Source organism: Anabrus simplex, chromosome 3 (genome assembly GCF_040414725.1).
Source record: "Anabrus simplex isolate iqAnaSimp1 chromosome 3, ASM4041472v1, whole genome shotgun sequence".
Lineage (NCBI taxonomy): Eukaryota > Metazoa > Arthropoda > Insecta > Orthoptera > Tettigoniidae > Anabrus > Anabrus simplex.
In genome coordinates this window covers 244949703-245021791 of record NC_090267.1, presented here as the reverse complement: position 1 = coordinate 245021791, position 72089 = coordinate 244949703, and the positions used below count along the sequence as shown (strand labels likewise).

The window sequence follows — 72089 nt, the reverse complement described above, 5'->3', positions numbered from 1 at the left end:
GTTTCTGTAATTTTCTCTATTTTACTGTACAGGTCTTTGTTGGACTTTTTATAACGGCTTCCATTCTTGTAATTGAATCCCATGATACTTCCGATAATTTTGCGCTCTTTTTTCTCCAGTTTTTCGAGGAGTCCTTTATTAGAATTTAGGGATAGCGTTTCGGCTGCATACATAACTATTGGCTTCAGAACAGTTTTATAGTGATGTAGTTTAGTATTTTGGGACATACATTTTTCGTTGTAGATTGAGCGCGCCGTTTGATAGGCTATTCAAGTTTGTGTACTCGTTCCTTAAGTGCTTCTTTGTCTAGTCCATTTTATATTATGATCTCGCCCAGACACTTAAATTTTTCTACTCGGTTGATCCTCCCGTATTTTGTCTGGAGTTTTGCTGGGGCATCTTTGATGTTAGTCATTACTTCGGTTTTTCAAAATATATCTGCAAGCCAGTTTGTTCAGCAATTTCTTCTGGAAAGTCGATTTTCATCCTAGCAGTTTCTACATCGTTTGACGGAATGGCGATGTCATCAGCAAACGCTCATGATCCCCTTCACATTCTCAGTGGACTATAATAAGCTTCTAATAATTTTGTTCGCCAAGTCCTAATGATCTTTCGGAGCACGCAGTTGAAAAGCATCGGAGAGAGCCCATCACCTTGACTGATTCCTGTTTTGACATCGAAGGAATCTGATAGGCATCCTATGAACTTTACTTTGGACTTTGTGTAAGTCATGGTGGCTCTAATTAATGCCAGCAGTTTCAGGTCAACCCCGAATTCGTTGAGGATGTTTAGCAGAACCTCGCGGTCTATCGAATCGTAGGCCTTCCTAATATCCACTAACACTGACACGTACTCTTTGGACCTGAGATTACAATCCCTGATGATCGTTTTGAGATTGTGGATCTGTTTAGCAGTTGAACGACCCTTCCTGAAGCCCCCTTGGTATTCGCCTATTTGATGCTCGACTTGGGCTTCTAAACGCTCCAGGATAGCAAGTGAGAGAATTTTGACTCCTCCCAGGTTAATTCCTGGGACCCTATTATTATTATTATTATTATTATTATTATTATTATTATTATTATTATTATTTAGAAAAGTTTCATCTGCTAATTGATGATAAGATTGAAACATAACATTTCTGATCATTTTAAAGAAATAAATCTAGTAGTAGTCGCAACACTGTCGTCACTTTGCTTAAGAACTACTGAGGGCGCTGCTGTTGACAGCACATGTAGAGGGGAGGTGGAGCTACGCAGCTCACCTAGTTGCGCTAGTGCAGGTCCCGCAGACGAACGAATGTGAAGCCATCAATTTGTCATGTCAAACCAGACCGCCCTAAAGTGATGTTTTCGAAGGTGGAAGAACGAGCAAAGATAATGATAGAACTGGCACGTAGAAGGTGTCTGCTTCTTCCTGCACTGGGCAGTAAACGGCCCCATTTAGAAACGCATTCATCAACTGTCCTGTGGGAGAACTGTTGGCGCCGCGGGGTGGGAGATGTTGGAGCATCCGCCCTATTCACCTGACATGAGTCCCTGTATTTTCGATCTGTTCCCCAAACTAAAGGAACCACTCCGTGGGAAGAGTTTCCATACACGGGACGCCATATTTCAAGTGGTTGCGGATATCAACAAAAGCGGCACTGGTTCTGGTATTCTGTGCATTCCACACATCAGACAACGGGTCACGGGTGTGACATGTTACCGAGGATTACATTGAATGTCTTTAGAGGAATGGCGACCCTACAATATATAGTTTCGCGCACACATACAATGTTGCTGCTACCTTTTCCAGCCTTCGTACACAGTAATAGTTAATGAAACGAAAACAAAAGCAATGAGAGGATTAAACATATCTTCTTCTTCTTCTTCTTTCGCTTTTCCCATACTCTGGTTGGGTCGAGAGTGCGAGTTGTGTCACACATGTGGAGTTGCCCTGTTTTACGGCCGGATGCCTATCTTGACGGCAACGGTATGTGGAGGGATGCATTCACTGTTGTGCTGGTTGGTACTGTGGTGTGTTGTGTGAGTATGTGTTGGGACAAACACAATTATACTGACCCCCGATTGAAATCCCTAACTCGGCCGTGAATCGAACCAATACCCTTTGATCCAAAGGCATCAACACTGAACATTCATCCAAGGAGCCGATCTATTTTTCAATACTGATATATTAATCAGGGAAAACAGCAGACTACACTAACTTGCGGTTACATGTTAACCCTTCCTTTTTGTTCCGCTACTGTTTCAACAACTGCTGTGAGATTGTTAGCGCACGTTACACAAACCGAACCATCAAGTTTGTGTTCTTTTGAAAATTGGTTTTACGTCCCAACGACACAGATAGGCCTTATGGTGACGATGGGATAGGAAAGAACTAGGAATAGGAAGGAATCGATCGCGGCCTTAATTAAGATACAGCCCCAGCATTCGCTTGGTGTAAAAATGACAAACCATCTTCTGGGCTGCCAACAGTGCGGCTCGAACCCACTATCTCTCGAATACAAGCTGGCAGCTACGTGACTAAAACCCCACAGCCACTCGCTGGATAAACATGTTGTAAGAGAGATTTGTTCTCAGCGGAGGTTTCGTAAGTTTCATTAGGGAAAAGGACTTTCGCGTATGAGGGATACGACAACAAACAAGCTGCAGAGCGAAGAGGGTGTGAATGAAAGGATTAAGGATTGAAGACATTGAGAAAACTTATTATCAATTTTGCAACAGTTTTTTTTAATGTTCAGTTTTCAATTAGTTTCAAGAGAGCTACGAGCCAGGCGAGTTGTGGAGAAGTGAGCTTCGGGACGGCAGGCATGTCCTCAACACATGCTATTTCAATCTGAGCCAAGTTTTGTGCATCTCTGACGTTCATGAACGGATGTGAACGTTTTATTCCCCTTCACCGGTAATTATTATTGCGATGATAGTTTTCCTCACTAGATTAATCACATGTTTGACTGGCGAGTGACTACAAAACAGACTCCAATATATTTTAATATTAAAACTATTAGTCACTGCCATTGTTCTACGATTCTATACATATATTATTTTCTTGGAGGATTTGATGGATGACGTGTCTGGACACCTTTAAAGTGGAGCAGTTTACCAATCAATATATCCCAAAGGCGTTAATCACACAAACAAAATCAATCCGTCACTCACGCTCTTAGATGATAAATAATGATACGTCTTGCCTTTCCTTTCATTACTGCTATCAGGTGAAAGCAGAATAAGATCAGTCTTCATTCGCGAGTACAGAAAACAGTTTCGTTCATAAACTACTAAATAACTCTGAACAACAAATATAACAGAATAATTTTATGTGGTGAAATCATGAAGATTTGGATGCGACCTGGAAATCTACTCGCAGCAATAGAACCGCTAATATATACATCAAAACTGTTGGGGTTGATACCGTTCGCTTATGAAAGAAATAGTGTCTTCCTATGGCATACAACCTCGTCGTCAAGAAATGTGAAATCTTCAAAGTTGGTAATATCGTATACATTTGTCTGGTTCGTCTCCTTACTGGTATGGTATATATTTTCAGTGTTCTGGGACTTCAAAAATGTATATCCAGCATTCTTATACACTAACATAGTTCCTGAATTGCTTCAGCACAGTTTCATGAGCATCTCAATATTATTATTTCTCGGATTGAATGCCACAGTAAACAAGACAAAAATACTTATCATAATGAAGGAACTCTCTGTCCTTGACGAAATTTTCAGAACTCCGTCAGAGAATTATATCAAGATTCATGCGTTCCTCACCGTTGAGATAATATTTGTTTCAGTGACTTCTTTGGCCATATACTATCTAGACTTCACTGCCCTTCAGAGGGTGTTCCCGGGAGGTGGGCACATGTTTGGATATTACGTCGTTCACTTCATGAACAACGTGGTCAATATTCAATTTGTAAATTGTATGATTCTTCTCAAAGTGTGGTTTAAGAAAATAAACACACATTTACTTGAAATTTTTGGAATCCAAAACGAATCAATACTAATTTGGCGTGAGGAAGATAATGAAAATCGTCCACCGAAATGTGACCAGAAAGGAACATCAGAAGTCAGTGATCAAAGTTATTCCTGGACGAAATCTGAAAATGTATGGCCAGAATATTCTTTGTTGCTATCTTTAAGATCGAATCATCTATTGCTGTATGATTTATCTAGACTTATAGGTTCGTGCTACAGTTTGCGTAATCTCTTTCATGTTGCGTGCATCTTTCTGACTGTCGTATCATACCTCTATCATCTCATGGAGAGCGTTAAGAATGAAGGAGAAATTGATCTTCTGCTAGCGGCTACCGTGGCAAGTGTCATTATCTGGCGAGGTTTCACTCTAGTGTGTTTGGTAGTGTCTTGCCACTATGCTAGTAGAGAAGCTAATTACACGGCTGTTCTGGTTCACAAGCTGCTCCATCTTCAGCCACTTGATGGCGATAACAAACTTCAAGATGAACTCCGGTACTTCACTCAGCAGCTGATGCATACCAAACTACATTTCACGGCCGGTGATTTCTTCAGGCTCGATTTAACTTTACTACACTCTTTGGCTGGAACGATTACCACTTATCTGATAATACTTTTGCAGTTCTTCTTGGCAGAGAATTAGACTAAAGACCCTGCCAAAGATCAAATCTTTCCTCGAAATTTATAGATATGATTTGTCTAGACTTATAGGTTCGTGCTACAGTTTGCGTAATCTCTTTCATGTTGCGTGCATCTTTGTGACTGTCGTATCATACCTCTATCATCTCATGGAGATGTCGACCATGTGTGAGTTTTATTCACAAGATACACTAATACGATCATTTCAAACTTTAAATTACTACTCAAAAGGTAATTTCAGTTGTCGAAGACAAGCTTAATTCTGAAAGCGAAATTGAACAAATATTACATTTTATCAGATGCTATTATTGATAGTGAAATTTTTGTTGAGAATTGATGTCCAGAAAGTACTGTCAGCTGTATTCTACTACAGATACTCTCACATGCACCCAATTCGGCCTGTGTTTAGCTTGAACTCGTGGCATTTCCATTTCTGATCATCTCTCCTCGATTAGCATTCCGAAGACTAGAATGACATCAACAGAGAAGAAACCTAATGTCACTTCGGAATTCAAAGGTAGAACAGGTGGATCATTTAAAGTATTTACGATGTTTTTCTCCCACTATGGTAGCAAGGAGGAAAGTAAAACAAGTACAGCAAGACTAATGTACCGAGTTCACAGTTGCGACGAAGGGTCCTCGTGTGAGAAAGAAGTCAGTCCTCGGATGCAACTATAACATCGATCTGTTTTCAGGGCGACTTTCCGTTCGGGAGTGGAAGCTGGGTGAAGTCATTATAATTTGTTCATAAGTTGAAAGTAAGAGACATAAACGTATGAGAATAATTGCTGGTACAATCAGGTGGGGAGAATGACAGAAAGACACTCGGAATGAGATGAAGCCTATGTAATCAATTAACTCGATGGATGGAGCTGTACGTATAAACAAGCTTCGGTCGTGAGGTCACGTGAGGCGACTGGAGGAGGATAGGCTACCTAGGATAATAATAGACTCGATCATGGAGGGTAATAGAATCAACGGGAGAAAACTACGACGACGGTCAGACACAATATTCAAGGATTTAATGATAAGCGTGGTGATGGTGGTGGTGGTGATGGTGGTGGTGGTGGTGGTGATTATTGTTTTAAGAGGAAGTACAACTAGGCAATCATCCTCTATACAACACTAATCAGAAAGGAAAATGGAAGGGACGCCACACTTCGAAAAATGGAGATGTCGGCCAAAGGAACGTAAGTTCCACGAGGGTCGTGAAAATGAAAGACTCCCTAGGCCTCGAATATGCTAATTCCGTAGGGGTCGGAAAAGAGTTCACCAAGGGAGTTCGGATAGGAGAGATGAAAGTGAGGAGCCTGGCACAAGTAAGTGGAAGCAATGCCAGGACTCAGCTAAGGGCCCCGCGGTCACCAAACTCCGCTCCCAAATTAAGATCCCCTACGGCCCCGTTTAGTCGCCTCTTACGACCGCCCCCACCAACAGGGGGACTAGTTATAAGAGGTGTGGAAATGAAATATATCACAGATCTGGTTGTAAATCGGAGATTGTGGAGCACTTAATTAACTTACAGAGGCTTGCACACTGAACTCCGAAAGGACACTTCCTTTTTTTTTTTTTAAGTTGCTTTACGTTGCACCGACACAGATAGGTCTTATGGCGACGATGGGGCGGGAAAGGGCTAGGAGTTGGAAGGAAGCGGCCGTGGCCTTAATTAAGGTACAGCCCCAGCATTTGCCTGGTGTGAAAATGGGAAACCACGGAAAACCATTTTCAGGGCTGCCGACAGTGGGGTTCGAACCTACTATTTCCCGAATACTGGATACTGGCCGCACTTAAGCGACTGCAGCTATCCAGCTCGGTAGGACACTTCCTACACTAGCCATACTTACAGTACAGAGCTTATTTGTTCAAATCTTTGATAAAATATTGGTATTATGCCAGTTTGACCGAGTGAAATAGCCGAAAACATTCTGTAGAACGCTATGTCCATGCGCAACGTGCTTAAATCGACCAGTCACAAGATTCTCCCTGAACATCTCATGCAGCTCAGAAAATAATAATAATAATAATAATAATAATAATAATAATAATAATAAAATTAATAATAATATTATTTTGCCGCTTTTCCCCACACCCTGGTGAGGTCTTGGTGGAAAGTGTGTCGCACAGTGGACATGGCCTCACCTAACGACCATTTGCCCTTCCTGACACCATCTCAGTGTAGAGGTATATATTCGCTTTTGTATGTTTCTGTGGTGAACAGCAGAGTAATATGATGTGTGTAAATCTGAGGTGCGTATTGAGACAAAGAAAAACACCCAGTCCCCAAGCCAGACGAATTAATCAAATACGGCGAATATCACCAACAGGCCGTGAATCGAACCTGCGTCCATCTGAACCGAAAACCATGAAGGTGACCATTTGATCAACGAACCCGGGAATAATAATAATAATAATAATAATAATAATAATAATAATAATAATAATAATAATAATAATAATAATAATAATAATAATGTATTGTTTTGGGGTGTGATAATCCACACTTACCGCATGTTTGGGAAATCCATATAGTACTGTAAAAAGAAATCCTCCTCTCTCATAGTATTAAAAGGATCCTGGTTGAGTCGGGGGAGGGGGGAGGGGGTGCCAGCAGCAGAATAATTCATCCGTAGTATGCCCTCTCTGTTGTAAAAGGAAACTAAAAGCTGACCCAGAGCTAGGACTATCATAATGAGAGATGGGTTGGCGACCACGGTTCCCTTAGCTGAGTCTGAAATTGCTTCCACTTAAAGTGCTAGACTCCTCACCTTCATTTGTCCTATCCGACCTCCCTAGGTCAAGTCTTGTTCTTTTCCGAACCCGACAGTATGTTTGCGGGGCCTACCGATTCTTTAATTTGCACTCTCTTCGCTTTCTTTTGCTGATATCTTCGTCCTTCGAGGGATCGGATTTATTCCTTTTCCATTTTTTCTTTACAGTTTGCTTTACGTCACACCGACACAGGTAGGTCTCATGGCGACGATGTGATAGAAAACGGCTAGGCGTGGCCATAGCCTTAGTTAGGGTACTGCCCCAGCATTTGCCTGGTGTGAAAATGGGAAACAACGGAAAACTATCTTCAGGGCTGCCGACAAAGGAATTCGAGTCCACTATCTCCAGAATTCAAGCTCACATTTGCACGACCCTAACTGGCTAGGTGCCATTTTTCTTCTGGTTAGTTTTAATAGAGGATGTTTCCTCAGTTTTACTCCCACGTAAAAACCTGAACAGCAAGTACTTTAAAAGCCAATAAAGCTTCGAAGTACATTGTTTCAATGAAATTTAATTGTTAAAAAATAATATTAATGGTACTGTTAGAAGTATTATTCATATTAATTCCGAGAATATGAAGTTAACTTTTGTTGGAAGTATTTCATACATTCATTGAGATGCTGGTAGGTTCCTTGATAATACTTTTACCACGGAAACTGTTGGAACCGCCTCCTGGAAACGAATAAATATGTTGCATTCAACAAGGTTGTTTCCATTAAATTTCATAACTAAGTACAATTTTTACATTTAAATATAGTATCATGATATTATTCGAATGGTATTAAAATGATATACATAAGTTATGACTAAACGAACTATTTAATACCGATGTGAATTTAAAGCACTCGCACTTCCCATTCATAAAAGAAACACCTCATAAATCAACTTGTTACAGAAATTAATATTATGAGACACATATCAACAAATTATTTAATCATTTACAGTTTATCTTTAAGTTCACTGCCCCTGGCCTGTCAGTTGATAAGGAAATGGTGTCACTATGTCCATATGTCTAAAGCGAGTCGTACTCGAGAGAATCCCCGACGAAAGATTATGCGGTATTTAACTAACAGACATAATAGAAAAGAATGGACTTCGTGTATACGATAAGCAGGTAAGACTCCCTTCATATTTCACTGTACTTACTTTAATGTAAGGCATTTTTATAATAATGTTTAGCACCTTAGTTGAATGGTGAGCGTAGCAGCTTTCGATTCAGAGGTCTCTGAGTTTAATTACCGGTGGAGCCAGGGAATTTATTTGTATTTTATTTTATTTTATTTATTTATTACACACTATAGGACTTAGTATCCCAATTACAGTGGCAATTAAGTTATATAAACTACACTTAACATGGCGGTACATAATAAATTCTACAATTTTATCTAACCTAATCTCCTAGAGTAGCCCATTTCAAAAACCAGCAATGGGCATAAAATTACGAAAGTGACATTATGGTATTCTGTGATGCTTTATGATACTGGCTTCTAATTTAGCTATATTTCAGGTTCCTAAACAAGCTACAATAGGTGTACATTTGACATTAAAAAAACGGCAAATGGTTGCAAAACCTGCTACATGCAAGGCATGTACGGGTGCAAAGTCTAATAAATTCACAGGCCAAAGTTTACGTTTACAAAACCTGCTATATATCTATTAGCTAACATGGCCGTGTAGAGTTGCAAAACCTGTTATTTTCCTTTCCATAAGGACAGCATTGAACTAATCTTTGTCAAAGAAAATAATGATAAAACACTCATTTCTGTTGTGATAGTTAACTGTACTACATCGTGTAGAGATTCAGCTGTGAAATTCTGCTTGCAATTATTTCCCACGCTCACCAATTTCTCTGACTTCATTGTTGAGGATGCAGGTGGCATCTCTTTCCTATGGACGTTTATAGCGACATAAAAAAACGGATCTAGATAATATGTCAAGAGAAAATACCGATAGTGGTAGTGACATAGAATTTATTGCAGATACTAAACCACGAAGATCAAAGAAGAGGAAGAGATGTCCTAAGACATGGAAAAGAAGCGTAGCTGAAGTTTCAAGGTATCTAATGACTGTCAAAAGAACCTTGTGTTCAACGCTATGTGTACATTTGTCCGTCAGATGGCAGCACTAATCAGACTGCTAAATCCCCCGTGGAAGGGGAGACTAGGTGACGCGACTCGCCGGGGTCAGTAAGTTTCGAGACTTGAACTACCGTGGGTAGATATGTTGAGTTTGGTGCGCTACATCATGGATCACAGCGTCCTATGTGCATATTTTGTGCAGTGTAATTAGTTTAGTGAATACATTAGGTATGTAATATACAATATGTTGGCCTTCCCTTTGCACTTAATGACAATAATGAAATACATTTCGTGAACTGTGGGAAGAGCTAGGCCTCGTTCGACATGAGTGATCCACTCGAATACGAGACCGAACACCTTGTGTTACCAAATATACCTGACCAGGCTGCGTATCACAACTTTACACTGTGCAAACGTCCCTCCAAATCTTCTTAAAGCGAAGCCAACACCTTTTCTTACATATGGTCTGAAAATGAAATCCAAAAATGCTTTAATGAGAGAGCATCTGCTGTTCACCACCGCTTGGTGAATATGAACCTGAAAACTGCCACCACAGTCAGATTATTCGCTGATGACTGTGGTGGTCTAAATAAGAATAAAACGGTGATAGGGATGTTATTACACGGGATTCTTCTTGAACCACCTCATAATATTGAAAAGTTTGAACTAATGTTCGCTATAGCAGCACATTTATTCATCCCGCCGGATCGGATATCTGGACACTCTCGAAGTGTCATTGCAAACAGAAAGAAGAGTATTTGAATTTTATCAAGAGGTACGGAATCGTAACACGTCTAGGAGAAGATGTTCCTGTTAAGGATTGGAAAGCATATTCAGATGACATTCACAAAAACCATGGACAATGGCATTTCCAATTTCAGAAATCAAAGAGATTAATAGTCACAAGGAGTTAAAGCAGTAAATCTCTCATAGTTTGAAAGAACCCTTCTACAATTCTGACATTGGGACATGGGGATAAAGAAAAAACCAAGGAAAATAGAGCATTGGAACAGAGCTTGCAGCAAGAAGAATTTTTTTTTCTCCCGATTAATGGACCATATACATATTATGTAGACCTGGAGAAAGAATAAAGATACATACATACAATTCTGACATTGGTGAAGCAGAAAGTTTGTGCAGGAAAAGGAAGAATTTTATGATTGCTCACATCCCTGATATCCCAAAGGGCTTTGTTGTGAAATCGGCTAAGATTAAGGATGTTAAAATACTTATTTCCCCTCACTTTGGGGAGGCATGAGGCAGTAATCCATATTGGTAATTCTATGTCATTGTCCTTGCGAAATAGGACCCTGATGTTTAAAGTCTGAATGAAGATGCAGGTGATGATCATGGTGATCTAATTTTGGACTTTAAACTAATGGAAGCTGATGAAACAGACACCACCTAAACCCCTTATTTGGTTGTACTTTGATATTATATTAACATACATACACACACACACACACACACACACACACACAGAGAGAGAGAGAACTATTCTAAATTGTGTATGTCTCTTACGTTGTAATATACTCCACTCTACACAATCTGTTCTTCCATTTTTTTTTTGCTAGGGGCTTTACGTCGCACCGACACAGATAGGTCTTATGGCGACGACGGGATAGGAAAGGCCTAGGAGTTGGAAGGAAGCGGCCGTGGCCTTAATTAAGGTACAGCCCCGGCATTTGCCTGGTGTGAAAATGGGAAACCACGGAAAACCATCTTCAGGGCTGCCGATAGTGGGATTCGAACCTACTATCTCCCGGATGCAAGCTCACAGCCGCGCGCCTCTACGCGCACGGCCAACTCGCCCGGTTGTTCTTCCATTACGTGTGTATGCATTATTTTTTTAATGTACGCAATAAACAATTCCATCTATTAAGAGTGTGTGATTAAACTCCGCCACTACAATTATACCTGGCTTTGCAAACTAAGGCACAATCAATATGGTTACCACAGAAGTTGCAAAACCGGCTATGTGAACATCAGAGTTGCAAAACCTGATATATGCAAATGAAATATATTTATAACTTGTTTTTTACTCATCAGATATTTCAGAACTTTGGCACACATATTAAATCATGTTTACGTGTAGTTTATAAAAAAATTGTGTTTCGTTTTATTCGTTTTTCCTGATTTCTTACGAATTGCTTATCATGCACCTAGTTGGTTTTGCAAATGGACTACTCTATTAATATAAAATTTCAAAGTATTTTCTAAATACTAAAGAACCTTATATTAATAGGGTGAAAAACACGTGACAAAGTAAAATGACAAAAGTAATGAAGCAATTAAGGAACAAGCATAATATTATAGAACTTCTTCTTACAAAATATAGTTCTTAGACTTCCCCTATTTTATGACTTAGTACAATTGCGCGATGAAATTCAGTTAGAAACTCGCGCATTGGCAGACTGAAGTCAAGGCCATTATGTTTCTGAATGGCACTGTTGAAGGTACTACAGAGTCTGTTCACCGACGAGTTATCATACATACACGGGCTGGTTTTTTCCTTTAAAAATGCTGTGATATTTCTGGAACTGAAGCGAGGTACATAGAAATTTAACAGAGACAGTAATTCAGGGCTATCAATAGCATAGTTTACAATTTTAAAAATAATTTTTACTACATCCTTCCGTTAGCGAATTTTTAAACTCTCCACTCCGAAATTTAAAAGATATCACTATAGGGTACCATACGTGGATAGTACCCAGTTTTTATATTGCAAGTACCTATTTCAAAAACGTATTTTGTAATTTTTCAATCTAACAGACATATGATTGACACATAGGGCTGCCATATTATATTTTTGGTCTTACAATGGGATTGAACAGATGAGTGCAAGAGTCCTGTATGACTCAGCTACCATTTTCAGTATAGGCCTATTCGAATTGAAAGTAAGCTCGTGGTCGAATAAAACCCCGAGGTCTTTTGTCTCGCAAACTGATCGTAAATCACTGTCATCTGGCTTGTAAGTGTAGTGGACGGGGGATTTCTTCCTGACGAACGACATCGAATTTAGCCGTGTTTGTTTAATTTATCTGGCGCGAGGCCTGGAATATGTTTGTTCTTCTTGATATACAACCACATCATTTACGTACAATACACCACACGACGAATTACTATAGAAACACGTAATAGTGAACACATCGCTCCAAAAACGTTGGTGTTAGGAAGGACATCCGACCATAAAGTAAGGTTGAACCCATACCTTCTGTAGATCTCAAAATTTTTGGATTAGGCAACGATGGAAAGAAAGAATAATTTATATAACAATATTGTCATCTCCTATGATATCGGACAAAGTGTCCCTGCCACTATCATGAAACTTTCAGCTTCGAATCTCGGGTCATCCTTGAATTTTAACACTGAAAAAATGAAATGGCGAATGGCTTTTAGTGACGGGAGATCCCAGGACGGGTTCAGCTCGCCAGGTGCAGTCTTTTGATTTGACACCCGTAGGCGACCTGCGCATCGTAATGGGGATGAAATGATGATGAAGACAACACATACACCGAGCCCCCGAGCCAGGGAAATTAACCAATGATGGTTCAAATTCCCTACCCTGCCGGGAATCGAACCTGGGACCCCTGTGACGAAAGGCCAGTACGCTAACCATTTAGTCATGGAGCCGGACAATTTTAACACTGATCCGAAGGTTGGAAAACTAATATATTTCTTTTCTCTCCTCTCCGTGTTCAGATCTATCGTCTAAGTTTTTGCCTCAGAAAAGGATGCCGTTTACGGCATCAGATGTGTATAATCATACATCTTAAGCGAGCAAATTTATTTAGATCATGTTTTACACTTTTCTGCGACTACATTTGTCTTCTATTGGCTCCTTCAGGAACCATGCCAGATTAGTTATAGAGAAGTAAATAAGTTACTGGATTGTGAGCGACTGCAAGCTGAACTCGACGAAGTTGTGAGGTGGACAGCAGATGATAGTAAACGGAGTGAAATGTTATGTTGTAAGTTTCACCATGTGGAAAATTCCTCTCAGTTTTAATTACTGTGTTGATGCGGCGAATCTCATGAAGAAAAGTGTAAGTACCTAGGTGTTAACATTGGGGTAATCACATTAACACATTTGTAAATAAAGGTTACTGATTTCTTCATATGGTTATGAGGGTGTTTAGGGGGTTGTAGTAAATAGGCTTACAGGTCGCTGGTAAGCCTCCAGTTACAGTATGGTTCCAGTCTATGGGACCCCTACAAGGATGATCGAGAAGTGGAAAAATATCCTAAGTAAATCAGCACGAGTTGTTCTGGGTGATTTCCGAAAAGAAGAGTAAAGTTACGAAAATGTTGCAAACTTTAGACTGCGAAGAGTTGGAAGTCTGTGGTGTAGCAGTTAGTGTCATTAACTGCCACCTCCGGAGACCCGGGTTTGATTCTCGGCTTTGCCACGCAAGTTGAAACGTTTTACGAGAGCGGGGTCCACCCAACCTCGAGAGGTCAACTGAGTAGAGGGGTTTCGATTCCTACCTCTGCCATCCTCGAAGTAGTTATCCGTGGTTTCCCAGTTCTTCTCCAGGCAAATGCCTGGATGGTACCTAACTTAATGCCACGGTCGCTTTCTTCCTTGTCTATCCCTTCCAGTCTTTCCATACCCCTCACCCACAAAGCCCCTGTATAGCACAACAGGTGAGGCCGCCTGGACGAGGTACTGGTTCTCCTTCCCAGCTGTATCCCCGACCCAAAGTCGCACACTTCAGGACACTGCCCTTGAAGCGGCGGAGGTGAAATCCCTCGCTGAGTCAGAGGGAAAAGCCAGCTCTGGACGGTAAACAGATTAAGAAAGAAAGAAGAAAGAAGAGGTGTAAGTAAGAAGACGATCTGTTCGACTAAGTGGTGTGTTTCAATATCTTTTTGACCGGTGGCGTGGAGTGACATTAGAAAAAAAATAAGCTTGGATGAAGGTTTTAGGAAAGATTATAATATGAAGATAAAGTTGAAAATGTAGGGGCAGGTTGGGGCAAATACTTGTTGACAGGAAGAGGAGTAAGACTAGGAGATTGGAATAATTCACCAAGGGAGATTTTTCGAAAAATTTCGAGATCATTTAAAAGGAGATAGGTAAACAACTGATAGGGAATTTGCCACCTGGGCGACAACGCTAAATACAAATCAGTGTCAACTGATTGATTGATATACCGAGCTCGATAGCTGCAGTCGCTTAAGTGCGGCCATTATCCAGTATTCGGGAGATAGTAGGTTCGAACCCCACTGTTGGCAGCCCTGAAAATGGTTTTCCGTGGTTTCCCATTTTCACACCAGGCAAATGCTGGAGCTGTACCTTAATTAAGGCCACGGCCGCTTCCTTCCCACTCCTAGCCCTTTCCTGTCCCAACGTCGCCATAAGACCTATCTGTGTCTGTGCGACGTAAAACAACTAGCAAAATAGATTGATTGATATTAGCAGTTTGATATTAAAGATGACAAGGCATATATTCGTTTGTACTCTAACATCTTCCATTGCTCTCCAGCTCTCATGAAAAGTACGGTTTGAGAGGGTAGTTGTCTTTGACAAATGTCAGGGTGCCTTTACTTGAATTTAACCTTGGCACATGGTGTTTAGGTTATATTCCATTATTTGTCAAGAGTTATTGACTTTAAGAGAAGAAGATAAGGACTACGTATGACTCATTCTTCGTGTTATGTCATCGGGGAAGATGAACATACAGTCTCTGACGCATCACCCTTCAACGTTCAGAATGGTGGAGCCACATATGAAGACGTGTACACTTCAATACTTTTTTTTTTTTCACCAGCACTACATATCCCACTGAGGAAATACTTACATCCCTGAATGTGGCTGCCTACGAATAAATATGCATGTGACGGAAATGGGTACAATTCCATCGATAAAAAAGCAACTCGGCATAGCTTGTTGAATTTTAGGCACTGTCCGTTTTCATTGCATGGGTAGATCTGTTGTTGACTACAGTAATTCTGCAGCAAAAAGAAGCATGACGCTTGAGTTGTGATTCATAATGCATGAAGTTATTGCCCCTCGCTGCACGAGAGATTTCTCAAAAACTTATTCCTGGACGCTGCTTGCTGGTGAGCTTTAGGGCACTGAAATGTGTATGGCAACGATCTGTTTAGTGTTATATCCATGTCGTACGGAAGGCAACATGAGAGTTGATCGGATCGGACTAGATAAAAGACACTAAGTGGCAACTGAAACTGGGGATGGCATAACGCTGACCACGTAACGCTCCAGTGTCAATCTACGCATATGTTCAAATGCAATTACGATTTCTCAGTCATAAAAATTCACTGCTTATGGACATTGTTACTTCTCATATTCTTAAGTATTGGTTTGCTGTGATTTACTTTGTGACCAAGAGATACGCCTACGTACATTTCAAATATCTGAAAAGCTCGAAGCAGATGATAACTTGAACTCAAAGCTTGCGTATTTCGTTATTTTTCTCATCACTCATGTGTCTTTTTCTTTCTTTCTGCGAATCAAATTTCAAAAATACGTTTGGTATAGATACGACGTAAGGAAAAAACGTATCAGCTTCCAATGCGCAGCTCTTGTTAGAAGATAATTTCAATTTTCAAAATTTTTGCTATAATTAAGTTTTAAGTAGTAATGTGCGCGAATGACGCCTGGAATCGCGAGAATCGGCTCCTACGCATGCGAGGAATCGATTCCCGATGACGTCACCAGAGTGTGCTGGGTGCACTCGTGAGTCTTCCGTATTTAAGTGGGGCAAATTCCAAAGTGCAATATTTGCTATTTCTTTTGTATACAGTGAAATGTCCTAATAGTTGTCACGAATGAATTATGCCACATAATAATGAAATAACAATTTATCCTGGTGGTCTGGATATCACATTACACATTTCGAGACTGGGTGCAGCAATCGATATTGTTATTTATGCTTATACTATATTTTTCTCATGTGGTTTTCAAATATCGCTAGTATAAACGTATAAAGTCTGTGGAATTAAGTCACATTTTTAATAAGTACACAACTTATTTCGTAGCATACCTCTCTTCCGTTACATTTAATTTGCAACGAACATTTCGTGCTACTCTCCGACTCATTGGCTGGGTGGTTAGCGTTGAGGCCTTCGGTTAAGAGGGTCCCGAGTTCGATTCCGGGTCGGCTGGGGGATTTTAATCGCCTCTGGTTAGTTCTTTTGGCCCGATGACTGGGTGTTTTTCTCAACATTTTCTTTTTCACATTTAGGTAACACACCACACTACCAACCAACCCAGGAACACGCAATAGTGATTACATCCCTCCATACAGGGTTGGCATCAGGAAGGTCATCCGGTTGTAAAACAGGGCCAAATCAACATGTGCGATACAGTTCTCACCCGCGACCCCACTGATGTGGGAAAAGTGGTAGAAAACGAAGAACTTTCATAGTACTGCTAAATATTATTATGATAAACCATCAGAATTACTATTTTTATTTTCATCACAGCTTAACATTAGTTAACGTTCTCTCCTTAGTACAATTGGAATTTGTTGAAATAGTAGTGTTATATTATGCCATAATACCCATACAAGTTTTGATTTGTTTACAATCCATACAATTTGATTACTTTCAAACAGAGAATCATATTTTCTGATCAAATTACAATCGCATTAGAATGTATAACTCCATGACAGTACATTGAGAGCAGGCATGGCTTGTAAAGTGACCTGTTTATAAACCGAAACGAACTCACATTACAGAACACAGTCGTGCTGCACGTGTTAACGTATCTGCATCACAGATGGTGCTACTAGTTCTTCGGATCGATTTCGGACTATGGTACACGATTCCTTAGGCATATGGAATCGACTCTTCGCGATTCCAGTCGCAACCCATCACTGGTTTTAAGTCTCATCGACAAGATAGCCTTTATGGTGACGATGAGACAGGAAAGGGCTACGAACGGGAAGGAGGCAACCGTTGCCTTAATTAAGGCACAGCACCAGCATTTGCCTGGTGTGAGAATGGGAAACTATGGAAACCATATTCACGGCTGCCAACAAAGGGGTTCGAACTCATTCTTTCTCGAGTGCAAGTTCACAGCTAATTAATGAAAATTGTGTAGCGATTTCGCTCAGTTAGCAGAATGTTATTTTTGGTTCTATTTATCGCTGTTCCTTAATAAATGACTAGTTTTCATCAATCAATATTTTAAAGGCTAATGCCTTGTCGATGCAACCACTCTCTTCTTTCATTGGCTGTTCGTTTCAGTTCCATGTAACTGTCACAACCTAACCTCTTCTTGATGTCGTCCAAATACTTCATCCTAGGTCTTCCTCTCCCTTTCTTTCCCAACACCTTCTCTTCAGTATGTTAGTGATGAAAGTATTGTGTCTGAAGACATGTCCAATAAATTTTAATTTCCTGTTTTCCATTTCCTTCAAAAATCTTCTCTCTTCTTTAACTTCCCTTAAGACTTCCAGATTGGTTTTTCTTCCGTCCCGCTCGTATATATGTAGTTTTCTTGATGATTATTATCATATTTCTTATTATAGTAATTGTTACGGTGTTACCCGTGAAATAGCAGAGGTGAAAGAAGGTGCGGGCTGGAATGGGTCTAACTACAAGTCCGAAAGATGAATAAAAATTTCTATAAAGGTTATATTTTCAGAACTTTACAATTTTCATATAGACTTACAAATTTCAATAAGTAACAAATCAACAACAAGCCAAAATCAGGTACAAGGTATAATTTATAAACTAGAGCACGGAAGCACAAGTTTTAGGGGATCATTACAAGATCTGGGCTACGAGCCCCAAGTTTTTATAATTCCTGAGCTCGCAGCTCACAACCACAAATTACCAAAGGGCAGAAAATCCCTAATTACGTGGAGCACTTGCTCCCACCTAGTAATGTCAAGCCTCCTAGAGGCACCTTTCAAAACACCAGAAAGAGCTGACCTGCTCTCAATCTCTCAAGCCTATTAAAGGCAATACTATACTTTACAATAACTTGCCATCGAGGCACAACTTACAAGAATTAAACAGGGGTATCTCGTACCCAGCCTACAGGGCCTTAAAAGAAAAATAATAGATTAATTAAATGGCCCAAAACACCAAGATGAATGGAGGCGTTGCTTGCTCTCCTACATGAAACCTTATAAAACCTAAGGGTCACTAGGCCGATGACACAGGGGGTATTCCTAAACTAGGGAGGTGACTCGTATGAGAAAACTTTAAGACATTAAGAGTAGAAAATCGGTTATGAAAACGTAGTCACCTCAAATCAAAAATGAAGGGGAGCCCGAGAGGGAAAAGCACTCTCAATCCCCGATTTACAGTTAAAGTAGTAAGAAACTTTTACGTAAGCCGGCACTAAGTTACATTTTTAGACAGTAAGTTACATTGAAAAGGTTTCGGACCTTCCCCGAGGGTTAAACTGCTGAGCTAGCAAGAAATGAAGATGTTAAGTGGCCATTACCTTGTTGAAGAGCTGCTGCCGAATGAAAGAGGCGCTTCCCGAACCCTGCTATACTTCCATACACTAAGCTAGATGTTGCTGAAGTGGCCGAGAGCCAGGAAAATCAGCAGTTTTTATACTCTCGGGGAAGATTCGAGACCTTTCATGAATAATTAAGACACACCCACAGTCGTTTATTGGGTAGCTTACAGTTACACATCAAAATTGGAGAAGAACGACGCAATTGGCTGAAAATTAATGACAGAAGTTATTGATTGGCTAACTTCAAAACTGGCCGAAAAAAATATTTATATTGCCAACCCACAAATGAAAGAACGAAATTTAGTAAGGAACAAACTTATGAATACACAATTTCTTCAAAAAGTTCTACCACTTCGCACCAGGGTGTATGGTCATAGTTTTTGTAGAGACATCTATCAGAGAATGTCCACACTTCTTGATAATTAGTAAACAAAAGCAGTTCGAAATTAACACAGTGACATCTTCTCAGAAACTGTTGAGATAATTCAGTTTTTAAAGTTCAGAGTTTGTGCTGTAGGGGAGTACTTAAAGGCGGAAAATTCAAAAGTGCGTCGTAGAGGTGTACCAACCGGTACAGTAATAATCATGGTTTTACATAATTCAGAATAGGGCAGGTGTGCAGAAGATACATAATTCATTATATGGCAACCCAATACATGTATGCATTACTATTACAGCAGTGAACAGAACGAACTTTGTCAAGAGGCTGTAGCGCCTTGCTGCTTGGAATATCTACACCAAAATCTCGTTCTAAGATTTTGGGGCATTTCTGGACTAATACTTTAGTAGAGACCCCTCCCCTCCTCCACACACCAAACCCCGCCTTAATATGGTAAGTTCTTTTAATTTATTTTTGGCTTTGGGCTCCAAGGAGCCATATACAATAATACATGACAGATATAGGACAAGTGATATACACTGTAACACACACAAAGAAAGACATTACTTTGGAGAAACAACCTGTGATGCTTTTTTTACAATTTGTTTTACGTCGTACCGACACAATTAGGTCTTATGGCGACGATGGGATAGGAAAGGGCTAGGAATGGGAAGGAAGCGGCCGTGGTCTCGATATTAAGATACAGCCCCAGCATTTTCCTGGTGAGAAAATGGGGGAAAACACGGGAAAGTATTTTCAGGGTTGACGACAGTGGGGTTCGAACCGGCCATCTCCCGCATGCAAGCTCGCAGCTGTGCGCCCCTAACTGCACGGCCAACTCGCCCGGTCAACTTGTGATCCACTGATCAAATTAAAATCTCCTGCCAAAAATAGTCCTCGCAAATGTACAAATGAGAGTAGAGCACAATTGTATAGAATTACACGCTATGACAGACATAACAATAAGCCGGGCTGAGTGGCTCAGACGGTTGAGATGCTGGCCTTCTGACCCCAACTTGGCAGTTTTGATCCTGGCTCAGTCCGGTGGTAACTGAAGGTGCTCAAATACGTCAGACGCGTGTCCGTAGATTTACTGGCACGTAAAAGAACTCCTGCGGTACAAAACTCCGGCACCGACAACCGTCAAAGGAGTAGTTACTGGGACAAAACAATACCATTATTATTATTATTATTAGACATAAAAATGCTGAACAAAATTCATTTTACATGTGCAAATTAGTCTGCCTTAGAAAAGAGACAATGGCGTTATAAAACTGAAGGTAGTTTCAGTAAAGTAAAGACTGAATGTTAACTGGGAACTGGCATCCCAACACACCCATAATGTTAAGAAAACAAAATGCTAAGTTAGAGTCATACTGTAATTTATGGAGTATAGTTAAATCACTGTATCATTATAAACACCTAATGTAGAAAACACTATGTCACTTGGTAAGCAACTCAGATATTTTCTTTTCAGATAAGACATGGAGACATTCCTTCCCCTGTTCTTCGTACTTGCGCTGGCTACTGTCCACGTGCAGACTAACATGAAGTGCAAGTTAAATGATTCTGCTAATTTTCACTTCAGTGTGAGCAGTCGTCGGAATGCAACAGGGCATCGTCTTGTTGCGGTAAAACATTACATTTGCTATCTTCTAGTAACTTGTAGCTCTGTATACTACAGAATTCATATGTATTGAGATATTTGTAATGAAAAATGCTAGGCAACAATGATTGAATGGAAGCTTTTAACACCTTGTCTGCTTAGATTTATTCAATTTCTAAGATGACTGGGAAATGTTTACAGTAGTAACTTATATATAGGATCTATCAATAAACCACCTGATTAGTTCAATATTTGAGATAACTTCCATTTAAATGTATTATACGTACCCTTCCTGATACATATAATGATCGGTTAAATATTTCCCCGATAAAAAACATGACCGACCAGGAGTAGATAATCATATCTTCGTTGAGGAAACAAAACCTCGTGTGTCACAATGCTCTTGCTATCCATTATTTTAAATAAGACTGGTCACGCCTCCCAGCCACATATGTATATGCAGACCATCAGAACAATGTTCGTTGTGTCATTTTCCTATGTAAGTGAGAAGGAAAATGAACTTTACTGTACCATACTGCAGGAATGTGTGTTTGCGTGACGTACTTTTTCAGGTTAATTTTTCTTTACACCTTATCATAGGTAAATGAACACAACGAACATGGTTTTGATGGACTACATATCCGTATGTAGCTGGGAGGTGTGGCCAGTGTTAAGGAAAATAATGGATACGAAGGGCATTCTGACATACGAGGTATACGACGATATGGAATCTTCGGCTTCACTTTGTCAATAAAAAGATTAATCTATAATGCTTGCAGAACGAGTTTAAATTATGTAGTTCATTAATAATAATAATAATAATAATAATAATAATAATAATAATAATGTTTTTACGGCCACTAACTAATTCTACGATTTTCAGGCACATCAAGGAGGTAGTATTTTGTGCCAGAGGAGTTCTATTACATGCAAGTAAATCGACCGATACGAGGCTGGCGAATCGATCGGACTGGCTAACTTCAACAGCTGATAAAATGACAATGGCGCGAGATATCGATCTTTTTTTCAAATTATTTATTTGTATGACCAACCCTCTAACGTTGTTTCCGACAACCTTACAGAAATTTGTACCCTTCAGTATTCTGTCTGCAAACGTCTATGAATGAACACACCGCCATCTAATTCTAACCAACACTGTGGTTTTCCGTCTAGTTCTACACCCTCAATAATGAAATACTGAGGATGATGTTGTATTTACACTCCATATTGAAGTAAACTGTCCGTTTCTACTAACCTCATCCTCTGGCGGAGCTGGTTGATATTCACTGCCATACAGTTCATTCCGAATTCAGTGTTCTTCTCCTCACTGCTAGTGCCTTCCTACTACTGTGTCAATCTATATACCAGAATTATTTTTTTCGCTTCAACGCAAAGCCGTAGCCAAGGGAGATTTACTGGCTGTTACAAAGCCCCCCCCCCCCAATGTAAGTTTTACAAAAAGCTGAACAGAAACTGACAATAAACGAGTGAAAGTGTTGGCTTTTTTCGAACATTCACAGAGACATAATAATTGTAAAACCAGCAGATCTCTTGAATTCATTTTCTAAGAAGTATCGAAAGTTGGATTTTAGATTATAATATAAATATACCATTCGCTTTAAAACTGTTGTCCTTGATCATATTGTTCTTCTTGTGTATTTTATTGCAAGATTTTGTAATGTACCGGTACTGCAATATGAATATCAACATAATTTAATTGTATGAGTGTCCATGCATGAATAAGGACCTTCATTATTTTCGACCAATATATTTTAACTATACCTCCCCCCCCCCAATCGATGCTACTTCCATCAATAACATTGTTCAGCTTATGAAAGAGATTTCACTCACGCCTGTAAACGGACCGACTGAAGAAACATACATTCACAATCAATGAAATAAAGTTACAGTTTCCTTCTGGGAACTTAATTTTTAAGACCAATTGAAGGTTAACTGCGTGATGAAACTCAGTTCTGTCTTACAGATACTGTGGATCCCAACTGTGAGCTCACTGTACTTTGCTTGTATCGGGGGTGCCACTGCATGACCATGAAAAGTAACCAATTATATCTGTTGTACTTCCCCCATAGGGAGAGGGTGAAACCCTGTATCGGCACATAGCCTACTTCTGTCGAATAACATCAAGGGGTCTGCTTAAGGCTTAACATCTGCATACGACGGATGAATTATCTCCAACAGCGTCATATGTCCTCATTCCATATCAACACTGTGGAGATATTTGGAATTGCACCCAGTTTTTGGAGCATAATCTAGTGATTAGAAATTGTATACCACCAACAACCCTGATGCCCAACATTCTGATGGTGAACATGTTTCCACCAACGGGACTCGAATGATAAGCATCAGGCACGTAGCTCAGTATGTTAGGTTAGGCTCACATTTGTTCAGTTTCATCTCCTATAGTACAAACAAGGCAGAATATAGAGTACATCCTGTGAACTTAATAGTATGCACTTATTCCAATTTTGTATTCCCTACATTTACATGATATTTAGCACCTTTACATTCTTCCCCAGGTAATATCACTTGCATCCGTACCTATGTCGACGGACGTAGTCATTTTTCACATGCATATTACAATCAATCAATCAATCAATCAATCAATCAATCAATCAATCAATCAATCAATCAATCAATCAATCAATCAATCAATCAATCAATCAATCAATCAATCAATCAATCAATCAATCAATCAATCAATCAATCAATCAATCAATCAATCAATCAATCAATCAATCAATCAATCAATCAATCAATCAATCAATCAATCAATCAATCAATCAATCAATCAATCGTCCAGGTGACAGATTCCGTATCAGCTGTTTACCTTGGCCTTTCTTTAATGATTTCTCGAATTATTTGAGATGGAACATCGAAGACTACACTTGGTTGCTAATACGTTGCCTTGTAATACATAGTAGAAGAATCGCGCACTTACACATTACATGAGAAAATGGCGGTGGTTTATTATTCCCTCTCTCTTTTTCCATTTTATCTTTAACACTTGACAGGGCTAGGAGACATGCTGATCGATCTTTGGCCAGTACTCCGACTAGCCTTTTTTTTGCTAGTGGCTTTACGTCACACCGACACAGATAGGTCTTATGGCGATGATGGGATAGGAAAGTCCTAGGAGTTGGAAGGAAACGGCCGTGGCCTTAATTAAGATAAAGCCCAAGCATTTGCCTGATGTGAAAATATGAAAACACGGAAAACCATCTTCAGGGCTGCCGACAGTGGCATTCGAACCCACTATCTTCCGGGTGCAAGCTCACAGCCGCGAGCCCCTAACCGCATGGCCAACTCGCTCGGTATTCCGACTAGCAACCGGCGCTGCACTATTGAGCTACTCCTCCCAAGAGAGCTTATCTGCCCGAAGCCGTTGGCCCTCTTGGGTTGTCAGGTTAGTTCCCTACGTCGAATTGTTCGAGGTGAAACATAGAAGATCAAACTCTGATAATCTTGGTCGTTAACTGATAGGTTTGAAAATGATAGTGCATGTACTTTATTCATGCGTGCCTAGGATCTAGGATATTTGAGGTGAAAGAATTAAGACGGCCACCCTGTATATCGGGAGTGCACAACAGTATCTTCAATTCTCAACTTACAAGGAGACCCTTACAACTGTACCTAAGTCTCCGATCTGATTGAGATTTGGCACACCGAGTACAGTAGATATGCTTTATTCAGTCACATCAAAAGTAGAAGCGCATTCGTATATTTAGCACCTGTTTTGAGGTATCAAACGATTGCTCACTTAAGGATCGCGTGGACAGGAGTGAGCGGCGGGAAGCGAGTAGAGGTGGGGAAATAATATGTGTGTTAGAGAGAGAAAGAGTGAGAGCATGACTCATGAACTGGCTGGCAGCCCCACCTCGGCCTGCTTCCCGCTGCTCTTTCCTGTCTATGCGGTGCTTAAATAAGCAAAATTGACTCCCCAAAACGGGTGTTAAATATGCCACTGGGCATCTAATTCAGATATGGCTGAATAAAACATTCCTACTGAAGTCGTTGTGTCAAATCTCAATCAGATCGGAGACTTACAGATGGAAGGGCTTCCTTGTGAGTTCCGAGTGAGTGGACCCTGTAAAATTTCGGGTGCTATTACCAGTGAAACGTTAGCTACTATAAATTCAATTGTAGCACGATCTACAAACGGACAAAGTTGCTTCTACATTGATCGTGACACTGGCAGAAGAAGCGTTGAATCATTCTGTACAGTATGTAAATATTTGTGTTCATAGGTTTCTATTGGCCACAGTGTGGAATACGGCTCGTCCAGCAATAATCAAGAACAGGTGACAGTGGATGTCGAGCACGGTACTGTCTGGTGCGACGGCACTGAGGAACTCAAAACAATAGCAGAAGCTTCAGGTAAGACAATGTTAGAACAGTTCTGAAACATTCAATGCACTGTATCAGTCTTAACTAGTGGTGGGGACGGAGCGGAGCGGAGCGGAGCAGTTGTTGTGACGTCATTACCCGGTAGTACCGAGTAAACTACCGAGTGAATGTAATGTGGCGGCACGTTTAAATACGTTATTGGTATGGCAACGTAAATTCAATGCCCTTTTCTCACAACATAACCATTTTGCTGAATACAGCAATGTTGCTTTCTGCTGGAGAAGCCGCCCTGCGCATTTCATCCTTGTGATGCCTCTTGATATAATCCCACAAATTTGATACGCCACCACCCGTCAAGTAAATGCGGCCGCAAAATTTGCATTTTGCTTATTTTTATCACCAGTAATTTCAAAGAAATGCCATGCATCAGACGGTTTTCGTGGCATTTGTGGTACAAATTTCTGTAAAAATTTATGCAATTCCTTAAATTTTCTAAAACATGAATACCATCTCAAAATGGGATTAAATATCAAACTAATGCCACAATTATTATCTACTATGCTTTGTATTATCTACAAACCATATCAAGCGGAGGAAATATAGACGGAAATTAAGAAACACAGACTGAATACAGGCATAATACTCTTACAAGGGGTGGCCACGACGTTCGGATCACGGAGTATCTTCAAACTTTGTACACATTTAGTAGTCCATTAGGACAAGATAATGTGCAAGTAGTAAGGTGTACTACTAAGGCGTTCTCGAGAAAATCTGAAGATAAGTTTTCGCGTCGAATATGTACCGGTGCGTTGCGAGCATTGCGTGAAACGGGGTGGTGGTCGAGTGGTTAGCGTTCCAGCTCCGTAAGCGCTGGCTCGCTGGATCGAGTCCCGCGTGTTGTTTTGTTTTTCAACACTGGTCAAATTCTTTCATATACATTACAATTCAAAGGTAATATACTGAAAAAAAGGTATATTTGCATCAACGTTATTGGATTTCCAATGTTATTTGGCTCTTTACTAATGTTTATCATTACAAAAAATATTTTTCTTTCTTTATTTCTTTCTTTCTTTATCTGTTTACCCTCCAGGGTCGGTTTTTCCCTCGGACTCAGCGAGGAATCCCACCTCTACCGCCTCAAGGGCGGTGTCCTGGAGCGCGAGAGTTTGGGTCGAGTATACAACTGGGTAGGATGACCAGTACCTCGCCCAGGTGACCTCACCTGCTATGCTGAACAGGAGCCTTGTGGAGAGATGGGAAGATTGGAAGGGATAGGCAAGGAAGAGGGAAGGAAGTGGCCGTGGCCTTACATTAGGTAGGGGCCTACATCCCGGCATTTACCCGGAGGAGAAATAAATGGGAATCTACGGAAAACCACTTCGAGGATGGCTGAGGAGGGAATCGAACCCCCATCTACTCAGGTGACCTCCCGGGGCTGAGTGGACCCCGTTCCTGCCCTTGTACCACTTTTCAAATTTCGTGGCAGAGCCGGGAATCAAACCCGGGCATCTGGGGGTGGCAGCCAATCACACGAACCACTCCACGACAGAGGTGGACTACAAAACAAATATATCATTTATAATTATCAACAAGTAAACGGCCCAATGCATAAAGTATTCCTGAAAAGGTATGCCTGTCGCGATTTGTGAAATCCCTCATACCTGACAGTGAAATCGAGTAAGGTACCCGGAACTGCTTTGCACCTGGACGCTCTGACCTGCAATATATATGAAAGAATATGACCAGTGTTGAAAAACAAAAAGTGAAAAGCGAGGCTCGATCCAGTGATCCAGCGATTACGGAGCTTGAACGCTAACCACTAGACCACCGCCACCTCGTGCTCCTGACTGCAACGCACCGGTACACATTCGACGCGAAAATTCTCTTGCTATTTTCTTGAAAACGCTTTAATAGTACGCCTTACTATTTGCACATTATCTTGTCCTAATAGACTACTAAAAGTTTACAAAATTTGAAGATGATCCGTGATCTCAACGTCGTGGTCTGCCCTTGTTAAACACTTGTCGTGCGCTACACTATGCTCTGGTCCTCCGCGAGTACTTACAGTTGTAAGCGGAGGGGATCGGTGCTGCGCTCTACCGCTACAACCGGATTACTCATCGGTATTACTCGCTCCGTCCCCACCTCTAGTCTTAACATTAACCATGGAGACAGATTATCTGTAACTCTAACATGGACGTAAGACCTCAGCAAACGTACCGTAAAGGTACTATTCGCAACTACGGCACTTAATAGGGCAGAGTAGTTATTTCTATGCCAAGCTGACTTTGACGGAGGGAATTAAGGTGTTAATCACTTTTAGTAAAGACTGAACAGGCCTCAGTGGCATATCCCCCTCCAGAAGTGGAAATCTGGTCTTTGAAATTTTGAGAGCTTCTGATGGGGAATCAAATCCATGTCCTTCTGCTGATCCAAGCACACTTTTATTACCTTGGATGGACAGAGCCTACAATCACAGTCATCATCATCATCATCATCATCATCATCATCATCATCATCATCATAATCATCATCATCACCGAGCTCGGTAGCTGCAGTCGCTTAAGTGCGGCCAGTATCCAGTAATCGGGAGATAGTGGGTTCAAGCCCCACTGTCGGCAGCCCTGAAGATGGTTTTTCCGTGGTTTCCCATTTTCACACCAGGCAAATGCTGGGGCTGTACCTTAATTAAGGCCACGGCTGCTTCCTTCCCATTTCTAGGCCTTTCCTATCCCATCGTCACCATAAGACCTATCTGTGTCGGTGCGACGTAAAGCAAATAGCAAAAAAGAGCATCATCATCATCATCATCATCATCATCACAATCATCATCATCATCATCATCCGAGAATTTGGCTATGAGACTATTCCAAATTCACATGGGTATCTTTTCTTAGGACAGCTTACATCTCTGCTGTCTTTAGGATGAGGGTTGTCGGCGATTTTCGAAAGTATTCATGTATCCATTCTAAACTTACGTTAGGGCCGATGACCTTCGATGTTAGGCCACTTACGAGGGAACGGTACGAAGTCGGACGGCAAATTTCGATTTGATTTTTACATATTCGTAAAGGTCTTTTTAAGCTGAAGCAGGTAGTGGAAGTCTAATTTTTCGCTGGTCTTTTTTAAGGGGGCATTTGAGGGCTCAAAGTTGGCGGTGAGCGCCCTGAATTGTACAGTACATGCTGGCACATGTCAGCGCTCACGGCCAGCGGCTGCCCTGCCTCGCCTTCCCTCTCCACTCCTTCGGTTCTCCTCTGTCCCCTACCACATACGGCTGCCAGCAGTTGTGTATATGAGACGGCGAGTCCTATTCTATTCGGTCAAGTTCTCCACGACTGATGGCTATTCCACATACAGAAGATCGCATTGGATTCTTTACTTTGTTATGGCTGCTTGCAACATTATTGCAGCTCTTATTAATGCCTACGGTGTTAATATTCAGGAAGCTACAGGGCTTTCTGATGAAGAGCAAATCATGTATACTCAAATAAATATAACGTTTCATGCAATTTTGGAGGGTAAATGCGAATTTATTCAGGAGGAAGAAGCCGTTTTCGTTGATTCAGAAGACGAAGATGGCGTTGAGGAGGGGACAACAACACCGAAAAAACGCAAACACGGAGATGAGTTTAACGCAGATAACAAGTCTTGTGATGGCCGAGGAAGACTCTGTAGGTCAGTGGAAGATTATGATTCCGTATCATTGTTGGACATGTAAAAAAAAAAAAAAGGAACGAGGGCCTATGAACGCCGTACGGAAGTATAAGAAGACTCGGAGACAAATTTATGGAATCGTCAACCACGTTGAACACAATGGAGAAATCAGGAAATGTGCGATGCTTCGAGCTTATGTGAAAGAAGAGTTCACCAAGGCCAGGATGCGTTGGAATGGCGTATGGCTTTTAGTGCCGGGAGTGTCCGTAGACATGTTCGGCTAGCCATGTGCAGGTCTTTTGATTTGACTCCCGTAGGCGACCTGCGCGTCGTGATGAGGATGAAATGATGATGAAGACGACACATACACCCAGCCCCCGTGCCGGAGAAATTAACCAATGATGGTTAAAATTCCCAACCATGCCGCTAATCGAACCCGGGACCCCTATGACCAAAGGTCAGAACGCTAACCATTTAGCCATGGAGCCGGACAAGGATGCGTTATTTATATGTCAAAAAATCGGACAATGAGCGTTGAATTGGTGAGGGTAGAGAGTTGTTTTGCCCCAAACACTCTCTCCAAAGCGAGTCATACTTGACAAACCTTAAAAGGCGTTTGAAAATTCGGTTCCGAAAAGTAGACAAACTAGTCAGTAAAACGTTTAAAACAGACGAAGAAGTACGACACAAAGTGGCTAAAAAGTTTGTAACATTCATTAATGAATTGCAAGAAAAGAAAGAGATCCCGGATGGCAATATCTGGAATTCGGACCAGTCCCGATTTGAGTACGAAATGGTAACACAGAGAAGTTATGATCTTCGTGGTGTGAAAGACGTTCTTGCTACGCTTGTTTGCCGAAATAGTTTTACGCACTCCCACACAGTGCAATATCACATTTCTAAAGCCGGAGAAATGGGACATTTGTTCTTGGTCGTTTTCCAAGAAATTAATGGAAAGTTTGGACGTAGAGTACAAGAAAGTATCAAAGCCTACATGGATGCCTTTAAATATGTCGTAATTGATTGTTCATCTTCCGGAAAAATGGGGAAAGGGCATGTACGTGACTGGTTTCAAAACGTTTTCCATCCGCAATTACAGGGAGACGGAAGAAATCTTCTTCTCATAGATTCATTCAGTGGCCAGGGCAAAAATGCACAACTTGAATCCCTGACGAACAAACCTGTACAAATTGAATACGTACAGAAAGGAACTACGATCTTTGCCAGCCGTGTGATCTTGGACTTTTCCGACAACTAAAATGTTTAGTCCGTCGAATGGAAAACATTTGCCGGGCAAGGAATTTACACGGCCAGTCAAAATTACAACCCAAAAAGAGACGTTTCATTATATCTAGTCAAATACTAGCGCATAACCAATTACAAGCTGATTGTTTTGTACCAATGCTAAAATATGCTTGGAAAGCAGGTGGGTATTCCAGTATTGACAATACACCACAATTTCATACTGTCTCACAAACGAATTTTCATGATTTGACTGATACAAAGTGTGCCGGAAATGTTTGTACCAATTTTTCGTTTATAAGATGCGCACATTGCTGTCTTGTGTTTTGTTATTCACATTTTGTGTTAGATTTTCACCATCTTGCCATGAACAATGGTCCAATGCCAGACTGTGTTAGAATAAAGTCATTTCTTGGACACTTGGAATGTCATGATGATGCAGATGATATTTGATTATGTATTATTTGTTTGTTAAGTAGTGATTTGTAAACAATTTTATTGTTTATTTATTCCATAATGAATTCATCTTTGTAAATAAAATGTCCCAAGTAACGTCAGTCTTCACCCGCAATCCCCTGTACACAACTGTAGGCAGTCGTATGTGGTGGGGGACAGAGGGGAATCGAAGGAGTGGAGAGGAAAGGCGAGGCAGGGCAGCCGCTGGCTGTGAGCGCTGACGCGTGCCCGCATGTACTGTACAATTCATTGCGCGCACCGCCAACTTTGAGCTCCCAAATGGCCCCTTAAAAAGGACCAGCGAAAAATTAGACTTCCACTACCTGTTTCAGCTTAAAAAGACCTTCACAAATATGTAAAAATCAAATCGAAATTCGCCGTCCGACTTCGTACCGTTCCCTCGTTAGTCAGTTTGTAATCAGTAGCACCCGGAGTTTTATTAAGTAATGGGTTAAAATGCAAACTTACTGAAACTAGCAACAAGTATACACACCGAGCTCGATAGCTGCAGTCACTTAAGTGCGAACACTATCCAGTATTTGAGAAATAGTGGGTTCGAACCCCACTGTCGGCAGCCCTGAGGATGGTTTTCCGTGATTTCCCACTTTCACTTGGGCAAAATGCTGGGACTGTACCTTAATTAAGGCTACGGCCTCTTCCTTTCCACTCCTGGCACTTTCCTGTCCCATCGTCACCATGGGACCTATCTGTGTCGGTGCGACGTAAAGCAACTTGTAAAAAAAAAATGAAGTCCTCTAGCCTGCATAACGGTTAAGCTATGAGTTTTGCATAAACATTTGAGGTTCAGCCTATCAGAAACTCTAGAATTTACGTTACACGCGTTACATTGTGGAAGAGCAGGCTACAGGACACTTCCTGCTAATTGAATTAGTTTGTATTCTAACTAGTGATGGGAAGAGTACGGGAAACAAATTAATTGGGCTCGATTACAATTATTTGAGAAATATTTTACTCAATTACGATTATATTTTAACTTTTCCAAAAGTAATTCTTAAAATTACAACTACAGTTAAAATGAATTCTTATCCTTTAGTTAACTGAAACTTTGTAAGTTGATAACAAGCCTTTTCGAAAAATAACTAAGACTTTGAAAATACCACAGAAATAAGAAGTCATAGCGGTAGAGATGGATAGTGGTATTTTTCCTAAGTAACTAGCCATTTCTAACTCAGCAGCTGTTGGTTTACGAATTGTAGGATGGCTGAATATTAGGAAGAGCTTATGAACAATCGCTACTTACGTTACGAGGCACGTACCAGATGATGAAGACGTAAATGCAATCATCACAGTGGTATGGAGAAAGAGAGCATGCCAGGTCAGGTCAAACGTGTAAGCTTTCTTGATGATCTGTTTTCGACATCAGTTGTCTCGTGCAACATTAATTCCTACCCGATGGTCAAACGGTGAACAGCTCGAAGTCTTTAGTTGTCTGAGAGAAAATATCAGAAGAAACATATCAGACTTTTGGAGAAACAACTTCTAGAGCCTCCAACAGGACAAAGGACAAGCTCATGTTACGCTGTTGAATCATGAACACTTAAGAGACGCGATGACAACTGTACTTTTCTATCCACCGTACTAACCTGATTTAACCCACAAAAATCTTCCTACTATTCTCCAAACTGAAAGGTCGACGAGTTAAGTCAATTGAAGAGATCAAACTGAAATCGCAGGCTGAGCTGCGCGCGATCCCTAAATTGTCTACCAGGTCTGTTTGCCTGAGTGTAAGCGGCGTTGGGAACCTCCATACTGGAGGACGTACTTGGAAGGAAACAAAACAAACTAGGCTGCATATAAGCATTCCAAAAATAAGGAACATTCGCGAAGTGCCTGGTGGATATTTACGAGTACTTCATCTTTCGTAAATAGGCATAAATGACCCACTACATGGCAGTAATGCAAGTTTCAGCAAATCATACTATCGTTTGCTGCAGGTAAACAGTTAGATGTAATCAGTGCGTGTAGCAGTATCCTGTTGTGGCAGTGCATTAGAACGCTATTAGGTCTGACACCAAAGTAGCAGTTCACGTTTGTGAATGTATTCTTTGATCTATACTTAGCAACTTCTTGAGATTGTGCTTTTGTGTTTGAATCTTGCACAATGAGAAGTGAGAAACCAGGTTAAATTGCCGTCGTCATCACGTGAAGTAGATGAGGAAGTGAGAGAAATTGCACATTCTAGCTTCACTTCGATCGAGAACTTGAAGGTGCCACTATTACTGAAATCCTGAAGGATGGATCACGGCTGCAAATGGCTTCAGAGAAAGGAACTGATATTGAATATGTTTATTAGCCTTTGATGTTATAAATAATATACTCCTAGGTATATACACAGTTCAAAAAATTAGGGAAACATGTTTTGGAACGTATGCCATGCTCCACAAAACAATACCTCACACCCAGGTATATTACCAACTAAACCTTTATTATTTACCGTTCAAGTATACAAAAGAACACCGATGGATTCGCGTTCATTTTCAGAATACAAACGGAAATGTCTAAATAGGGGCGAAAACAAAGTGATAACAGTCCTCCAGGGTGGATTTTTATTACAGTTGGAGAGCTTCAGTATGATGTATGTCCTCCACGAGCATTTTCACAGCTTGGCACCTACGTGGCACGTTCCGTATAATTCGCCGGAGGTCACGTTGCGGTATCAGGTCCCATTCTTCAATGAGAGCTTATTCAAGGCCTTGGAGAGTCTGTGTTGGAACAGAACGCCCACGAACACTTCTGTCCCACACATGTTCGATGGGATTAAGATCGGAACTCACTGCTGGCCACTCCATTTCTTGAATGTCCAATTCTCGCATGACACCTCTGGTGATGTTCGCTAAATGAGCTCTGGCACTGTTGTGCATGCGTACGAATTCAGGGTCAACACCGTATGCATCAACGAACATGCGGTAGCAGTATCTGCTCTACGTACCCCGCAGCGGTAAGATTACCGTGGACGACGACAAGATCCGTACGGCCATCAACACTGATGCCACCCCACACCATCACAGAACCTTGTCGAATCGGTCACCTTCCTGGACAACATTTAGCATGTACTACTCACCCTTCGTCTCCATACACGTTGACGTCGATTACGCTGTGTCAGGAGAAATCTGGACTCGTCTGTGAACAACACAGGTCTCCATTGGCGAAGTTGCCAGTTGACATGCGTACAGGCAAACAGAAGGTGAGCTGCGCAATGTTGCTGCGTTAAACGGTCCACTCGAACAGGACGTCTGGGTCGTAAGGACACTTCCCTTAACCTGTTCATTACTGTCTGGTCAGACACCGTGACTCCAGTGACCATCCTGAGGGTTTGTTGGAGTTCTCTGACGGTTACTGAACGACGCCGCAACTAAAAGATGGTCATATATCGGTCATCCTGTTGGGTTGTCCTGCGTCCACGACCTTGTCTAAACCTCCTTGTGAACTGGCCTGTCTCACTGTAGCAATTTCACAAGCGTTGAATAACTGACGGAGAGACACTGAGATCTAGAGCAACACGAGGAAAAGTCCATCCTTCCTGGATGAAAGTGACGGCCCTTGCGACATGAACCTCGTTAATGTGTCTCATGGGATGTGCTGGTTTACGTATAACGTGCTCAAATAACCGCAGTAGTCTGTCTACCTCACAACGACACACGGACGCACCGCTATTCGCTTTGTTTTGAGAAGTCACCTGAAAGTTTAATGCATGGCTATGCTTACACGTGTAGTATAAGTTCGATTTGACATACCCTGAGTAGGTAAGGTCTCCAGTTATGCTGTACTACCATTGGAACCCCATCTACCTAATTAGCGTTCACATACCAGACTTTACAAACCCTGCTTCCCTAATTTTTTTGAATTGTGTATTATGCAAGGAAGGTAAATGAAGATAAAAAGAAAGGATGGTCACTGAAGACAATTATACATTCCTTCAGGAGAGTCAAGGCCAGCAGCTATCTATCTCGTTACCAGAGAAGGAACAATACGTGAGAAATTTAAGGTCATATTGGAGTACGTGTAGTCTAACTTTCAAGCGGCATGGACTAATTTAATAACTGTGCGTGATATATATAAGGAGATGGGCTTTCACGAAACCTAGAGCGCTTGGATTGATTGATTTCACTACTGGATCGACTTGGGTTTGGAATTCCAGGGCATTTCCCAAGAACGTTAGTCCCAAAATAACACACTTTGCAACTTTCGAGCATGCTCAATCGCATGAAGAGAAAATCGTTTCTAAATATTCAGCAGCTGAAATTGTAAATAACGACTAATCTATATTTAATTAAGAAATTTAGAAATTTACAGAAACCACACGCTATCTAGCTCTGATGAAAGAGACGCGATTGCTGTAGTGAAATCAGCGTCCGTAATGTCAGATTCTTATACAACTCAGCCCATTACGTCAATGGAAGATAAACTTCTCTCTCCACTTCTTATTGTCTCACGAGAACCAAGTAACAGATTTGGCTCTTCTTGTGCAACGGAACATGATGCATCCTTCAAACATACATGTATTGCACCCGCTCACCTCCTGAGTCCCAGACTAGCATTTATCTCAGGGGTGATCAGTTCGAAAACGATAAAAAATTTATATAAAGAAAATCAAAAAAAATATATATCGGCGCATCAAATGAACACAGGGATGAACGGGGCATGCAAATTTAAGGTTACGGGGGACGACTCATTCATGGATACAAATTTTTGACTCCACAATAGGACTGGGAAGTGACAACTTAAATTCCATGGGCATACTGGACTAACTACAATGAAAAGATATGGAAACTGTTTCCTATTGAAATTGCAATGAGGAGCAATTTATTCACTTATTTTGCATACTACACATGATGACAATTTTACATTGGGACACTTTAATCCTGAAAAAAAAAAGACATAATACTTGGATTTTACCTCACTACTCTGGTAGTGTAAAACATCTGGTGAATTCGCCCCAATTGCTTACTGGGGATCGAATTCACATCCGTATGATTGGACGTTTCACCGCTGGAGATCTTCTTTCGGAGACGAAGGCACGACAGTAACTTTTTACTGTCGTCTCCTCGTTCCGTTTGGACATGAGACACTTCCGGTATGTACATTCTGGTGAGCCGGACACCCACCGTGGAAAATGTTATCGCCTCGAAAAAGCGGGAATTTATAATACGGACAAACTCTAGCCTATTATTTCCAGATTCACAAACACGCCAGGTAGAGTTCATTAACTCAAAGCCTATTTCAATATTTACACTTGTCAATACGACAAGACGTACGGAAAGGTTCATTACTATGCTCTGACCCTGAAGACATGTGCCGTCCGTGGGTTATTTACGTATCTACCAATAACAATCTCCCCGTGAAAACCCAACATCTGGTTCGGAGCAGTTCGACACAGGATGACTGTCCCTATCATATCCTCCTATGATTATTAAATGATATCATTACCATTCTTTATCTGATCATTATCATATTCTTTGACTACCATCAATTAATTTATCATTAATTTCAATTATAATCCTATTTTTGATTATTATCATTTGTCAACCGGGATGATTATATGCCAACCCTTGCCGACGTTTCAAACGAAGGGTCGTTCTTCCTCCTAATTTATCCGCACAATATAATGATCAGCTTCCTCATAACTTATTATTATTATTATTATTTTTGTAACAATGAATCATCGCCCATTAAATATCTTAATTTCCTTTCATCATAATTATTATTCTCAAATTACTATTGCAAGTTCTTCATCTATTGCTTCTTCAACTTTTCATTATTATTATTATTATTATTATTATTATTATTATTATTATTATTATTATTATTATTATTATTATTATCATTATTAACATTATTATTAATAGTGGATATCGTGATTATCGTAACCCGTAATCATCCTCGCTATAATACTTCAACTTCTCGCTCTTATTATTCTCATAAAAAAATAAAATTAAAAAAAAGTATCTTCATTGGTTATTCTTCTTCTCCTTCTTCAAATATTTTATTTATTATTATTATTAGTTAAAAATCTCAAATCTTTCATTTCAACTCCCAACATCATTATTATGTCCAAAATATAAAAAAATAAATTCTTCAAAAAATTAGTTTTTTTAATATTTATTATTAATTTAAAAAAATCAATTTCGCCTGTTACACGGTAGTTCACTCTTAATATGTTTAACGCATAACCCCTTTTACAATTCCGATTTATCTTGGCACTAAGCACTTGATTTAAGACAAGATTCACTTGGAGTATGATTATTGTAATTATTATTATTAAAAATGGAAAGATGATATTTTAATTTCCACTCTTTATATTGGTCGGGACAACACGGTATCCGGGACCGTACCTTCAATTTCGTACTGCCGTTAATTTTATATGGGGACACACGTCCTCCCAAGATACATCTCACAACCTATGGCACATCGCGGCTGGGCAAATACCTCCAATGCCGGCGATTGCTAAACTATTCCTTCCAATTTGAAGTCCATTTCCTTTCATCGGAACTCTTCAAACATTTAATTCATAAATTAATCCTCGGTGCGTGGATTCTACCACTAATAACACCGGCATCTGTATTTTATATCATCTTAGGCCTTGAGATTCATCTATTTCATCATTACAAACAATACGGCTCATTTTATTTCACGCCGGATATTCGTCCCTCATGACTTCCAACTCTAAATATGGGCTCAAATCATTCTGGGCTTTTAACATATCGTGACCATTCTACTTCACGTGCCTATATCGCTTTTAAACAAATTTTTAATGGTTAAAATAAAGTCCAAAAACGTAAAATCAAAAATTTACGTAAAATCAAACTGATTACGCGAATGAAAGTCTTTAACGCTACATGTCATCTCCACATTGATTATTATATTTGCACTGGCTAACTCACGAGGCACTGTCATTATTATTATTATACTTTAACTCGCAAACGCACAAATATTATTATTATTATTTAAATTACATTCCTTTGTCAACTCACAAACATTATTATTATTAGTATTTTAATGACCTTCCGTACGCAACACAAATTTTACCTACTCTGGCTCTTTCATAATCAGGCTGTCAGGTAGAAAATATTCCTAATTAAAATACAAATGATCACCGCAGTGACTGAAAATCAAATAAATGGGTTAGCACAAAAAAGGAATTTAACACTTGAAATGAACTTAAGTCAAAGTATTACCAACAGCATGCATTAATTGAAAGAAATATATCCCACATTTACATTATATACAACAAACAAATACTCAAATTAATTAATCTAACCCATTATTACGTTAATATAAATTAGTTCGTCCGTCTACACAAAAAAATAAAATCATGGACTCGGGAGGCGGACCATGTTAAGTAACCATAATTAATTTACACTGAACCCCGTTTAGTCGCGATAACATCCCCAAATATCAAAATTGTGTACTCATTCCTATGTAGAATTCCATTGTCTCGTAGCGGATGAGGTATAGGCCTTACGGCCCCATGGTGATCTACTCGTCCATCATGTCGCACAATACAAATTTAACACAATAAAACACTTCTGGGTGACTACCCATGATTAATACCTTATTACACTATTTTACACAAGAATACTAATAACAAAAAAAACACTTATAGGTGCTCCTAGACCCCTGACACTCGCACAATATACTCTTCATATACGCCCGAAACACACGTCGTGACACATTACGACGAAATTTCGTTCATTTGAACCGGCGCGTATCGCATCTTCAACCGGCACTTCCTGGTTTATTTCTAAGCCGTCTTGATAATCGCCTAGCTCCTATAGTTCCCTGCTCGGATGGTTATTCACCGTCTATCTTGAGCTATTTACTTCAGGCTCCGCACACTGCCTTCCAAAGGTACTATCGGCGTTCCGTTAATTATTTATTATTCAATCACATGACATTGATTAAATTCAACATACAGTTGTACTGATTAGTTACACTCGGTACTATGGATAATTTCACTGTTCGTATTCATTCTCCTAATAATTCACGCACTTTCAGCTTTAACTGACTTCGAATGCGTCCCGAGGTACTGACTCACAGAGTCAACGTGTCAGAGTCTCAACTACTTCATACGACCGGTCACAACTGGTGACTTCAAACGACTGGGTGATGTGAGGTTCACTACTGGACTTTTATGGACGATATGGTTTCCCGCCGGGGTCATCCGCGGTCAGCTCCTGGAGAGGGGGGTTGGTTATCCTAAATCGGCATATGCAGGTGGATTTGGATCTCTTGCTTTATCCTACTTAATACACTGGCGATACACATTCATGTGTCGTATACTGAACTCATATCGTTCGGTGATCATGGAAATATCACTTAATTTCTGTCCTCCACCTTTCGCGCGCTAACTCGGTGTCCCTGATGGCGTGCTCATCTCGACCAATGGCGAGATAGCGTGGGTCATTTCCACTTTAATTTATTACGATTACAATTAATCAACATGGGAATGATATCACAAAAATCCCCTCTATTCAATTATGTGTTTGGAATAATTTAATTATTGTTATCGGAGAAGCTAACTGGAGTTCACTCTGAGTTTTTCTTATGTTGGTTTATCTGCGGGCCTATGATAAATTTTCTCATTGGTCAACACCGCTTCGGTTAGTTTGAAATCTCTTCCTTGTAACGTTGACAACACCAAATGCCTCGGGCGTGGAAAAAACTGGTACGTCATATTCCCGGTATTGGTGATACATCTGCTCGCCCTTGGTCCGAAATATATACTCTTTCACTTCCTTGAAGTCATTACTTCGTTGTTGTGAGCTCTAGCTTTAATCCTCTTATCTTCTGGCCAAGAAACATTCTCCCCCTAATGACAAGCTTACTGTGGCGACGGACAGTCGCGATATGTCTAGCTATGTTGAAATTCTCCCGTCCACACAAAACTGACACTGTATTCAATTTAATATTCCTTTATATCTGTATTCATCTTCAAAAAAACCAAATCATGAAACTAGGGCCTATCTCATCAGGGTACATTTTCCTGTTGCTCAGTAAAAAATAATCTTGTGATAATCATGAGATTTTTTTATATATATATATCCGCATCATACTTTCATCATGATTTGATTACTGCTTTCGTTCCTTTTCGATGGTGACTGATCTTGTCCCGCAGATTCTGGTTATTGAGTCTCAATTCTTCATTCTCTCGTTGAATCAGGTGGATCCTGTTAACCAAATCTTGGACATCACTGTCGAGCTCTCCGCATTCTGGGCATGGTCTTGCTTCTATTTGCCTATGGATCAGCTGGACTTCTTCTTCTCTTCCTTCTTCATCATCCTCTCCTTCGTCCTCGTCTTCTTCTTGGTCGTCCTCCGCTTTATTGAAACTCTGTCGTTTTCCTCCTAGCTCCGAGTTGTCGTTCGTCCTCGAATCTAGGGGCGTTTGGATTTAGCTGGCTACTATATTGAGAATGTGACAACGGCGCGTTCCTTTCCCCGTTGCGCCCACCTATTGACTCCTTCTTCCATTTGTCTTCTAAATATTGCTTGGTCTCCTGATGTAGCTCCTCCATAGTTTGTATCGTCGCCTCTATGTATGGTTTCCCATCGTCTCGGTCCCAAACACTACATGGCTTGCCATCCTTTCGGTCATGATTTTGGATTGCCTCCTTCCATTTCCTCTTCTTCAGCTCATCGAGGTACTGCTGGGTTTCTGGGTGTCGATCATCCCCATTTCTACGGTATTCCTCCGTGTAATGCCTTCGGTTATTCTGATTTCTTCGGTGGTACGGCTGAGTTTCGCTCCTTCCATTCCGATATCCACGGTATCCCCTTTCGTCATGGAATTTAACATGATTCATTTGCCGGTTGCTTTCCGCAAATCCTCCTCGGTGATTCCATTGTCGGGGTCTCCATCCTGGATCATACATCCTCTTGGGTTCTGGATCGGTACTCGTTCCTTGACTTCTAGTACTGATGGTTCTAGTTTCCGTCTGCCTCTCGACGTTATTTATCTGTTGCTCTCTAGGCCTGGGTTGCCTCTGGTTAGAGTGATACGTGGTCTGATCTAATTGACGTAACAGAGCTTCCGCTTGTATTGCCGTCTGAATATTCGACGCAATCATCATCCGCTGGACCTCAAATGGCAACTGCTTCCCGATAGCGCTAATGAGTTCTGTTTCACTGACCGGATTGTCTAATTCCCGCATCTTATGAAATTGGGATACGAAATACTCTGAATATTTAGTTGGGGACGATGTTGAATAACGTCTAGAATACAACTCCAACTGGATACTCCAGAATTTTTGCAAAAACGCCTGTCGGAATCCCATGAAATCCTCGAATGTGTATAAGAAGGCCCTGAACCACATTGCAGGTGCTCCGTCCAAAAACTTCTCTACAGTTCGTAATTGCCGCTCCGCCGGAATTTTATTTTCACTAATATAGTTAGTGATCTCGCGGATGAAGCCTTTAGGGGTCATATGTCCTCGAGCGTCATATCTAGGTGGTTTGTCGTCTGACATTTTGATGACGTGGACCACAGATGTCGGAAGGGCATTTGATGATGATGACGATCCGTCTCCTACTTCAAACTTAAGTCCGGTCGTATCGGCTTGTGACATGCCTTCCTTTTTATGAAAGCCCTGATTGTCTGGGGTCTCGAACTCTCGGTACTGGAGATGGAATTCCTGAAGTGACCCTGGCTGTTCTAACCTGGCCTTGACCTGTTCCAGATCCTTTCTAATTTCTTCCAGCCTTTCGGTATTACTGTCGGACATTTGCTTGGACACTGAATTCTGCCCCGTGTGGACCTTAAATTGTTCCACTATTCTGACCTCTGTGTCAGCGATCGTCTGGCTTTGTTCCGCTAACCCATCAGTCTTTCTGAACAATGCTATATTTGCCTCCTCACACTGTGTGAGTCTACGGCTACGATCTTCCGAATTCGTCTTTATATCCTGAATTTCATTTATGAGACCGGCTACTAGTACTAGGGTACGAACAGTTTCACCTCGTAACTCATCGATTCCCTTTTCGTGCCTGTCCAAAGTACTTGCAGTATGTGCACCTTTACTTTCCACGTGGCTTCGGATGATATCGTTTTCCTTGCGACATTCACCCCTCACCTCTTCGATGTGCGCCTTTAAATCTTCGCGGTCGACCAACCTCTGAGCTGAAATCTCCTGAATACCGGCCTTTAATTTCTCCTTAATTTCGTTACGTTCTAGTAACGCCTCATCCCTGAATCGGTCAACCTTTTCATTGACACTAATAATACAAGAGTCGATATGCCCTTTTAATTCGTCCTTAGCGATATGACACGCCTCTTGGACTTGGGTCATTCGGTCCCGTAATTCCTGTCCTAGTGATATACTGGCGGCATGAACCTCAGCTATTTGTTCTGTGAGTTTCATTTTATTAATTTCACATGCGGCCTGCACCTTGTCCACTTTATTTTCTAGCGCACCACTAGCGGCCTGAACGATAGATGTCAGTTCCTGTTTAGTAGAAACACTAGCGGCCTGAACTATAGATGTCAGTTCCTGTTTAGTAGAAACACTAGCGGCCTGAACTATAGATGTCAGTTCCTGTTTAGTAGAAACACTAGCGGCCTGAATTTGTTCCGTAGTTATAGCCAAAACTCGCATTAAGTCTTCCAAAGTGAGAGCTTTCACCTCTCCCTGTCCTTCTAACTGTTCACCTTGGGGATGCTCCCCACCTTCGTCTGACATTATATCAAATGAGAAAAGAGGGCCGATCAGCCTCTCATCCTATCGCACACGATTACGACAATTGTGGGTCTAGGCCCTTTCATACGGTTATATCCTCGTTAATATTTTCTAGAATTTTAACTTTCCAAATTCAAAACCAAAACAATATTTTTCGCTTTCACATAGCGAATAATTTATATAACGTAATTCAAATTTGCATATTGATTGCCATCACGTGCTTATTATGCCTGAAATTCATATCATTAGTCACTCCAGACTATGACAACAACAACAACAACAATCGATAATATAACGATGAAAAACTTGAAGTCACCTGTCTTGAAATAATTTACATTTAACTTACACAGTTCCATTATCTTTTTATTAATACTTGAATCTGGTTCTCAGTCACATTTTTACCAAATACAGTATTCCTAATAAATTTTGCCTATATAAAATTCCTGCCCATGGATAGTTACATTTATGTGGAGTCTCACTAAATCACAATCAAATTTTAATTTCATAGAATAGGGAATTATTAATTTAATGAGCCTTTATAGTAATAAAATACTATTGTATATTTATCAAGTCTAGCCCCGTTCGAAACTAACCTTACTTTAACATGAATTACTACTTGACATATCTAAAAACCACTATTTAACTTAACCGTAATGCGGTCAAAATTTAATTAAATATCCCGATTGGGTTTACATTGAAGTTAAACATCTGGGCCTATCTATAATGCAATCGGGCACTGAGCTGGTCGCTAATGATATCGTCGCTAATACAACAAAAAGTTCAGATGTTTTTTTTCGTAAAAAAATAAAGTCACCCGTTGCTCAAACATGATGCAATAGGCCCTTTTACGTTGGGCGCCATTATGCACCCGCTCACCTCCTGAGTCCCAGACTAGCATTTATCTCAGGGGTGATCAGTTCGAAAACGATAAAAAATTTATATAAAGAAAATCAAAAAAATATATATCGGCGCATCAAATGAACACAGGGATGAACGGGGCATGCAAATTTAAGGTTACGGGGGACGACTCATTCATGGATACAAATTTTTGACTCCACAATAGGACTGGGAAGTGACAACTTAAATTCCATGGGCATACTGGACTAACTACAATGAAAAGATATGGAAACTGTTTCCTATTGAAATTGCAATGAGGAGCAATTTATTCACTTATTTTGCATACTACACATGATGACAATTTTACATTGGGACACTTTAATCCTGAAAAATAAATGACATAATACTCGGATTTTACCTCACTACTCTGGTAGTGTAAAACATCTGGTGAATTCGCCCCAATTGCTTACTGGGGATCGAATTCACATCCGTATGATTGGACGTTTCACCGCTGGAGATCTTCTTTCGGAGACGAAGGCACGACAATAACTTTTTACTGTCGTCTCCTCGTTCCGTTTGGACATGAGACACTTCCGGTATGTACATTCTGGTGAGCCGGACACCCACCGTGGAAAATGTTATCGCCTCGAAAAAACGGGAATTTATAATACGGACAAACTCTAGCCTATTATTTCCAGATTCACAAACACGCCAGGTAGAGTTAATTAACTCAAAGCCTATTTCAATATTTACACTTGTCAATACGACAAGACGTACGGAAAGGTTCATTACTATGCTCTGACCCTGAAGACATGTGCCGTCCGTGGGTTATTTACGTATCTACCAATAACAATCTCCCCGTGAAAACCCAACATCTGGTTCGGAGCAGTTCGACACAGGATGACTGTCCCTATCATATCCTCCTATGATTATTAAATGATATCATTACCATTCTTTATCTGATCATTATCATATTCTTTGACTACCATCAATTAATTTATCATTAATTTCAATTATAATCCTATTTTTGATTATTATCATTTGTCAACCGGGATGATTATATGCCAACCCTTGCCGACGTTTCAAACGAAGGGTCGTTCTTCCTCCTAATTTATCCGCACAATATAATGATCAGCTTCCTCATAACTTATTATTATTATTATTATTTTTGTAACAATGAATCATCGCCCATTAAATATCTTAATTTCCTTTCATCATAATTATTATTCTCAAATTACTATTGCAAGTTCTTCATCTATTGCTTCTTCAACTTTTCATTATTATTATTATTATTATTATTATTATTATTATTATTATTATTATTATTATTATTATTATTATTATTATCATTATTAACATTATTATTAATAGTGGATATCGTGATTATCGTAACCCGTAATCATCCTCGCTATAATACTTCAACTTCTCGCTCTTATTATTCTCATAAAAAAATAAAATTAAAAAAAGTATCTTCATTGGTTATTCTTCTTCTCCTTCTTCAAATATTTTATTCATTATTATTATTAGTTAAAAATCTCAAATCTTTCATTTCAACTCCCAACATCATTATTATGTCCAAAATATAAAAAAAAAATTCTTCAAAAAATTAGTTTTTTTAATATTTATTATTAATTTAAAAAAATTAATTTCGCCTGTTACACGGTAGTTCACTCTTAATATGTTTAACGCATAACCCCTTTTACAATTCCGATTTATCTTGGCACTAAGCACTTGATTTAAGACAAGATTCACTTGGAGTATGATTATTGTTATTATTATTATTAAAAATGGAAAGATGATATTTTAATTTCCACTCTTTATATTGGTCGGGACAACACGGTATCCGGGACCGTACCTTCAATTTCGTACTGCCGTTAATTTTATATGGGGACACACGTCCTCCCAAGATACATCTCACAACCTATGGCACATCGCGGCTGGGCAAATACCTCCAATGCCGGCGATTGCTAAACTATTCCTTCCAATTTGAAGTCCATTTCCTTTCATCGGAACTCTTCAAACATTTAATTCATAAATTAATCCTCGGTGCGTGGATTCTACCACTAATAACACCGGCATCTGTATTTTATATCATCTTAGGCCTTGAGATTCATCTATTTCATCATTACAAACAATACGGCTCATTTTATTTCACGCCGGATATTCGTCCCTCATGACTTCCAACTCTAAATATGGGCTCAAATCATTCTGGGCTTTTAACATATCGTGACCATTCTACTTCACGTGCCTATATCGCTTTTAAACAAATTTTTAATGGTTAAAATAAAGTCCAAAAACGTAAAATCAAAAATTTACGTAAAATCAAACTGATTACGCGAATGAAAGTCTTTAACGCTACATGTCATCTCCACATTGATTATTATATTTGCACTGGCTAACTCACGAGGCACTGTCATTATTATTATTATACTTTAACTCGCAAACGCACAAATATTATTATTATTATTTAAATTACATTCCTTTGTCAACTCACAAACATTATTATTATTAGTATTTTAATGACCTTCCGTACGCAACACAAATTTTACCTACTCTGGCTCTTTCATAATCAGGCTGTCAGGTAGAAAATATTCCTAATTAAAATACAAATGATCACCGCAGTGACTGAAAATCAAATAAATGGGTTAGCACAAAAAAGGAATTTAACACTTGAAATGAACTTAAGTCAAAGTATTACCAACAGCATGCATTAATTGAAAGAAATATATCCCACATTTACATTATATACAACAAACAAATACTCAAATTAATTAATCTAACCCATTATTACGTTAATATAAATTAGTTCGTCCGTCTACACAAAAAAATAAAATCATGGACTCGGGAGGCGGACCATGTTAAGTAACCATAATTAATTTACACTGAACCCCGTTTAGTCGCGATAACATCCCCAAATATCAGAATTGTGTACTCATTCCTATGTAGAATTCCATTGTCTCGTAGCGGATGAGGTATAGGCCTTACGGCCCCATGGTGATCTACTCGTCCATCATGTCGCACAATACAAATTTAACACAATAAAACACTTCTGGGTGACTACCCATGATTAATACCTTATTACACTATTTTACACAAGAATACTAATAACAAAAAAAACACTTATAGGTGCTCCTAGACCCCTGACACTCGCACAATATACTCTTCATATACGCCCGAAACACACGTCGTGACACATTACGACGAAATTTCGTTCATTTGAACCGGCGCGTATCGCATCTTCAACCGGCACTTCCTGGTTTATTTCTAAGCCGTCTTGATAATCGCCTAGCTCCTATAGTTCCCTGCTCGGATGGTTATTCACCGTCTATCTTGAGCTATTTACTTCAGGCTCCGCACACTGCCTTCCAAAGGTACTATCGGCGTTCCGTTAATTATTTATTATTCAATCACATGACATTGATTAAATTCAACATACAGTTGTACTGATTAGTTACACTCGGTACTATGGATAATTTCACTGTTCGTATTCATTCTCCTAATAATTCACGCACTTTCAGCTTTAACTGACTTCGAATGTGTCCCGAGGTACTGACTCACAGAGTCAACGTGTCAGAGTCTCAACTACTTCATACGACCGGTCACAACTGGTGACTTCAAACGACTGGGTGATGTGAGGTTCACTACTGGACTTTTATGGACGATATGGTTTCCCGCCGGGGTCATCCGCGGTCAGCTCCTGGAGAGGGGGGTTGGTTATCCTAAATCGGCATATGCAGGTGGATTTGGATCTCTTGCTTTATCCTACTTAATACACTGGCGATACACATTCATGTGTCGTATACTGAACTCATATCGTTCGGTGATCATGGAAATATCACTTAATTTCTGTCCTCCACCTTTCGCGCGCTAACTCGGCGTCCCTGATGGCGTGCTCATCTCGACCAATGGCGAGATAGCGTGGGTCATTTCCACTTTAATTTATTACGATTACAATTAATCAACATGGGAATGATATCACAAAAATCCCCTCTATTCAATTATGTGATTGGAATAATTTAATTATTGTTATCGGAGAAGCTAACTGGAGTTCACTCTGAGTTTTTCTTATGTTGGTTTATCTGCGGGCCTATGATAAATTTTCTCATTGGTCAACACCGCTTCGGTTAGTTTGAAATCTCTTCCTTGTAACGTTGACAACACCAAATGCCTCGGGCGTGGAAAAAACTGGTACGTCATATTCCCGGTATTGGTGATACATCTGCTCGCCCTTGGTCCGAAATATATACTCTTTCACTTCCTTGAAGTCATTACTTCGTTGTTGTGAGCTCTAGCTTTAATCCTCTTATCTTCTGGCCAAGAAACATTCTCCCCCTAATGACAAGCTTACTGTGGCGACGGACAGTCGCGATATGTCTAGCTATGTTGAAATTCTCCCGTCCACACAAAACTGACACTGTATTCAATTTAATATTCCTTTATATCTGTATTCATCTTCAAAAAAACCAAATCATGAAACTAGGGCTTATCTCATCAGGGTACAGTATATAGCTGCAAATGATAGAATCGCCTGTATTCATTAATATACTATTATTTATTACTAGACTAGACTGTAATTATATATATATATATATAACTTGTCCAAAATTAGCCAAAATGGACAAAGTATTCTTGAACAATGGCGGGAGAACCGTCTCTCTCTCTCTCTTTCCCAGTATTGGCACAAAAGTTTGCCAGCTTCTAGATTATTTTTCAATTCATCAAAACAATCTGTTCGTAGTTTCTGATAAGCATATATGTTCAACACTTGTTTGAATAAATCTTTCTTCTTCAACGGAAGATTTTGGCCAAACGTTTTTATGAATTACTCTTCAACATTGATATCGACTTTCAGAATCTCTAGTTGAATGTGAGGTCTTTGATGCTCTTAACTATGTTTTCTGGATTACCAAAGAATCGAATTGCTCAACTCCAATGTGGACAAATGAGTCATTCATCCTGTTCAATTAAAGTAGTTTGCATTTTTTGCTCAACGGATTTCTTCAGCAAAACCCACAGGCATATTTAAGTATACGTAAGGACAGCTGCAATTGATATAATAATCTGTATTTATATAATAGCTAAGTTTCTTTATGTATTCATTATTAGACTATAATTAATAACATGTACCTAAGCTAATAAACATTTATTACAACTATAGAAAAGCAAAGTCACCTCCGTACAGGCCATGAAGGCCCTTGGAGGAGTGGAAGGTAAAGGCTTCCACCATTGTTAACCTCGGCACGTGATGGGTTAGAGTGGTTAGCTCTACGCCCGGCCGCCTTTGCCCCCAGGAATTAACCTGGTACTCATTTTTGGTGTAGGCTGAGTGTTTATTACAACTATGGGCAGCTAAAATTGGTACAATAAGCATTGATTACAGCTGAAATTTTTATCATGTTTTATTTTAAATCATGATCAGTCAGGCACTTCGCCAATGTTCCTTGAAAGAACATATTTTCAAAGTTCGATTATTTTTACACAGATCTCATTAGATGAAATGTTGTGAGTGAAATGCTGTACCCTTGGTTCGCTCAATGGTTTCTTGGCATCTTTTCAGCGAGTCCCCCATTGATATCTATCCCAGTCAGCAAATGAAACTACACTTCTCAACAAAAGTTTGGAATAACATGCATACGGATATAATGGATTCTTACAGTCAACCATTTGGTAGTTTTACAACTAATATTTAACAAATGAAGCATTTTTACCTCTGAATCAAACATTTTGAACCGTATATACCGAACAAGCAAAACAAAAGGCATCTTCTGAAATGAAGTTCAGACAACAACACTTTGAAACTCTCTTCATCACATGGTGATAGCAGCCTTTAGTAATGGGCATGACCACCCCGCATATTGTTAAGTTCTTCAACCCTGTGTCACATGCTTCCAATGAGGTCATCAAGTTCGTCTTGGGGCAAGCAGTCCCACTTCCCTTTTGCAGCTTCAGTAAGTCCCAAAATATTTTCCGGTGGGTTTGGACGCTCCGAAATGACCACTTTCAGCACGTCCCATGCATGCTCAATTGCATTCATGTCTCGTGACTGTGCAAGTCAATCCATTCGAGATGTGTTATTTCTTTGGAGATACTACAACACTGTCCCATGTTGGTGAGGTTTTGCTTTGTCATTTGATAGGATGAAATGATCATTGAATGCAGTTCGGAAGGGCCACGCAATTGGTTGCAGCCCCTCTTGAATATATCGGGGGCCGTTCAGTGGGAGTGAGAGGGGTCCACCGTCCCAGCGTTATTCCTGCCCAAAACATACCACTTCTCCCAGCATATGGATGGATTTTCCGGACATGCCTATATTGGTGACGTTGTCCAGAATTTCTCTATATTCTTGTGCGTCGGGTGTCAAGTCTCAAACCAATCCTGGTTTCGTCGGTAAACATGATATACCCTATTCTGTAATGGTCCGTATTGATAAACAAAAGCCCAGATACTTCGATACGTTCCTTTGCAAAGCTTCTCATTGGGCTTATGGCCCGAAGACGAACCTCATGCAATTTTCTGCGCACTATTTTGTCTGCGATACAAATCCCTGTTACTCTGGAGAGGTCATTCCTAAGAGCCCTGGCAGTTGATGTTGGACATCAGGGAACCGACACTTGGAGATTACAATCCTAGGCTCGTGTTGTTACGTGAAGTCAGACAGAACGAGGCCTATCGTTCACATTTTCCTTCTCTCTGTACTTTCTCCACACCTCTGATACGTGTGATGTGTGACATTTAACCGATCGGCAACATCCTGCTGTGTATTACTCCAAGTGTATAGTAAAGCGACTATCTGAATTCTGTTAAACGTCTGTATTCGTTTACGTGACATGTCACTGCAAGGCTGAACACAAACTGACTGTAGCGTTTGGAGATATTAGTAAACGCACCATCTGCTACAGCACTCAGGGTAAGTTCGCATGACTAGTATAAGAGCAGAAAGCATGCCTGTAGTAAGCAATGTCGAATTTTAGGGTTGTGATGGTGTAGTGAATAATGTACCTATGTCAACGCGGTATGGAATATCTCGGAACATTCGTTTTGGTGGTATTCCAAACTTTTGTTGATGTGTATATTTAACTTTCTAGGTTTCGATGAAGGCGTTCTGATAATGAAGGGAGTGTGCTTTAATGAATGTTTTTCATTACGCAGCTGCTCCAGTGAGGTTCAGACATCCAGACTATGAGCTGTTTCTGGGAATTGGATACTATAAGATGCACCCTAAAGCTGAGACCTGGGATCAGGCGAGGGTGAATTGTAACAAAGAAGGAGCGCATCTTCTTATAGTCAATTCTGAGGAAGAATTTGGAGTCGTGAAGCAACTGTTTGCAAGAAAACCGAAGATCGAAGGAGCAACATGGAATGATTGGATCTATGTTGGGTTCAGTGATCGAGCAGTCGAAGGACAATATGTTACTGTATTAGGTATGGTATTTAGATCTTTTTTCATTATAAACTATTAGCTTTGAAGATCATACGCCTTATGTATACGTATAGAGTGGTCTATGATCATTACCGTCAATCTCTTCAGATTAGAAAGCAACCTATAATAAATAGATGTTGTTTTGAGAACATAAATTCCGATTCAGTACGATGCCTATTTTATGAAAAATGAATGAAAATATCCATGTGATTATTTTCAATAGGTCAGTTACGTTTTGTAATAGGAGTGGGATAAAGAGTGCAACTTTATAAGCCCTTGTGGAACAGGCAAAAATAAATATACTTTAAGATTTAAACATTTCTCTGTTTGAAATCTTGTCGGAAGGTGGAACGAATTAATTTTGCAGGGTAATTTGACTTGCGTCATGTACCCTACCGCATCCCACCTTTGGTGAAGATTTCGTCATTTTGAAAAGGATGACCATGTATCACTCACTCGAAATTTCTTGGTATATTGAACTAGCGTTGTTAATACAATACATGGAAACAGTTCCAAAATATTTTCATTCTGATGTGTCTAAGAATTACCGTGATCTAAACTTTATTTGTCTTAGTATATTTTCCTTACTTTTTATCTTTACCTTTCTGAGGAAACAATAAATAGCACGCCGCACAAGTTAATATATCCCGTTGGATATAATAGCAGTGGTTGGCACACCAACACTTCTTTTTGCCCAAGGACCCACCGGATGGGAATGTGGAGTGACAGTTCCCGAACCCTCAGCTGAGTCAGCCATTGTTTCCAATCATTTAATCCAAGACATGATTTTCCTATTTGATAATCAACCTCCCGTGGTCAACTCTTGCTCCATTCTGGGGGTTGTGGAGACTGTTAGTTCATTCACAGAGGCATGGAGACAGAGCGCTAAAAGCCATAGCGGTCTGGTAATGTATGTATATATGCATGTATGTATACGTATGGATTATTTTGCATGGTGTATGGATGCACATTTTGAGATACAACACTGTCGACTATACGTGGGTTGGAGCAAAGTCATAGGAACTACATTTTTCCTCACATTCGCACGTTGCTAACATACAATGGTGACATGTCCTGGTTGTACGGCGAACAGCCGGGCAATGCTGCGTGGAACACAGAGCGTGATGAATACATGGTAGAATACACACAGGAGGGCTTATTCAAGATCTACCATGTTTTGCCAAGACTGGCTCTATATGTGAACAAGAAATATAGTACATGGACACAGCACGAGATAGCGGTGCGTTGGACAGGTACCACTCGTAGGGTGATAGGACTACAGTAGTGGGTCAGGCTCCGTACAGGATGGATGTGACGGGGTAAATATTCGAACCACCACCATACTCACCAGATCTGTCTCCATGTGATTTTTATCTAATCCTCAAAGTGAAAGAACAATCGCGTGTGAGACGATTTGGTACACGAAAGGACATTGCCAACGCTGTTAAAGGTGGGAGTGCAGCATTCACACATGGTGAGGTGACAGGTATACGATGGCTCCCGCATCGTTGGCCACAGCTTGTTGGCAATCTAGAGGACTACGCTGAAGGTTTGCTCTAAAGGTTACTAAACTCTTCGAGGATAAACATTAAACGGAACAAGGATTTCATGGCTGACAGTTTTCTGACATTATCTTCTATACCAGGTAAACCTACTCGGCATTGTTGATACATTCCATATCACGTAACGCTCCTCAGTCCGGCATCTGTATTTCCATTTGTCTAGTAGATCCCGCATTCGGGCGAAAAAATATAGTCATCACAACTTATGCCCCCCCAGGGTCTTCGTGGCTCAAGCGGCAGCGCGCCGGCCTCTCACTGCTGGGTTCCGTGGTCCAAATCAGTGCCACTCCATGTGAGATTTGTGCTGGACAAAGCGGAGGCGGGACAGGTTTTTCTCCGGGTACTCCGGTTTTCCCTGTCATATTTCATTCTAGCAACAATCTGCAAAATCATTTCATTTAATTTCGACTGTCAGTCATTAATTGTTGTTCCAAAGGAGTGCGACAGGCTTCGGCAGCGGGCACAATTCCTGCCCTCCATTCCATTCCTGACCTGGTCGAATACTGGAAACAGGCTGTGGATTTTCATTTTCAACTTACGATCCAATCGTCGTATTTTATTTATCAATCTTTCATTTTTATTGCAGGTGAGCCACTGAGTTCTACAGGTTACGTCAAGTGGCACGGCGGACAGCCGGACAATGCTGCATGGAACACAGAACCTGATCAAGACTGTGGTGGAATGCATACAGGAGGGACTATGCAAGATCTGCCATGTTTAGGCAAGACTGCATATATATGTGAACAGGAAATATGAAAACATGTACAACATATACCTTATTATCTCAACTGTAGTCATATAGAAAATGATTCAATAAAGTTTTAACGTATTTATGAGTAATTTATACCTTTTGATTGAATTACGATCATGATTAACCAGCATAGATAACGGAAAATCATCTCTAAGTACGATTTTCTCTTTAATTTCTTGGTTTGACATTGATGGAATGTAAGAAAATTTAAGCATATTCCACCATTTAAGTTTTTGGGTAGAACACTTCAGTACTCTACTGTGAGCCTGGAATTTTAGGCATTAATAGTTTAGAATGCGGGGTAGCCAGTAGGAAGTGTAGTCTACCCCAGTCTTTCGTAATGTACTGAGAGTAACATAGCCTTTAGGGGTTATATAGCTCGGACCCTATTTTTATGCAAATCTCAAAACTGAAACGTTGTGCATTCTTGTTTTACTCACTTCATTCATTCTTACCTACTGGGTGGGCAAAATAAAACAAGCCCAGAAAATATTTACAATTTGACTGTCGCGGGGATTGGCCTTGCACATCACAGAAGATGCTGGAAAATGCCTCATCTGATGAAACTGAGGGCTCAAAAGTCCTAAATCCAGTTCATTCAGAAACCACCGACAGAACTCAACACGCGAAGGTTCGTCTGGACGCTTTAACGTATGCACAGCAGTAAATGTGTAAGGATACAGATGCAGGTCCTTTCTGATAATGTTTCGACATGACGATTTCTTAATTCCTACTTGGACAGATAAACGGCGTTGAGATTTCGTCGGACTTCGTTCCAGCCTTTCCTTCCCTCGAGCAATGTTTTCTGGTGTTCAAAATCTTTTCGGATAGTTACGGTTTTTATTCTCTACAGAGTCCGTTTCGTGCCATTTTTCCACTAAGTTTTCCATTGCAGACTTTTCTGCAGGTTTTGCCCAAACACTTCCAGTCTGAAACTCTTGCGCAAACAACTCTGAAGAGGTTACCCATGAATCATGCTTCGTGCCTCACATAACATAACACTCGACAATGAACATGCGCTGTTTTATCGTGAGCACCGTTTTGTGCTGGATTCAACTGGTCACTAAAAACGTCTGCTCTTCTCACTCACTCGCACCTAATGGCACAACGACGAACAAGATAGATGCACGACATGTGCACTTACAGACATGTTTCAGCAACCGATTGGTGCATCGAAATCAGGGTTTCCAGCAATTCCTGTGATGGGCAGTTATCCCTGTTCATTAATAGGGGTCAATTCCGCGTTAGTCCTAATAAATATTTTCCGAGCCGGTTTTATTTTGCCCACCCTGTATAAATCCGGACTCTAGATATGATAGTATATTCCTTCCTTATCAGATATTTCAACTGGCTGCTCTGTCGAGAAATGTAATAAAGTGATATTTATTATTTATCGTATGGTTTACATTCACATCACAACAAAAGTATTTTAAAACTATTTACACATCTGAACACCTTAAGTCAGAATGTCAGATTGGTATCTCTAATTTAATTAACACCGTTTTGAGTAGCTATCAGGAACTTGGCTGGATCTCCTGTGAAGGCTGTTAGAGAGCATTCTTGGATAATATGCCGAACAGTTTGTCTTTCAGCACCAGGACTACACTCGGGAGCTGGAATTTTCTTCCATTTATAAAGGGAGTCTGCACATCTGCCACAATTAGTTCTAATTCAGTTTAGAGTACACCAAATTTTTCTGGCGAGCTCAAAACCTGGTGGCTTAGATGTGATGCATGGCATAGCTTGCTGTTCTGGTGTTGCAGAGGTGTTCCATAATTGCTTCCAGCTCTCATTCATGTTGAAATTACTTTCAGCAAGCTTCCTTGCAGTATTCAATGGAGGGTGGCGAGAGCGAAGTATCTTCCTGTTAATAACAGGGCGGTCAAGATGTACAGGAAGAGAAGAATTGTTGCAAATATTATTGTACACCTTGACATGTGCTTGTTCTCTTCTCGCGGATGGAGGTGGTATGTGACTTAATGATGGCAGCCAGTATGTTGGAGTACATCTGATTGTCCCTGATATTAAACGCATGGTTTGGTTGAGCTGAGCATCAACAAGCTTAATATGAGCGCTGTTTATCCAGATCGGTACACAATATTCGGCCACGGGATAAACAGTCCAAGGGCAGAAGTCCGAAGTGTAGAAGCTGTTGATCCCCATGTAGTGCCGCACAGTTTCTGCAGAATATTATTCTTGGTTCTGAGCTTGGCGGCAGTTGTTGTAAGATGTTCTTTGAACCTTAGAGTCCCATCTAGAATGCTAGACATTTTGTATAGTTGGTATGTGAGAGTGATGTTTAGCATCGAGGCAGGTAGCCTTGACAGTGTGAGGACCCGAGACCTGGAGTGCTTTTCATTCTCACGCATTTAATGACCCTCCCCTTTTATTTGCAAATACCTTCATTCTTTGAAAGGCAAGACTCTTGCACTTTTAGAGTATCATATGTTTCCTCAGAGGACTATTTGATCAAATGTGACACATGGACAGATGTATCATTAGCCGTTTAGCACATGCGTGTACTCTGCCTTGGTCATAGTTACCAAAACGTTGTTCAGTAACTTTAGGTGTGAAAAGCAAGCTTATACAGGATGGTCGAAAACGACGTGAACCGGGAATATGAGCTTTAGAGGGTTGGTCATGCTGATAAATACTTTCAAAGAAGTAATTCCATATCTCGCACCGTTGTCATTTTATCAGCTGGCGGAGTTACCCAATCAGATCACTTCGCTGGCGAATTCAAATGGGTTTTGCGAGGCGGTGTTGCTAAAACTGTGCTTGACTTAAGACCGGTTTGAGAGCACCAGTCGATGAAACTTAATAATAATGTTTATAATGTTATATATTTTACGTCCCACTAACTACATTGTTAAGGTTTTCGGAAACGCCGAGGTGCCCGAATTTTGTCCCGCGGGAGTTCTTTAACGTGCCAGTAAATCTACCGACACGAGGCTGGCGTATTTGAGCACCTTCAAATATTACCGGACTGAACCAGAATCGAACCTGCCAAGTTGGGGTCAGAAACCCAGCGCCTCAGCCGTCTGAGCCACTCAGCCCGGCAGAATGAAACTCTACCAGGGGACGGGTTTGAATATAGACCTCGGAGGAGACAGGATCGCAGCAAATCAAGTCGCAGCGGTATCACTGGCAGAAACCATCGGTGTGTTTGATGCTTGCTGAGTTCTCGGCAGGGCTTTCGAGCCATTAATTAAAGAGTTACCCAAGAAATTTAAAACATGGTCCCAGAGAACCCGATAACTCCCCAAGATCCCCACAAAAATCGAAATTATCCGAAATTCCAGGCGGGGAACAACATGGGGCGAGGTTACAAGACTATGGCTCAGAAGAAAAATAGCCAGCGCAAGCACTTTTCACCGACTGGGAGACTTTCTTTCCATTGGTATAAGGTACATAATACGTAGGAAAGTACTTGTGAACTAACACTTAAGACGATAAAAATGTTGAATAAATTGTCAGGAAAAAAATAAATAAACATCGTTTTTTATACATGACAGCTCTTTAATCTGAAGAACACGATGGACCTGGTACACCTATTTATTTATTGATACTAATTTATGACGTGTCTCATTTCAATGAGCATTTAGTGTTTAACTTGTTATTTTTTACAATTTGCTTTACATCTCACTGACACAGATCTTATGGTGACGATGGGACAGAAATGGGCTAGGGGTGGGAACGAAGCAGGCGTGGCCTTAATTATGGCACAGCCCCAGCATTTTCCTGGTATGAAAAGGGAAAAACCACGGAAAACCATCTTCAGGTCTGCCGACAGGGGTTCGAACACACTATCTCCAGAATGCAAGCTTACAGCTGCGTGACGCTAACCGCAAGGCCAACCTGCCCGGTGAACTTATTTTCCATAAATCGCATTGCCATCTGTACGTGTAGCAAAGTCCACGGGTACAAACAGCAGTATCTTGAGAACGTTCAGCCGTCCAGGAGTACTGTAAGTTGCCGTGTTCTGAAGCTGGGCTAGAGCGGTCATATCGAGGGGCAGTCTACCTGTTCGCGCCAGCGTACCTTCGCCCAGTACGGAAAATTGTGATGGAGTTTGGTCAGGCGTGAGGTGTGCTTCTTGTGAAAACTCAGACAATAATTTTCTTTAGAGCACTACTACACCGACATCAAAGCATGAGTACAGCGCAGCGTGCTGTAACCAGCTAATTACCTTTCCGCAAGGATAAGGATCCCAGAAACTAACAGTATAAATGCAGAAATGCAAAACCAACTCATAGAAATTGGACTTCTTGTCAGCCATTGCAAATGTATGTGAGAGTGGTGCTAATCAGGAGCAGCTACTGATCTCTCCCCTACTGGATTATTCTTCCACAAATAAGGACATATTCCGAGCGAGTTGGGCGTGCGGTTGGGGTGATGCAGCTGTGGGCTAGCATTCGGGAGATAGTAGGTTCGAACCCCACTGTCGTCAGCTCTGAAGATGTTTCTTTCGTGGTTTCCCATTTCCATACCAGATAAATGCTGGTTTGTACCTCAATTAAGACCACGGCCGCTTCTTTCTCACTCCTAGCCCTTTCCCATTCCATCGTCACCATAAGACCTTTATGTCGGTCCGACGTAAAAAATTGAAAGAAAAACACAAACAAAAAGAAATGTAATGAATAGTCGATACTTCTTCTTTCCGTTTGTGCCGTTAGACGTCGGGACATTTCAGCCATTTACTACATTTTCTTCTGTCGTGCGCCATTCTCTGAACTTCACTCAGGGTCTTCCCTCGCTTCCTGATCAGTCCCAAGATGTACTCCTCCCATTCAATCCGTGGCCTCCCTCGTGTTCTTCTTCCTGTTGGTCTGGCTCGCCACACCTGCTTCGCTTTCCTTTCATCTTCCATTCTTTCTAGGTGACCAATCCAGCCCAATCCTCTCCTGTCAATGACACCCATTATTGGCTCCTGCTGAAGCTCATCTCTTACTGTGGTGTTTCTAATATGGTCTCTTCGAGTTTTCCCGGAGACTTTCCGTAAATATCTCATCTCAGCGGCAACCACACGGCTCTCCATACAGGAGGGTTGGCAGGTACACGGCATGATATACCCGCATTTTTTGTGTTCCTAATAATTTCTTTCTTCCCTATGATTGTGTTGTTTATACCACAGTAAACTTGATTAGCTTTTCTAATTCTGTTGTTTATTTCTGCCTCTAATTTTCCGTCCTCTCTGAAAATGGTGCCAGGATACTCAATTTGTTCTACTTGCTCAATATACTCATTGCTCCACTTGATTTGAAGCTGTACTTTTTCTCCTTTGGTGAACTGCATGACCTTGGTTCTGCTCGCATTCACTTCCATCCCACGGTCCTGGAAGGCATAAGCCCATTCAGCAAGAGCTTCCTGGAGATCCTCCTCTTTCCCAGCCAACATCAGAATGTCGTCGGCATAGACCAGGGATTGAACATGGTCTCATGTTCCAGTTGTCAATCTTAATTCTTTTAGTTCTTCTTTTACACTGCTTAATGACTTGGTTCATGAAGATCACAAGAGAAGAGGACTCAAGCTGTCACCCTGCTTTACTCCCTTCACCATTTCGAATTCCCTAGAGCATTCACCAGCTATTCTCACCACTCCTTGGATTCTATTGTACATGGTTCTAATGCGGCATAAGAGAGTCTTGGTTACCTTGCCGTCTTCAAGTGCTGCCCCAAACTGTTCCCTGGGGACCGAGTCAAATGCGTCCTTTAGGTCGACAAATGCAGCTTCCCTCGACTAAGTCGTTTCTGTATAACAGTTCTTAGTGTGTATATATGGTCGTGTGTTTGTCGACTTGGCCTGAAAGCACACTGTTCTTCTTCCAATTTTTCCTCTACTTCTTGTCTCAACCTCCTCTCCAATATGCGAGAGTATATCTTTCCGGCCACACTGGAAAGACAAATTGCTAGATAGTTTTCACAGTCCAGAGTGCTGCCCTTATTATGGATAGGAACAATAATGTTCTTCTCCCAATCCTTTGGAATCTTCTGAATGCTCCATGCTTGTTGGAATATCCTTGTCATCCATTTCACCACAGCCTCTCCTCCATAATTCATCAATTCCGGTGAAATTCCATCCCAACCCACTGCCTTGCCCACCTTCATTTCAGTGATAGCCTCTCTTACTTCGCCCTGCATAATTGTCTCCCCTTCTTCTAGTTCTTCTTCTGCCCCGTTACCAGAGTCGTCTTGTAAACACTGGTCTCGGCGGAACACATCCTCATAGTACGTGCTCCATGTATCAAGGATGTCCCGTGGCCTCGTTTGGATCTTCTGGTTCCTGATTCTCTTTCCAGTTTTGCCTTGGAGGGATCTTAGTATCTTCCAAAATGTCTTCTGATCATTTCTGTATTCTGATTCCATTTCTTCACCAAATTCCTGCCAGTTCCTTTTTTTTGCCTCTTGTACTTGCCGCTTTGCATCATTACGTGCTTCAACATAGTTCCTCCAGTCCTCTACCCTTTTTGTTCTCATGTACTCGTTCTAAATTACCTTTTTCTTCCTTAAAACTTCCTTGACTTACTCAGTCCACCACTTTGTTCGTTTCCTTCGTGTGTTTACTGTAGTTTTCCAACAGACCTCTTCTGCTACTTTGATAATATTCGTCTTAAATTCACTCCATCTCTCTTCTAAGTTCCAACCTCTCTCAGGTTCTTCTCTTTCTGTTTGCTGAAGTTTTCCCCCAACTTCTGAAAATTCTGCCCTACCTCTTCCTCTCAAAATGCAGAAATTCTTATTTTCTCAAATCGAAGATGAGAGGGTGTGGGTGTAGTCTTGAACCTTGTTTTCATAACCAAAAGCCGATGTTCTGTACTCATTTCTGCACCGCGGAAGACCCTTACATCTAGTGCTGCATAAGTCATGTTCGTAGTGTAACAAAAGTAGTCAATACAACTCTTTGCTCCTCTCGGCCTACTCCCTCAAAAGTTATTTTATGGATACTTTTATGGGGAAATAAGGTATTGCTAATCCTTAGCTCATCATCAATACAGAATTCCAGCATTCTTTCACCATTGGTATTGATTGTTCGTTCTGATCCATGTTGGCCCATACATCCATGTCCTCGACGTAACCTATTTCCGATCTTAGCATTCCAGTCCCCCATCACAATAACATGTCTACTTCTTTCCCTGGCTTTGTCTTTGGTTTTTTGAATTTGAACAAAAAATTGCTCCTTATCTACTTCTTGCATATCTTCCGTGGGGGGAATAGATCTGCACTAGCGTAATACTTTCTTCTAGTTCCACATCCACTGTGATAACCCTGGAGGTAATAGGTTCCCATCCTGTCACTTTGTTTTCCACTGCTTCGGACATAATGATGGCCACACCTTCTTTTGCCCGTTCATTCCTGCTGACTCCTGAGTATCTCATTACATATCCCTTCTCCAAATTTATTTGGCCATTACCTTTTCTCTTGGTTTCGCTGACTCCAAGTATGGCAAGCTTGTACTTTTCCATTTCTTCGACTATTTCTACCTCTTCCCTGACAGAGAGGTCACATTCCAAGTACCAATTCTCATATACCTTTTCGCGCCAGGTTTTTCCCTTGTTATCCGTCCGGCTACTATAATGTTTCACTGAATATTTACTGTAATTTCGCTCCACGTGGGTTATTAGCCCTACGGAAGCTAGCATGATGAGGGGGCTGCCCTCTTAGCTGTCATGCCAGCCCGTTTTCTGTCAGGGTATCTTCCCTTAGCCTTTGGGGTGCACTTCCTATCTGCAAGGCAGCAGTTTGTGGTTCGCAGCTCCTCTGCCTACTCCGCCGTTGAGGTGTTTACAAGGTTCCTTCTTCCGCCTTCGTACCCACTGACTGCCAACTTCTGATGAATTTATGTGCCATTTCCTGCACAAAGGCTTCATCTGACCTCCAAAAGTGGAACTCCTCCGCCCGTAGCCGTTGGTCCCCCTTCTGGTTGTCTGGTTTGGTAATGGCCGCCTGACCCTCGGCCAGACAGTCGCAGGTTGTACCGTCTACTGTCACATACGGTAGCAGAATATTCCTGACCTGAACGGGAATAGTCCATACTATAAACTATTTTGTGAATATGTAGAATGAAACCGTATACGAAAATGAATATATAATCATTTTCTAGATCAACACAACAAGAATGAGGAATTTATCACTTTTCTTGTTTAAGTGTCAGTTTATTATAATATAATCATTATTTGGCGATGATTTCTTTGTGCGCAGGTAAGTAAGAAATGTTACTTCTCTTACTATTTTGTTGGTGAACAGGTGAAGTTAATTCAAGTTGAAGAACATTGCTTTATTTCGGTAACAGTCCTTTAATTTTATACCACTTTTCACCAGAGTTACTCAAACATTTGTCATAATGCAAAGTGAGCGTCTTTTCCTCGATGATAAAAAGATACGTATATTAGTTAAACACATCTGACTGCAATTCTCCCGTACCATTTCATCAATGGCAGTAACGACAATATTAAAATATTTTGATTCCCTATCCTGATGGGGTATGACGGGTCTCCTACACGGTGACACTCTCTCTAAGAAGGGAACTGTTCATACTGTCATACAGAAATCGACAAGGAAATATCACACGGATCATGAGGAGACCCATAAAATAGCGATGTACAAAAATTTAGCTGCAATTTCGAACTGGAAGGTTTCGAAATCTTGATACAAATCCCGTGTGACAACGCAGCTTACTGGACAACCCTTGCTTCTTGCTGGTTCGGGCGGCGCACAGCGGAGTGGAGTTGCGGTTGTGCTAGAGAGAGAGAGAGAGAAAGAACGAACTGGTAGGCTGCCACGCACCAAGGTCACTTTATTGTTACGGAACGAATGTGAAACGTATGTGAGGCGCGTTAATCGCATGATGACAACACAAATAATTTTGGCGCCATGGACAACGAATATGCACTTTGAGGCCACATTGTTTTTCACAATTTTCTTTACTTTTTTGAAGGCAATATTTCGGAGGCACTTCGAACTCGGGAGGTCTCTCCGTTGTATAATTGGTTGCTAACGACGAATATTTCATCATGCTCTTGAACCGTGGGGAAGAAAATTGAAAATGAATGAAGGACTGCATTTTCAGTAGGCTGTTTCTCTGATAAACATCAGACTGAAAGTCTTCACAAGTCAGCACAATGTCTGTTAAGCGGCGATACAAAGCCTTCCACTGCCGGAAGAAAAACTTGTTCAAGGGCTGTATTTTCCCTGTAGTGCCGGTAGGAGAATTTCTATACGGTTGCCTGGAGGAATGTCTTCAAGACGGCTCTTATCACTGTAAGTAGTCCAGGAGTCTAGCAGTAGCAAACATTTCTCTTCCGCAAATGGGAAGAAAGATTCTTTAAACCAACGAATTTTGTATGCATCAATTTCCTGTGTTCATAGGGGCTTACCGATGTAGATTCTAGTTAGTTCTTCCACCTGTACAATTGGCGTAGTGAAGTCACCTTACGACAACTTTCGCGAACAGTGGTTAATGAAAGCTACTTCTTACCCCCCCCTTATTTAACCATAAATTCGAAGCTTTTCTCTCCTACGCAAGATCTGCAGTTTGTTTCACTTCCTTCTGTGGACTGGAAGCATATCCTGAAGTAGTATATTTTTTAGGTGACTGCGGTATCTCTTCACTGGATTGACGGGAATCAGACTCAGGGCTAAAAAAACCGGATCAGTAACGCATCTTGTTCCTGACAATGGTGTGCTGCCTTCTATTTCAGATAATGCAGATGATGTGTCGCTGCTTCCATTGTCACTTTCACTGTCACTATTTCTCTCTTGACACGACTCCGGGACGGTGATGGCACCCATGGGATGATTTTCAGTTACGAGTAGTTCGATCATATGTCGACCCATATCCCTTTCTAACGAAGTTATTTTACGGGAAGAGGAGACATTTTTCACGGAAATAACGTAAAGCATACTCTAAAACGGTGTCCGGACATTTCGTACCACGGACATTCCGTACCACTTGATTCTCGAGGACATTTCGTACCACCTGGGTCGTTATCTAACTGCGAACAGTTTTCCCATAATCCCCAAATATTTACGCCAGGACAATCCGTACCACTTGATGTCGAATTAGAATTCCATTTCCACGCCAGCGGGCATAATGAGCCTGACAGACACACTTTAGAAATCAGAAACAAGAATAATTTACATCATTTGCTGAAGAAAACTTTTATATTATCTGAATAATTGCTCCTTGAACTATGCCTATCGCGTATGATTACCTAAATATGGTCCTAAGAAAGTCGATTTTTTGAAGTATAAATCCTGAAACAAAATAATACAATAGAAATATACATTGTGTTCGGGTACAATGTGCCTGACGAGTATAAGGATGGATAATACAGTATTACTGTTATTTTGAATATTTATAAACTACGGGATTATTTCAGTATCAAGTAAGTAAAATAAAAGATTCTGATGAACTGGCCAATATGGATTTGAAGGTCACGCGGAAACAGGAAACTACTGAAAGGTGGAAGTAGCGAATGTCGAATACGAGATAAGTATTAACACGTGTGCCAGTCAGATCAGTTGCGCCCGAGTAGTAGTCACACCATGAGAAGATTCATGCGCCAGTAGTGGACAGTGGATATACACATGAATACAGTTTTTACTTCGCAGTGCTTCTCACTCTTTCAAGTGGTACGGAATGTCCTCTCTTAAATATTTTACAGTAATTATCTGACACTTCGCAGGTAATCAGCCGGTCAAGTGGTACGAAAAGTCCGGTGGTACGAAATGTCCGTGGCACGAAATGTCCTAGAACCCTCTAGAACATTAGGCGGATTCATGACTGCTCTTTCAAAGGATCAGGTGTCAACTGGCTAGCGCAGAAAGCTAAAGGGAACACGGTCGCTTCAGCTGGTCACCAGGACTGTCCACGTCGAGCTATACGTTAACACGTGCAATTGTACTAGATATTTCCGTATCTATTTCTGGACCTTACATATCGAAATGGCAGCTGAATTTTTTTACATTGCTTTCTTATGGACCCCTTATTCTCTCTATCAAATTTTATTGTCGATTTCGATATGACAGTATGGACAGTTCCCTTGTAAGACCAGGAGGTATGTTGCTGTGATTTGAAGTCCGGAGAAGGTGAGACTAGAGCGTCCGTGGTCTATACAATGAACTGACCTGGCATTTGTCTTAGTGGGGAGAATAGTAAAGTACGGCAAACCATTTTCAGGGGAGTCTACGGCGGGACAAGCCACTGTAAAGTTGTTTTCCACAGTCACTCGACCTTCTGTAAATTCATGCTACTACTTTCTCGGTTGTTGGACAGACATCACTTTCCCTTCTCAAATAGGCACCATCCTCTTGTGAATATTGACATACTTTGTGTTATTTTCCGCAGAAAATTGTTCTCTACACGGAATTCCTAAAGTCTCAATTCGTTCAATAACCTGATCATTTTGCAAATGTCTCTGTGCCAAGGTTCTCGTTTACTGACTTGTAAAACTCAGTGCAATCTATTGGCATGACTAAAAACTATCAAACATAGAAGTCAATCAGAGCTCTATTCCTTTGTTTCAAAGAATAAAACAGAAAACATACTCTATGACCCTCACAATACCCTTTTAGTACAAAATAGTATTTTCATCCATGACGCCATTATTTAACATTTTGTATGTAGGCATAATTTAGTTTCATCCAAATTTCTATATTAGGTTTCCAATATCTTAGAAAAAAATAAACCAAACAAACCTCATTCACTAAGCAATGACGGGTTTTGGCCTAACAGGTTATCACTGCTTAGCCCGAAGGCCTGCAGATTATGAGGTGTAATGTGCCAAGAACGACCAATCCTCATGGCCGTTATTTTTGACTTTTATGGCCGGGGCTACTATCTCATCGTCCGACAGACCCTCAATTGTAATCACGGGGATAGAGTGCACCTCAAACCACCACTCAGATCCAGGTAGAAGTCACCGATCTCGCTGGGAATCGAATCCGGGACCTCCGGGTGAGTGTCACGCACGTTACCTCTAGACAGTGGGACCGGAGCCCGATATCAAGGGCGTTCTCTAGTTTCACCTCGTTTGTAGCCCTATCCTTTCTTTATCCGATCTTTGATTCTTAGAAGTGTCGGATCTCTTACATTTTTCCTCTGGTTAGTTTTACGGGAGGATGGTTGCCTTGTTGTACTTCGTCCCAAAATAATCAGCCTAAAACTAAACCTCATGGCGCAACAGCCCCGAAGGGCCTTGGCCTACCAAGCGACGCTGCTCAGCCCGACGGTCTGCAGATTACGAGGTGTCGTGTGGTCAGCACGACAAATCCCTACGGCCGTCATTCTTGGCTCTCTAGACCGGGACCGCCATCTTACCGTCAGATAGCTCCTTAATTGTAATCACGTAGGCTGAGTGGACCTCGAACCGGTCCTCAGATCCAGGTAAAAATCCCTGACCTGGCCGTAAATCGAACACGATGTCTCCGGGAAAGAGGCAATCACGCTACCCCTACACCGCGGAACCGGCTAAGATAATCAGCACTATCCCGAAAATATAGCTTACACCGGAAATAAAATTGTTAATCTCTCCAGCAAGTGTTAGAACGCGAAATAAATGTGTTAATGGGAGAGATATCTAGGAATTCTTTTGTTATTTAAAATTTATCAATAAGTTCACCGCCCCTGACCTGACGGTCGATAAGGATGTGATGTCAATATGTCTATGTAACTACCGCGAGTAGTGTTGTGGGTATCCCCTGGCAAAAATATCTGAAGTTTTTAACTGACTGACAAAATGGAAAAGTATGGACGTTCTGTGCCAGATAAATAGCTAAGACTCTATTCATATTGTACTGTAATTACTAATAATAAAGAGGTTCATTGGCTGTTCATAGGGTAGCAGGTTCGATTCCCAGTCGAATCGGGAATTTTCGACGTGTCTGTTTAATTTCTCGAGCTCAGAGACTGGGGTATTTGTGTTCATCCTAATACATTTACATACAACACAATTGGGAAACCATCTTCAGGGCTACCGACAGTCGGATTCGAACCCACTATCTTTCGAAAGCTAGTGCAATTGCCTCACCTGATGACATCATACCGAGATCCGAATTCATGGCTGAATGGTTAGTGTTGAGGTCTTGGGTTCAGAGGGTTTCGGCTTCGATCCCCGGTCGGGTCGGAGATTTTAATCGCGAGTGATTAATTCTTCAGGCTCAGCGACTGGATGATGTTTGTCCCAACACTTACCTCTTCATATTCAGACAACACACCACGCTACCGATCAACAAACAAACACGCAATAGTGATTTCATCCCTTCATATGGGGTTGGCGTTAGGAGGGGCATCCGGCCGTAAATCAGGGCTGAGTCCATATGTGCGACACAGTTTGCACTCGTGACCTCACAGATGTCGGAAAAGCGTAGGAAGAAGAATGACATCATACCGAGGCCAAACACATCATGCTACATACACTGTTCCTTTTCCTATTTAAAATGACATATTGAATATAGCGACACGTACTATCTAGAAATTATTTCGATTTTAAAATATTAACCTTTTCGTAACACTGAGTGACCCAAGGACGGCTCTGAATTTATAGCGTATCCTACATCATCTTGGAGTTCGAATTAGTTGAATATAATGATGATTAGCATAATCCATGGGACTGTGTTGTTACTTGGAAATGTTCTGTCCGTTTTCATTAGGTTATTCCCATCTTAGTAGGGCTTATATAAAGTGAACGTCTCGGAGTAGTCACGTAGATAAGAGAATTTTAAAGAGTACAGTGCTAGCTTTCTACAAGTTATGTGCGGTCTCTGAGGAGCTGTGGATCTCCGTAAGGCTACATACCGGAGAATCGTTGAAGATGTTGAACAAAAAGGCATCAACAATTCATCGATACTGATGCCGACTCTCATACACTTGTTTGCAAAGCCAGACGCCGTAGAGATCCTCTCCTAAACGTAGAAAATCGTAAATTATTATTAAACATCACCCACCCAAATACCGCTTGCGTAATCCAATGTCCTCTCCAAGGTGTTCGTAAAATCGTGTGGTCTATGTAGTCACCGAACCTCACCCATTTATGTAAGGACGTCGTCTGGTCAGAGCTCTAGATTAATTGCACCATGAGGGGCCGATGACCTTCGATGTTAGGCCCCTTAAAACAACAAGCATCAGCATCAATTGCACCATCAATGCCACAGAATGATAATAATCGTCACCTCTACTATCGTTTTCATAGGAGAGTTGCGCCCTGCACTTCACCGGTGCTATTTGTGCGTACACGAAGTACCATGACAGTTTCTTGATATGTCCTATGGATTCTATGCACGCGAATATAACCTCGTGTACTACCCTTAGCGTAAGTGAATAATACGGCCGCCTCTTGGAACAAGAACTTCGTGGTATTCCTTCATCGCTTGCCGTTAATATATGCAGTGCGTTCTCTTTAATAATAATGCTATTTGCTTTACGTCCCACTAACTGCTCTTTTACGGTTTTCGGAGACGCCGAGGTGCCGGCATTTAGTCCCGCAGGAGTTCTTTTACGTGCCAGTAAATCTATCGACACGAGGCTTACGTATTTGAGCACCTTCAAATACCACCGGACTCAGCCAGGATCGAACCTGCCAAGCTGGGGCCAGAAGGTCAGCGCCTTAACCGTCTGAGCCACTCAGCCCGGCAATGCAGCCTTTAGGTAGGAGGTCTACGCATTAAAGCAAGAAATTAAACGTTGTACAAAGTACAATTGGTCCTACAATGAATGTTATCTTCTGAGAAATGAGCAAATGTTTACCAGCACTCTAAAAGCAGCACATCTTCTACTGTGAGCTCTTTGATGAGAAATGAGGAAATAGAATGCTTTGTAATGAACGGAGATCATATTTTACAGTTGTAGTAGTGAATATTTGCTCGTTTGCTCGTTCCTCTGAAGATATCAAATTCAGAACCTGTGTTTGTAGGACGTTTGTTTCTAACGTTGATGAACACTACCTCGTCTCTAAAAATCAGAACCATTTGAACATCATCCGTAAATGCCTAGTGTACATGTACCGTGTTTTCTGGTCACCAGGAGGTCGCGGATTCCATTTCTGTCCCGTTCAAGGATTATGATAGTGGACTGTGCGTTGTGGAATTCATCTCGAGACGAATTAAGAATCAATTTGGTACGCAAGGGAGAGTTCTTGCTCAAGAAATCCAAACAATAGGTGGTGGTGGTGATTATTGTTTTAAGAGGAAGTACAACCATCCTCTATATAACACTAATCAGAGAGAAGGAATGGAAGGGGTCCGACACTTCGAAAAATGAAGGTATCGGCCAAAGAAAGACAAGGGCCACGAAGGGCGTGAAAATGAAAGACTCCCTAGCCCTCGCAAACCTAATAGCGTCGGGGGGTCGGATAGGAACAAGAGTTGACCAAGGGAGGTCGGATAGGAGAGATGAAAGTGAGGAGCCTGGCACAAGTAAGTGGAAGAAATGCCAGGAGGGCAACCCACGCTCCAAAGTTCAGAGCCCCTGGGGCCCCTTTTAGTCGCCTTTTACGACAGGCAGGGGATACCATGACTGTTATTCTACCGCCCCTACCCACAGGGGGAAACCAAACAATAAGCCAACGTCTGCGAATGTCGTTACGTTGAACATATTACACTCCAGAATCTCCGGCCGTCTAGCTGGTCGCCGTGCACGAGAGCCATGTTCTTAGTTGCGTTAAAAACCCAAGATAACTTCTATGATTAGAGATCTACTGAGGTTACTAGAGTCCATTGCTCGAACTGATGTATTAATCGTGCGCAGGTATTGACCCTACGTAGTTTTAACTGAGAATGGAGAGTTCACATCGTATGTTGGTTACATGATGTTTTTATTTTTATTTAGTTCATGAGTCACAAGTTGTCGCTGACTGAGGCAAGGGTCACCTGTGTACATACATTACTTCATAGGTCTTCACAGTTACTTCTGTTAATTATTCACTAAGCTACCGAACTGCCAATTGTTATCGTCGGACTCTCTTTAGCAAGTGAAATCTGTTATATTTTCTCTTTGATATATTGTAGGAATGTTTGTTTAGTTTGCTGTAAACTATCAAGAATTGAGGAAAGAACACAATAGTAGAGACTGCATTGGTTTGGTCATGTAGGTAGATTGCAGAACGCTGTTACCATTAAGACAATACCATTGGATACTTCAAAAGCAGTTGAAGATCTAGAGAATCCCCTCACCCAAAAGAAATCGGCAATTCAAATCAAGAATACACCTGATTTTTTTACATAGTTTCATGGAGAAGAAATAAATGGCGTTCTACAGAAAATACTGGAAGAGAATTATCCAGGAAGCCCGTTAACCATCTAGAGCTGCTTGCCATCAGACCGTAAGGACTCAAAGCTAGTTAATAGACGATTGTTTTGAAAATCAACACGTCGAATGGTGTCTCCTCAAGGCATATATCGTAATATAATGTGCCTCTTCGGGGCTGGGGCGTTGTAAAGACCTACCACAAGTCATCCATGTCCCATTTGGATCGACGGCCGCTGCCGTCAAAGCATGGCACCCACAGCAACGTGTTGGTTTTGAGGTTGGTCTCGTTCAGGCGTAGACTAAGAGAAGAGAATAAGAAGAATGAAAATATATCTGTATGGTATACAGTTTTACAAGAACAAACACATGTGGTATCCACGAGTGGTCAATGTAAGGTCATTTAGTGCTAGCAGAAGACCACTACTACCTCTTTCAGACCTTGCCCACACACATACTTTATATGTAAGTGAGGAACACGTTTCCTTCTGGCTTCAACTTTCCCGCTAGACAGTTAAAACCTGTATCACACGTTTGTGCAGGCTTTGATCTCCCCCTTCAAACTGGTGTTAATTTTCCGATAATCGCGAAGGAGCTGCTGTTATTTTGTTTGTTTGTTACAAGTTGCTTTACTTATGGTGACGATAGAACAGGAAAGGGTTAGAATTGCAAAGAAGCGGCCGTGGCCTTTATTAAGGTACAGCCCCGGCATTTGCCTGATTTGAAAATGGAAAACCATGGAAAACCGTCTTCAGGGCTACCGACAGTGGGGTTCGAACCCACTGTCTCCCGAAAACTGGATACTGGCCGCACTTAAGCGACTGCAGCCATCGAGCTCGGTCAAAGGAGCAGTAGCATTAGATTCTGAAAAGTTGATGAGTACCTGAAAGGAATGAAAAAGGTTTCAAAAATGAATTAATATTGAGTTTATAATATGACAATATGTCACTGGTTTGTAAACATTCATTTGAACATATAAGAAAATAAGAAAAGAAATAAAAAATATCTCGCGAAGTGAAGTAGAATTGAGTGTCACTCTTAAAACTAAAGGAATTAAGCAATATTTTTCCATTTGATTGTTAACATGTTGTGCAGCTTAAGTTGAAAATAAACTATTATAAAGTCAAATAAATTAAGAAAAAATAACGGTTATCATTCACATCACACAACTGTGTTGTTAGTCGCAAATTTGTTTAAACAAATGGTATTTTCTTTTCGATGTTCCCCATATCATTTATCATTCTTTTCCAGCATGAAAAACATACTTTATACTTTCTGTATAAGTTGCGTCCTCGGACATGAGAGGGCTCTACTGATTGCTAAGAGAGATTATTTTTACTTATCCCTTTTCTATGCCCATCAACGAATGTAATCCCTCAAACCCCTCTTCCAAAATTGTGTTTCACTAAAGAAATTTCGTGGTGTTTAAGACGGAATATCACAGGCAAGAATTTATGGTGTTTAGCAGCAGAATATTCGCAATTTATAATTAGAATGCAAGTTAGTAAATAATCAAAATATTTTATTTGCAGATAAGACATGAAGACATTCCTTTCTCTGTTTCTCGTGATTACGCTGACCATTGCTAAGGTGTAGACCAACGCGAAGTGCAAGTCAGATGATTCTACAAATTTTCACTTCAGTGTGAGCAGTCGTCGGAACGCAACAGGCCATCGTCTAGTTATGGTAAAATATTACATTCTCTATCTTCTTAACATAACATAGTACACTATAAAATTCATCGTTGTAGAGATTTTGGTAGTGAGCCAGAATATTTCGCAACAATGCTAGAGTTTGGATTACATTTTATAACACTCATGCCATCTTTCATTCGGTCCTTTTCTAAGATCCCTGGAAAATCTATACAATAATATTAGTGTTTCATATTAATATTTATTTATTTATTTATTTATTTATTTATTTATTTATTTATTTATTTATTTATTTATTTATTTATTTAGCCATTCTATAAGATTCCTCTCTGCTTTTTTGCTAGTGGCTTTACGTCGCACCGACACAGATAGTTATTATGGAGACGATGGGATAGGAAAGGCCTAGGAGTTCAAAGGAAGCGGCCGTGACCTTAATTAAGGTACATACCCAGCATTTGCCTGGGATTCCGGTATAGAAAGCAAAGAATGATCCGAGAGGATTCGTCGTGCTGGCCACATGACACATCGTAAACTGCATGCCTTCGGGCTGAGCAGCGGTCGCTTGGTAGGCCATGGCTCTTCGGGGCTGTTGCTCAGTGGGGTTTGGTTTGATTCTGTAAGATTGCTGATTATTTTAATATTGCCAATAACTTTACCATCAAACATATTATACATCCCATTCATGAAAAATATGGTCGAATGAAAGACTGTTAAGTCCCCGAGAACAAGAACGAGCGTAACGTGGGATCACATTATCTTAAAGATATCTTGCCTACATTTTGCCAAGAAAAGTGTTCACTATTATGATTTTAGAACGAATAAAATTTTAACATTCGCTACAAATTGTACGTAACATTGCTGGTCATTTTCATGTGCAAGCCTTCTCACTTTCATATTTCCTGTATGCTATTTGCTAGTTGCTTTACGTCGCTCCGACACAGGGTCAGGAAAGGCCTAGGAATGGGAAGGAAGCGGCCGCGGCCTTAATTAAGGTACAGACCCAGCATTTTCCTGGCGTGAAAATGGGAAACCACGGAAAACCATCTTCAGGGCTGCCGACAGTGGGGCTCGAACCCACTATCTCCCGGATGCGAGGTTACAGCTGCGTGCTCCTAACCGTACGGCCAATTCGCCCGATATTTCTTGTATGACTTCTCTTGGTCAACTGTTGTTCTCTTCGGCATTATGTGTCTTTATTTCTTTAATTTTCACACGCTTCGTGGCCCTTTTCTTTCTTCTGCCGATAGTTCATTCACCGATGGTCTGATCTTTTCCATTTTTGATTCAGTTCGGTGTTACGAGAGGGTGGTTGCCCAGTTCTGC

General features: G+C 40.8%; 1 protein-coding gene across 1 annotated transcript; it reads left to right on the top strand.

The window, feature by feature from the left end:
* Positions 1-20766: 20766 nt before the first annotated feature.
* LOC136867195 (hemolymph lipopolysaccharide-binding protein) lies at positions 20767-52955 on the top strand. The gene is made up of 4 exons (XM_067144318.2): positions 20767-20917; positions 25158-25287; positions 50292-50564; positions 52711-52955. The coding sequence occupies exons 1-4, from the start codon at positions 20771-20773 to the stop codon at positions 52878-52880; spliced, it is 720 nt and encodes a 239-aa protein (XP_067000419.2). The 5' UTR covers positions 20767-20770; the 3' UTR covers positions 52881-52955.
* The last annotated feature ends 19134 nt before the right edge of the window (positions 52956-72089 follow it).

Bases quoted from the DNA above. Each gene is read 5' to 3' on its own strand.
- LOC136867195 (XM_067144318.2), top strand. From the start codon at position 20,771: ATGGAGACATTCCTTCCCCTGTTCTTCGTACTTGCGCTGGCTACTGTC. The intron at 20,918-25,157 runs GTAAAACATTAC...TTGTGTTCATAG, and splicing joins CAGGGCATCGTCTTGTTGCG to GTTTCTATTGGCCACAGTGT. The intron at 25,288-50,291 runs GTAAGACAATGT...TTCATTACGCAG, and splicing joins AACAATAGCAGAAGCTTCAG to CTGCTCCAGTGAGGTTCAGA.